Below are 72,089 nucleotides of genomic sequence, written 5' to 3'. Positions count from 1 at the left end.
ATATGGTATCTAACACTGCAATATATACTGGTAACAGGAAAAAAAAAAAAGTCCAATTTGTCTTCCCAGCTGGAAGTCATTCTGCAAAGCAATTAACTGCCTTAAGAAGGATTAATATCCACTTAGAATTGGGGATGAAGAACTGGTCTGAGAAACAGAAAAACTGACACAAACTTTTTGTTCTGTCCCTCAGCTGGGGCACAGAACAGTTGGGCAAAGCTCATCAAATGAAAAACCAAGAGGCTTCCTCACTCATGCTCTGGCTGGGTTTGTACCAGGGGCAGCAGACATATTCCCATGCAGCCGCCAGCATCGCAGCTTCCATCACAGAGGTCACAGCATCTGCTTCCTCGTGCCAGTTACAAGCTTGCTCCAGGCAACACTCCTCTGTAACGCACATCTTGGAGCTTCCTTAATACAAGATCCTTAGGAGACTCCAGCAGCTTCCAAGATCTTTCAGGAACACAGCAAGTACCAGACTCTGAGCCTTGAGAGTAAGGAGGACTCAGATATCCATTAGGACTGAGGCATCATAGCAGCAAAGTTCAAGGGAGCCACTCTTAGCTCCCCCAAAGCAAAATGAACAGGAAAAAAAAACCCCTTAGCTCTCCTGAAAAGCACCATATCCAAGAAAAACACACAGGGTCTGACCCCACCTCCTACACTAAGGAGGAAAAGCTGGGGGGGGGGGTTTGCCCCTAACAAACTAGATTTTATTTTTCCCTTTGCTTCTTCCTGGTCTGTACCAACATGAAAGCAAGATATCTTAGTAAGTTAAAACCATTAACAAAACAGATACTGGCATAAAAACCCTCACATCTTGTGCAGAGTCACACAAACAACGGTATAGTTTGTTTCGTTTTTTAAATACTCACTGACTGCGCACTTAGAACCGAAACTAGTAACGAAGAAATTGCCACTCTCTGGTGATATTACAACAGCTTAACTTGATGTCCTCAGTCTGAGTCTAGTGGGTAAAGATCCACCAAAAAAGACAAGTGAATGTAAGTGAATTCCTTTTTGGCAATCCAGGCAGAGGCCAACGGCAGGAAGGCTGAACAAGCTGCGCCATTAGGACAGATGGTCCCGCCGACACAAAGCTGAGGTGTATTCAACAGGTTACATGGCTGTTTGCATAGGAATCGTGTAATTTAAGATCTTTTCATAAAGACATTTTTTATACCATCAATTTCATTTTAGCACTTCTAAGAAAAAGCGTGTTCATTTGGCCTGGTTCAAGTTTACATTCTTAACTGCAAGCGTTTGGACCAGAGACCCTCTTTCCCTACCCAGGCACATAGATTTGATACGAAGCGTGCCAAATCAGTGGAAAGACTCCCACATTGTCTCACCAACCAGAGTCTCTGAGCACTGCTGTAATAAATATAAAACCAATTATCAGTAGAAATATTATTAAAACAGATGCTGTTTACAACTATATTTGAACAATTCTATTTATTACCACACCTCCACCAAAAACACATTCAACTTTTAGCCTGAATAAAAATACTGCAGTTTTGTGGATAAACTTCAAAATTCAAGCAAACCTACATTTTTTTCCAGGTACCTGGTGCATCTACAGTTTATATTTGAGGCATTTTATTAGAGGAACAGTCCAGGAGGTTACAGGACAGTTGGTGTCATAGCTTGGGAGAATGAGCTTTCACCATCTGAGCAGGGTGGGTGACAAGTTACACAGCAACACCTACTGGCAAATCCACACAGAAGAACTTGCCAGTGTCCCTTGCAGAAGCTGCACTTTGCTGGAGAAGTGATAGTATCATAATTGCCAGGGGCCCGATCCCGCAAAGCCTCACCCTAGTGCCTGCCTCCTCACTGTGTAATCTCAATAATGTGCTTGGATTGTGTAAGAAGATTAAAATGAGAAATAGAAATAAAGAGAAAAAGGGGCTTAGAAGAGGAAAAATATACAGAAGGAGACAGGAATATAAGCAGGGCCACAGTGGCAACACTCCTGACAAATTTACTAATAAATATTTGTAGGATTGGACCTCGTGATTTTAATTTGTAATAACAAAAAAGCAAATGTTTTTCAGTCATATTAGCATGGACAATGGCTTTCATTAGAAAGGGTTACTGCTTCTTCCCCATTACATCCCTCTTTCTATGATGCTCAGAACACCTGCACTACTAAGGGTTTCTTTTCTTAGATTTTTTTTTAAAATAAAAAATTAACAAAGTAAAATTTGTTGACAGTCCCCCTAGCCAGCGCAGTGGGTGTTCTACCTATGGGCTGTCACATTTTCCATGTTCATTTCTGCAGGTGCTAAATACATGCTGACAACAACATATGTTACCAGTCTTAAATGTGTGGTGGTTTTTTTTTTTTTTTTTTAACCTTGTAATTAAAGAGTGCTCACAGCTTGGGGAAAAAAAAAAAACCAAACCAGGTGAAAACTGATTCTGCCCAGTGTATTTAACATTCACTTACATTCTCATTCTCTCTCTGTCTCCTGATTTGGGTATTTCCCTAATAATGCACAGGAAGAAAAGGCAGGGGGTGAAGGGGGAAGAGAAAGGACCCTATCTTCCAAATAGTAGTTATTTAAAAATAATATCAAACAAATTTTGAAAATAACAGCATGCAGAATAAGCATTGTTTCTCTCTGGAATCACCCTTTTTCCCCAGTGTCTCCTCACTTGTATTTCTGAGCTCTCTTTTTGTTTATTTCCGTCTCTTATTTTAATCTCCTTAGTCCTGCCAAGCGTGTTATATGTGGTCTCCAAAGGAGCGTTTCCTGTACATACCGTTATACAACAGGACTCACCTATTCATCTGTATAAAAGTTGGACTTACCCTATTAATTATAGTATTATTATTTTCACCTGTTTAATGTATCACACTATTATTCATTGAAACCTATACACTGCTCTTCAAGGCAGCACAATATCAACAATCTACATATATACACAAGTCAGGGGAAAATGGTGTACTTCAGTGCAATTTATCAAGCTATTTTTTGTATAACTGTTCTGTACAATATACCAGAATACCTTTGGTCAGCTGAAATAAAGTTAGATCATAAAGTCAATTAGAAATCTATCTAGAAAATAAATCTGATTACCTGCATATCAAAAAAGATGTGATGGAGTATACTAAAAGCAAGTAATGCTATTTCGTGTATGATCAAACTACTACACACTAAAAGAGTATTAAAAAAAAATCAAAGCTACAGAAAAATGTATTTTCTCAGCCTGTTCTACAAATATGATGCAGTAGGTTTTAGCTGCACTATTGTAGTTCTAAACAAGTTTGAAACATTGAGATGAAAAAAGCATTTCCTTGCTTTCTCTGCAAAATTTCAACCTTCTAAGATTAGGCTTCCTTACTTGAGGATAAAAAAAAAAATCTGAAGAGAACGCAAATAAGTTTACAGTGTTTAAGAAAAATTGAACCACTGTTACTTCCCCTCCTCATGGGTCTGCTGGGCTGTGTAACAGCACAGGCAGGCATTTGTATGCTCCAGGAAGGGAAGTCATATATACCTCCAACTCTGATAAAGAGGTGAAGATGTGGCAGGATTGAATTTGGCACAGCACTGCTGCAGTATGCTGCAATTGATCTTAAGCTTCAGAGGCAGTGGAAAAATATTGTGCTGTTCAGTTCTAGGCATTTATATTTTAGCCAGTGAAAAAACAAACTTCAGCAAATATGCCAAATATTTGCCTTCATTGAGAACTAAGCCAAAGAAAACTGCCATGATATAACAGCCCATCTGTGAATTGGCTCTGCAGCTCAGAACAATTTCAGGACCGCTTCATTGGTATTTTCCTCAGACTCAGAATGGAAAAACTTAGTTTCCAAACCCAGAGCACCCCACTTATATCTCTAACTCAAGTCCATCCTGGAATACAGTTTTAACAAATTTTATTAAAGGATGCCCCCCCCCCAAAATACCAAAACAAAACCCCCACCCCAAAACCACGCCCAAACCTAAAAACCAAACCAAAACCCAGTCGTCTTAACAGTTAGCTTCAGACAATATAAATGTCTTCTCAGTCAAAAAATACACTTACCATAGCACTATGATGTTGAAAATTTTTACTTCATACCTAATTTCTTTTTATACCAGGACTGTGTTCCTACAGCCTAAAGTGATGCAAAACTACATATCACATACATGCAGCCAGACATTTTATTAGGTAAAATGATATCTGCTAAACAAATACATGCTTAAAGAAATAGTGTGTGTCAGCCACCAAATGCAGAGTCCCCCTATTAAACTCTATGCAGAGTTTTCTTAAGTGTTAGATTCTACTCCAGCCCTTATAAAGGGTTAAAATACAGATGCTGTGAATGGAATGTATAATCCTTAAGGCCCTGGAGCATTAAGACATATCTGCTCCTTAGGGTCCATCTCTGTCCATAATCAATTTCTTCCCTTGGAGAACATTAATTGTCTCTAATGATAGCTTTCCATCAATACATCCTTGATCTTAAAAGGCCTGTACAGCTTTTTCCTTTATTCAATCAAATCATCTCTACAATTGCCCTCCTTTAGTAAGATAATACCTTTTAAGCCTTGTATTTTAATATAAAAAAATAAGAGGTAGCAGCAAATTCTAATGGAAGTGCTAACATTTGAGAACCAGGATGATGGCTTCCATTATCCTAAATAATGTTTGAAGATTACGGAAAGCACTGTGTTTCAAAAGGTGGAAACTAATCCCCCACTTTCAAATTATTCCTTGTACAAAAATCTGTTCTGACATTAGGAATTTTTGTGCCCTAACTACAGCCCTGTATATTTAAATATTTGAATATGAAAGATAATTTTCAGCTCTGGAGGGGAAAAACCAAATAATTACTATTTATAAGCAGTAAATGCTGAATAATTTGAGAAATTGACAACCTTAAACACAGAAGCCCTTTATTTTTTCATTCTCCAGTACAGGGGTGGTTTAACTGTTCACTCAAACCACTATAACTCCAATCAGAAGCTCCTAAAATTATTTAATTTCATGATGGCTCAAAAACTCAATCTCCTAGTGACCCACTAATGTGTCTTGCTTTCCCCACCCCCTTCTCTTCCTTGTACATGGTTTTCAAAAGGCGTGGAAATTCAATTTTTTGCCATTCAACTGATTTGTTGCCATTCAAATAAAGAAGTGCAAGAAAAATCCTCTATCTAGATTGCCCAGCACCAATCTGTGTTTCCACCCATATTCTAATATGCTTTTGTGGGAAGTGGCAATACTGCTTATAATGGCTCAAGGACCTCAAAATGAAACATTGATGGTACAAAAGACCTCAAACCTTTCGAGTTCTTTACTTGTTTTTTTTTTTTTTTATATCCAGCATGAGTGTGACAGAATTTTGGTGGTGCCTCTTAGTATCATTTTTATCTAAGAAGGGTCATGAAGAAGCTTTTCTGCAATTGGCTATCATCCACCACTGCCTGTAATATTAGAGGCTTCCTCTTACTCAAAAATCATTACACACACACACACACAAAAAAAGCAGGAGATTTACAGTCAGGAAACTCATGAAAAATCTAACAAACATGAACTGTGTAGATTTTCTTTTCATTCTTATACAGGCACATGTATTACTCTGCCTGATGTTCATTTTATTATTTGGTATTTTGCAAAATATTGATGGCAAAAGTAGTAGAAGAAAAAATAATCCTAGGAATATGAAAAAAATAAGAAATATAGGCAGGTAGATACAATCGATCCAATAGCTATCAAACCTAAACAAAACAAAACAGGAAAAAAAAGGAGACCAGTTAACAACCTAGATAAGAGATGAAAATTGCCAGTGAGGCAGATCAAGTTTATTCAATGCCCTGATAAGCACCTATTTGCTCTTCCCCATAATGCTCTCTCAGTATTTATAAATTATCATTTAATTATGCTGGCAAGTGGTAATTGTCAAATAAAGCTCAGATAGGCATAAGCCCTCAGGCTGCACATGACAGAAAAATATCTGTTAAAGCTGGGCTGATTCACACGCTTAGGAAATCATTTCCTTTCTTCTTTTTATCCTTGCCAACAAATTATATGAACTGGCACTTTGTGCTTTGTAGGCATTTTGAAGTCTATGCAGATTACAGGAAAGAAAAATTAGTTGTTTCAGTATCTACCATTCCTAAATTATTCTGCTGATTTAAGACACCATGTTCTGTTTCAACAAAAGAGTGCCAAAGATCAAGGAATCAGAGCCTTCCTCTGCTTAGAATTTAAGCCCAGGGTCACTTTCAATTGGGTAAATCAAGATTTGGGGAATTATTGAATACTGTGCATAATAGATTTGATACAGAGCAATAGTTGAAATATGACATTTATCCCATTAGGATAGAAACACTGAGAAATATTTTTAAAAATTCTCTTACTACTTAGATTCAATTACAGACCCATTAAACATTCTCTGATATACACACACTCTGATACAGACACAGGCACCCACAGATTTGAAGGATTTCTTAGTTTACAGCATACATATCCAACTATTGAAGTATATAGAAAAAATAGATGGAAACGAAGTTTAGTGCTAAATAACAATAAAATCAGACTCTTGAGAACTTTGACCTGGAATGTGTGTCTGAACAACAGAAATATCAGATTTATGGCACGTTGCTAGAATATTTGCTATCAATGCCATTGCTAGATAATTACTGCCAAAAAAAAGCACCAACATTCTGTTTTTTCTATGTACAGTTATTATACTCAGAGTGACAGGCAACTAGCATTAGCATATTAAGTCTCTTCCCCTGCAAGTGCAATACTGGATGTTACTTTACATGCGTACTTTTCTGCATGATAAGTCCCTTCACTGTTAAAAGATTTCTGAGGTACTTTGGTTTACTGGAATGAGCCCAAAACAACTCTGTCTCCCCTTTCTTTGAACCTAAGCATATGTGGTTTTGGTTTTATTTTTGTCTCCCTCATCAGCAAAGTTCAATAGAATTTCTCTTCCGTTTTTACACATACTCTAGACACAATTAACTTATATTCAAATCTGAGCTGCTACTAGTTAGCTGGTGTCGTATATGAGGCTTCTACCTACGATATTGGTATATCCTGCACTGTCTCAAAGCACTCTGAAAATGTCACTGAGCCTTCTGAATCTTTCAGAAGCAGCTTGCTGATGAAGGAGGTTAGAATTTTTCAGAAAAATCTGTTTTCCTTTCAGGCTATCAGTAACCCCCAACTATTGCCATAGACAGTATACAGTTACCATATACTCAGCACACAGTTAGCAACAGCAGTAACACTATTTATTATGGCAAGAAACACAGGGAGAAAGGAGGGGCTGTAAATGACAACATTCTAACTTCAATGGAATAACTACAAATTCTTTTCTTTCAATTTACAGGTTTCATGGCTTCAGTCAATGAGCAACAGTGCGTATGGACTGCTTCACACAGATACTTCCTGTTGCTTCAGAGCAGCTGTAAAAGCATTGCTCAACAACAAGCCTTTTCTCATTACTAGAATGATCTACTGCCACTTCCCCTAGTCTCATGAAACACATCATATTCTCCGTATAAGTCTCCTGAGGAAGTAGTGCCCCAGGGGTTAGATAGCACAGAGGTTGGCCAAGCAGTGTAATTCACAGGTTATACCAGATGTTCAAGTAGCAGATAGCCAGAAAGTATTTACTGATCCTGTTGCAGCCAGAACAAGCTAGTGTCATATTCGGCATAAGCAGCAAAGTACATAATGATTCTCATAGGAATAGCTTTTAGCCACACTGATCTACCACAAAAGCTACTGTACAGCCATGTAGTCTTAAATACATACACTGTAGTTTTGAAGCTCCCTACCAATTCTCAGAAATAGATGCAGGAAGCACTAGTCATTCTATCAAACAACATGCTTCATGCATTGAAGAAGAAATAGGGAAAACTCAAATAGGAACACTTCTTCATATATAGATCCTGCATTCAGAAATTCCAGACATTAAATTCCTGCAGGGGAGCACTGCATCCTAGTACCTGGACTACAGGTACAGTGAATCAACACCACATCAGAAATTTATGCTCAAGAAGATTGCTGTAGGCCAATCTGGAGAACTTTTGCCTTGGTAGCCTTGCTCCTGATCTGCAAGACCCAACAAGTACATTGGCTGCAAAGTCATCAGGAGTTAGACCATCACTGAATCTATGAGTATAAAGGCTTTAGGATCTTGGACGTGAATGGGATTCTATTGTTTTTCCCCACAAGACTACAAAACATATAAATTCATCTGTTCAGCAGTATTTATTTCAAGTAGTATTTTAACAAAGGACATACTATTTTCACTAAGCAGTGAACTGAATTTTATATCAATTGAAGAGAAAAGAATGTAACTGCTTTCATAACATGAGGGTACTCAAGTATCTAGAAGGAACTATTAGACAGTTGACAGAGAAAGATAGTGCAGAAAATTTTGGTGAGCTCTAATACTTATTCTGAAGTAGCAGTTTTGTGCTGACACCTGACCAAAAAGTTTTTCCCTCTAAATGACTTATTTTTTTCCTGGAAATCATTTCATACTAAGACTAACCTCTGGGTAAGAGTTATTATACCAAGAAGATTGTGAATAACTACATACCAGACTGGGAGGGGAAGAAGATCTTCTCCACACATCAGTATTATTTCCATTCTCCTTTCACTAATTTGGGTTTTGCAGGTCTTTCCAGATACTTTTTAGAATTAGTAGACATTCCATAAACAGGAAAGTAGGAATCAATCTTTCAAAAATATTCTGCTTATCTACACATACTTTTTGACATCTTTAATCACAAAGTTGACTGTGGAAAATGCATCATATTGCCAATCATAAATAGCAACATGGGGAACTCAAAAAGCTTCTGCTCTAGGGGAAATCTGCAAACCCACAATCTTTTCTATTAGCAAAGAGTATAATGCTGTTGCTGTCAGAGTTCTAATGTTTATGAGCCTTTGCTTGTACAATAATATTTTGTTGCATTTACACAGCATGTAACATTATCTAAAGTTACTACTGTAACTCTATCTAGAGAACAACAGCATGAGGAACAGAGTACTGTACTGCGTAAATTACTACTGATACTGTTCAAAGACATGAATTGGTGTTATAACAGACTTCCAACCTGGAGCAAAAAAAAAAAAATCTGACTGCACACTTCTAATGGCCTAATCTAGCTTCCACTGAAACCATCTTTCCTCTGGTCATAGATAATACTGTACCTACAGTTGCTGGGAGACTTCTCTTCTGAAGTCCTCATAGTTAAGATTAAGAATGAGAAAATTATGCATGACCTAATAAAATATAACTTGATATTCAAATATATATGGACTACTGGAAAGAGTCTGCTGCTGCTTTTTCTTAGCTTGCACAACAAACCTCTAGCTATATTATGGCATTAGTGAGTACTTATATTTAATTTGAAAAGAACAGACCACGTAAAAATCCTGTCACAGTTACAGGTTGACTTAAAATGGTCCTGTGTCTAAAAAGTATGATGAGCCCTGAGCATTTTTCTATCATCTGAATTGATAATTACATCCTTGCCACAGGATTCTGAGAACAGTTAAATACAGAATCTGTAATTCCACTTTTTTTTTTTTTAGTAGCTTCTGGAGTCTTGCTGACTTTTCTTTCAAGTTCAGTAGGACTTTCCCATAAGTGATACCTCCACAATGAGGACCAGAATTCAAACTGCTTGGCTTTATAGACTCAGGTTGTCTTTGCCTTTGGTCATATCTTTTGCATTCAGAGCAGTAGGTTTTAGTTTTAAATCTGTTTTTCAATATACATGTTCAGTTTTATTTTAAATTGTCCAGAGAAATTAATATTAAGATTGTCTGAAAAATAGCTTAACATGTCCCAGAAATTTATTGATTGACCAGCTATAAAAGTAATTTCTCAGTAACAACCACACTCTCCTTTCAAGAATTTTTCTTTATGAAAATATTTCACCACACATAAACTGTGATTTTTAGCTTAATTCTGCTCTCGTCAAACCACTTTGAAATCATATCAAAATACACATACCATAAGAACACGTAGACTGTATCCAATTTAAAATGAAGTCAGACCTACATACTTGGATCTGAAAACTCACAGAAATTCTGTGAAAATCCAGATGTAAACTTTATAATTCAAGCCCATCTCATTACTGCAACAGCATTAATGAGATACTTCTCTTTGCCTTCCATATGTTTCCTGCTGATTTCCTAGGTCAACCTAATAGAATATTCATGGTCTATATCATGACAGCAAGAGCAGAAATATGGCTTTTTTCTCTACTAACTTTCTGGAAGGATTGGTTTGAAAATGTGAAGCAATATGCTGACATAGCATGAAACTGCAGAAACAAAAATATCAATTTTCCTTAAAAATTGTTTCTGTGAAAACATTCAGGAGGAAACTGTATCTCCTATTCACAGGATAGTATCTTACTCTTTAGGGCCACTTTAGGGAGAAAGATCTTACTACAAAAATAAGTCTCAATTTTTAATCCCTATTTCAAATTAGGTTATTGAAAACTGAAGTTTAACTAGCTTATGATACAAAATTTTTAATTTACATTGATCAAAAATTATGTATGTGGAAAAGTGGTGCTATCAATTAAACTGGGAGTATATACTGGAATAGCAGTTTTCCTGGAAACAGCAGATATTTTGACATACACTATACTCAGCCTCACATCAGCGTGTACACTGTAATTTAATTAGTTTCCTTGCTCATGGAACAATTTACTTTTTTCTTAAGAATTCATTTTTTATTTTGCTTATAGGCTGCTCCCATTATGACCATAAGTTAAGCTCCCTCATACCCATTCTTGAAGGGTATTCCCAGGAGGCAAGAAACAGCACGTGCCGTGACTACTGCTAGAAAACAGAGCATGCCCACTGGCTGGCCACTTGCTGCCCAACAGGATGTATAAGGTTGCAATCTGCCCAACTTTGCCCAAGTACAGAAACCAGTTTGGGCCATCAATCTTCACAAAACTTTTAGGAACACATATCTTGGATACTGACACATTTCTTTCAAATCTGGTCAAGTTTAGCCAACAGGTGTCAAAGGTACTGGGCAGAAATATGGACAGACACGGGGAGAGGCAGCATCACTGCACAACAGTAAAGCAAGCTACAATTTCCCAAGAGGTTCACATCAAGAGATCTGGAATCAGGTTCTTGTTTTGCTATTTATACTGTGAAGATTACTCATTTGAGTTTATGGTGCTGAGACCCCAAGAATGAAAATGCTGTGAAAGTACCAAGCATGTTTATCAGTCTGTTCTTGTTCAAAATAGAGCATACACAAACTAGTCAGACAGTGAAGGCATCCTTTATGAGCATGAAGCTGGGATTCCCAGCCCTCTGTGCAGAATTACATCCTACAGTTACATCCACAGTTAGGTGACTTGGACAATCATGACTTTTTCCTCTCACGTAGACAGGCAATATTCAGGCCAGGCAGCAGACTGGGGGCTAAGAACAGTCAGGATATTCGTGGCATGCATTGCATGTTTCTGTTTCAAGAGATATAAAACCTGCTAACAGTAACAAAGCACATATTTTTCCTTCTAAAAAGGAGACCTTCACTTTCTCTGAAGGATGTTTTCTTGATATGGGTTGACAAGGACAAGCTTTGCTTTAGTTTTAGATCTTTGAAATTCTCATCGGTTTGCGTAGGGTGTGGCCAAGAGGAATTTACGCAAGTCTTCAGGTGCTGCTGGCATAGCTCAGCCCAGCCAGCAGGACTAAACCATGATGGAAGGTGCAAGACAGCCTCATAGGAAGGTCCAGTCATCCCAAGAGAAAACTCAAGAGATGTGGTGTGTGAGGTGAGGTGGTTTGGGACTGAAACTCCCTTGTCAGGTTAAAGGATGTCATTACCTTGCATCTTAGCAAGGAAGTTGCACACTGTGTCCTTTAAGCTAGTATCTCCTCTTGGTGATTGTTGTAGCTTCATGAACAGCAAGATAAAAACAGATTTCTGATTTTTGTTATGTGAAAGTATTTAAAAACTAAATTTAAAGAATATTGTTTGGGCTTGATGAAACTTTTCTCTCCCCTCCATATATTTCTTCCCTCCCACCCTCCACGTACTTTTCACATAATCTAACCCTTTTTACATTTTTATATTCTTTAGAAAGGTATTGATGAGCATCCTGCAATTACCACAAACCTAAATTATGAAAATACATAAAATATATTTAGTTAGGAAACCACTGTAATTTGTCAAGATTCCTTAGGGAAGAATTATTACAAATTGGAAAGTAATTGAAGGATAATACAAAATGACTTCACAATTAAAACAAAATTTAATAGCTTCTTCAGGTATTCTCTAACATATGTCTGATTTTTTTCGTGTTATAATTGAAAAATATTTTTTCCCCTCACAATTATACACTAATAGCTACATGGAAAAACATAAAATACTAAGAGTTATAATTCATTTTGAAACTATTGTTCTTATACAATTTTTGTACCCAACTTAGTGTGCTAAAAAAATTATAGCACTCATTGTGTGTATATTGCTTTTAACATTCATTAGGAAACTACTTTGCTGCCAATAGAGCAGCACTGAGGAAGCTGTCAGATTTCTAATGCAGCTTTCCCATTTTAAGAAATACAAAACTGTGATATTTTCTCTATCATCTAATTCCTACATTATTATACAACAGGATGTTTACTACTGTTCTTCAAATGCATTCTGTGGTGAACTCTGTCTTCAATTAAATAGTCAAAGAAACCGTTAAGATCATCTAGACAGATGTCTTTTATAGTCTGGGCCATATAATTTCAGTTATACCTGCACTGAGCCAAATAATGTGTGTTTGTGACTGCCTCATCTCTTCTCTCTGGAGAGAGTGTATTTTTCTTCCTTTTCCATTAACATCCTGATTAATATATCTTCTCCTTTACTCAAGTTTGGTTTTCATTGTGACATATCATTTTGCTTCAGTAAGTAAATATATAAAATGTATAACCAAAGTCAGGTTTGAAAGCCATGTAACAACTGACCTATTACAAACAATGGGTCTTCTATAGTGGATAGCTTTGCCAGGATTAGTGTGTTTCGATGAGATAATCAACTATGCATTTTGTGACCAGCTCACTCACATCCTGGCAAAATGATCTTGCTGGGAGGCAGACTGCATGCTTCACTACCAGGAAATGGACAATGACAGATAGTCTGCATTTCCATTTACACGTATCCTTAATTGTTGTCACTGAAAAAGACGTGCCAGATACTGACACAACAGATCATTCAAAATAAGTTATGTATTCATGTTAAGCGTTATTTATCTAGACTGCAAAGGAAAACAAATATTGCTCTTTCTCCCCCCCTTCCTAATTAGCCGATTGTTTCAAATGCTTTTTGTTAGGGATTCAGCAATTTATGTTCTTTAAGCTTGTCATAAAGATAACGCTTATTATGAACTATGCTAAGAATACAGTCCTAATTCAGATTCCTTTCTTTTCTGGCTACACCATAATGAAGATGTTTGCAGGATTCATTTATTTGATTCTGTCCAGGGAACCTCATGAAATGTATTTAAAAATAAACACAATAAAACACCCATGCTCAAAACATCACTGGCAGGTTTTTTTGTGTGACATCCTAATAACAGTGATATGGAGTCCTGTTTAAATTTGGTAAAAGAAGAAAAAAGCTGCATTAGCAGATAGGAAATTGGAAAAGAATAGTCTAGCTAACGCTATTTAAGAAAAGCTGAAAATTCTGCTATAAAACAGCCTCATTAAGAGAGCTTTTAAAAGGTAAACAAAAGAACCCCCCAAATCCCTAAAGATTAGAGATAATAAAAGTAACTTCTTAAAAACAATTGAATAATGAAAGAGAACAATTTCTAACACCAGAGACCCTCTGAATAAAATTAATTTGTAATACAGTGATTATTATTATTTTTAATAAAAAGGATTCTGATCTTTCATTTCCTAAGCCAAGGCCACTCATCTTGACCACATCATGAAGTGAGCAAAGACTTCCTCAATGAGAGAGAGGAGTTGGTCTGGCCCCCACATACCAACACTCTTATCCTCCATTCCACTCCCTTCAAATTTCTCAGTGACCACGGTTTCATCAAAATCATAAATTAACAGGCTTACTGAAGATGCTAAATTAGAAAAGTCTCACCATCCTGAAGAGATCCAAACTGGTTGTATATAATGCATGGAACATAACACAGAAACGTGGTGTACAGAAAAGACCTGCTACATATTAATCAAAGTCAGTAAAAAAAAAAAAAAACAACCCACTTGCTGCTTTTAAAAATATAACCTAGTTTCAATGCATACTTGCCACAGTTCTGATTTTATGCTGTATTTCTTGGGTAAAATTGCTTTTCATGACAATCAGCCAAACAGCCTATTTCCACAATTTCTTACAGCCCAGCAGGCAGGCCTACCTCTACAGCCTTGTTAATTATGAATCCTTTCTGCGATGCTAATAGATTATTCCACTTTGAATGAGCATCCAAAATTATTTAGTAACACCTTGTTTAATATGACAGTTTTCTGATTTTTACATATGAAATAATTAATTTGCTTAAAAATGTGTAAACAATAAAAGAGCCTTCACTTGTGGTATCAGCTCTTTTACCAGCATAAGCAACACTGTGGGCAAGTCATTCATTTCTTTGTGGTATTTTTTTTTTCTTTTTTTTTTTCCCCCTTTTGGACAATTCAGCCAACACCAGCTTAACTATATTGCCACCAGGTCAATACACACAGGTACTATGGATGTGACAACAGATAGCAATACAAACAAATTTTGCATATATGCAATATAAACATACAGGTAGCATCAGTCTGTAGCAGGTTCCATGCCTGAATAAGTAAATTGGTTTTAATCTTTAGAAAGTGAAAACAGAATGCAACTTATTTTGGGTTTTTGTTCCCACCATGCTTTTAGTTTAACTGCAAATCCTTATTCTTTCACCATGACTTCAGAAATGCTAAGTATCTACTCATTCTTCAACCTTTCAAAAACCAGATTTCTTACAAAAGGATTCAGACATCTAACTTCACACATGTACATTCTTGTTAACACATCAGCCAACTCCGAAAACAACAGCCTCCATAATGGACCGTTACACTGGCTAATCCAGTTTCTGTTTTATTGGCATGACGCTGATTGTGGCCCATTCCAAATCACCTGGAAAACAGATAACCCCACTTTGTAAGCATTCGTGCTGTATTACATGGCAGAATGAAAGGTTTGTAACTGTAAGTAAAGTTCTTAAAGAAATGAATAATATAATAGCATTAATATACAAGTACAAGGCTCAGATTAGAGACTGCTGTATTCTCATAGTCATACAGATGTATTTTGCTCTCCTGTCACTTACCAATCCCATTTCAATGAAAAATGTGGGAATTAAACCCTCTTGAAAATCAAGCCATTAACCCTTGCCTCAGTTTACCCAGTTGTAGTATCTTATGGTAAAATATAGATGTATTTTACAGTAAGAGTGCATTAAGAATTCCCTGGGTTTTTATTGTTCTTTTCCAGTGTTATGGAAAAAGCTTTTGTAGAGTACTCAAACGTACTCTAGGAACAGATAAAGGACTTCCTAAATTGGCCTAGACAAATTTATTGCTTCCAGCTTACTGACCCTTTTCAAGTGGCTTCAAATTCCTGTGGCATTTCAGGAGTAACCTAGGGAAGGAATGATGAGCTGATCGAACCATATTCGTGGCACACCTATGTCACTCAACAATTCAATACCTCGTGGTCCCTAGGCTATTCAGATGAAGTATCTTTAGACTGCTAAGGATAGGCCAATTTATTTTTATTTATTAATACAACTAGGTATTACCCACTGTCACAAACATATCAAATAAGTGAATGATACCAAAAGTCTATGGGAATTGCCTGTTATCCATTTACTGGTCTGCCTACAGATCATTAGGACATGCTAGCAAAGGATGGAAGTCAAGGGACAGATTTGCATCTACCCACCTTTCTAGAACCATTAGATCAAAAATTTGCTACACACAGACAACTTCACTGTAGAAAAGGAAAATCACTATGTCTGGCTTCGATTGCACCCAAAACAGAAGCATAAACCAACAGTACTTTGATGCAAGAGTGCTCCTTTCTAGCACAGCCCCTCTTGATCCACTGAGGTAAACCAGATTGCAGGACATAATAGTCACACACCCCTTTTTGTAATAGGTTGCCACGAAGGCCAATTAATGGCACATTTTTGCAGGCCCAGTATTCCATTTAGCAGACAGCTGCATACTGATTACAATATAGTTATGATATTAATATAATTACATATTCTATATATAATAGGCATTTTAGAACATATAATAACATAATATTGCAACAAAAGACAGTCTGGAGTAGAAGTCCTCAAAGTATGCACAGCTATTTTTTAATTTATTTTCCTAGCCTGATTTTCTCACTGTTCTGGCTACCTCCATTATGTTGAGGTAAAAGGCAACACTCACCCAGGCAAGGTCACAAGAGTCCTTTATGAGAAAATAGCGCACCACAACCTGAATCAAAACTGGTGAACTCGCTGCAATCCTCCATCGGAACCAGACAACTCTCCACCAGCTTAAGGGCAGAAAGCACCAGAAAGGTGCAAGGCTCCAGACTCCTCAAACATGAGCATGTTATCTCTGCAACACTCTCGGGCTGACTACATTAGAAACAAGAGAACAACTCCACTTAACAAACTCTAATGTAATTCCCCACATCATTACTGACAGACTAACCAAGTCATCTAACAGAGTTTCCCCATTCATTTAGCTTTGCGTAAAATATCCAGCCCTTACAGTGCAAGAACAATACGGATGGATAATCAGGGGTATTGATTTCATAATGATTAATGGATATTGTACAGTATCTTCTTTGCACTCTGCTTTCCTTACGCGGCCAAGGCTTCCACTAACGTCACGGGGAGTTTCTCGAGTGAAGAATGCTGGACTAGGTAATTGTTTTTGCACTTAAGGGCATCTTGCTCCATTTGTTTTGTGCATAATAAAAGCTCATACTTGTACAGTAATTTAGCATTTCTGAATAAACAGAAATTGTGATTCATAATTCTCTATCTTCTTGTCCTCGTTTCTTTAAAAAAAAAAAATTGAGTCACTGTTGTTTAATCCGATAATTATGCAAACACTAAATCTTACACTGGAGCAGAAAATGTTAACACATACTGAAAAACCAAAATGCGTAGAACTATAATCTGTATGATAAAATGCATTACTCTGTTTAAAAGGATTGTTTTACAGGAGCAATTAACAATCAGCAATCATATAGTTCAGACCGGTGTTTTGATGCCATCTGTTGGAGTAAGTCTTCACATTCCCTAGAATGAAGCTATAATTTTCCGTTTATGATTTCATTAGATGCATAGCGTATAACAGCTACAAAAAGAAAGAGGATTTCACCAAACACTTTCATTTTAGAAAGAGCTGCTCTAAACAGTTCCGTTTGACACAAATCTTTTCCTAAGAGGACAAAGTTAGTAAATTTGCAGTCATTCCTAGAACTCAGTAACACATTCTAGTGTTTAAAGAAATGTTTCAGAAGCTTTTTTTCCCCATTACATAATTTATGAAAAATTTATTTTATAAACCCAACAAATTTCATGTCACTGGAAAAACTGTAGTAGAAAGTACTCAGAAAAAAATGTAATTTTTGCTCCTTTCTAAAAACTGTAGTGATATTTTTCCAGTGGAACAGGGTGTTGTGTTGCATGTCTCACAAAAATACATTTTCCCATTTTATTAATTCATTAAATACTTGATTAAATCTTTGGGGGATTTTTTAATACACTAGGGGGAGCTAGATCACTACATTGTACACAAACAATTAGCTGAGAGAAAGTTTAACCCTCTAAAACGATCTTTTAAAAATAGTCTTATAAACATTTCTAGTTGATAAACACACATATTTCTGTATGCCAGCACTGAAACTGAAGTCCCACAATATAGCAGGATTAAACAAAGAATAAAACCCATAGAAATAAATTAAAATTACTCTTATTCTCTTTTATTGCTATTATTTTATTGTTATTATTACAGAGACTGCTCTAGTGTATCGGGGGGGGGGGTGGGGGGGTGTGTGGATGGGATGCAAAAAAAACCCCACCCAAAGAACCCTACCCCAAACCACCAAAAACTTAAAAGCAACCTAAAATAATTCTCCTTTTCCTCCTAATACCACACATTATGCAGATTTACCTCTATAATTCTGGCCACTACACTATTAATTCAACAATAGCATAAATAAGCAATGCTGCTACACTAAACACTTTACTTTTACCTTTTCTTTTGCATTACTATTCAGAAATTACACAGAATGTTTGGCTAAGAGTATAAGGAATAAATTCTGATTTTACATACCATGTGCCTGCAAGTTTTAGTCTTCTAAAATGCACAGATTTGTAAATTTTTCATTTTTAAAGACTCTAATCAGTTTATGATAGCAGAAAAATATCTTTCCTAAAAAGAAAAGAAGATTTGGTCTGGTAAATCATTATTTTAACTGTTGATTCCTTTCAAGTATTATGGTGAAAATTGCCCACTCAGCTGCAGCTTTCAAAGTCAAGAACAGACTAGTATACATGGCTGTAAAATTTTGGCCAAGTGTACAATCTTCAAAAAAACCCAACAACCTCAACCACACCAGTTCCATGGATGTCAGATACTAGACTGCTATGTCTGAAAATAATTAATTTGTTTAAAAATAGGTTCCAAGTAATGCCAAGGATCTCTTGTTCAAATAAAGATCTGGTTATCCACTCCAAGAAGTCAAATATCATACAAACTTTCTATATGACTGAAGTTAAATTCATTATATAAAGGGGAAATTTAATGTCGTACCTTTTTTTTTTTTTTTTAAACTAGGACCTTGAAAATATAGTATTCTTCTTATTGGTTTGGCCTCTTTCATTTGTATACTCAGTTATCTTTGTTTTCTTTTGCTATTTGTTTGCCTTATTGTTATAAGTGTTATAAATGTTTTTCTAGAATATGTTTTGCAAAAACTGGGTATTTGATGAAAGTGCTTTAACCTTATGCCTTTAAATAAAGGAATACATTTTAGTACTAAACGACACTGGTAAAGGTAAGCAACAATACAAATATTTATCTTAATAACAACAACTTTAAAAAATAAAGATTATTTTACTATTTTATTTCTTCTTCTGCATGCCCTACTCTCTATTCATCATATTACTTCCCCCCCTCCCCCCCCCCAAGCACCACCCCCCAACCTGTGGAGAAGAGCTTCCCTGTACATCACATCATGAGTATTTCCAGTTAAAACTCTAGCAGAAACTCCTAGACATTGCTTTTAATATTATTTAAGGATGCTAGAGGAAAAAAGGGAAGGGGCAAAAAGGCCATGGACAGAGTTCCATTCAATCTGGTCTGGCGTGGTCATCCCAGGACTGCAATGACAGAAACATTAGCGGAAAGAGGAGTATAAAGTGGTTGTGCAGCACATACTACCTCTTGATTACAAGTAATCTTTTCTAAATGAAGATTCAAATCCTATATGAATAATAACATGTATCTCAAACTGTGACCCTTAAAGTCTGATGAAAAGTAGATTTGATCTAATCTGTGTGGTCCAGAACCAAATCTGACATGACAGAGAGAGATATGCTGACAATATTCAAGAAAGAATACAACATTTTATTTATGAATGTGAATCAACACCCTAGGAGAGAAGGAACCTGTGGAACTCTTCAGAGCAGGTTTTCCTTGGATAACATTTCTCCATGGCCCCATAGTGTGTTATGCTGACAGTTGCAGAAATGGTTACATTAGAAAGTACTTTGAATTATTTTGAAAACTTACTAAAAAATATAATAATGCTACTATCACTATTTTTCCCAAACTGCAAACAATCTATATGCATATATATCAAACAGCATTTATGTCTCTTACACTCATTGCTGTCTGCCCTAGCTCCTCTACACTACAGGAAACTTTTCTCAAATTCTACAGGATGCACACATGCACTCTATTAAATCAACAAGCTAGAAACTTTGACAGAAAATCATGTGCTGATGACAACAAAAGTAGAGGCATGTATTATGAGTGGAATGGCCAATATTTTTTCCTGTGCTTACTCTACTGTAAAAGGAAATGTTTCTAATTTCAAGAGATCTAGCGATTGACTGATTGAACCTGTCACCTTTCTCCACTAAAAGAAGATTAAGGTATTTTTCATGTCTTAATTCACTAGCAAAAAGTAAGTATTCAGTATGGTAAGCACCTAGGCAGCAGGCAGTAGGGACAACCACTTCAGATCTTTTTCTAGGATGAAATACAGAACCAATAAAACTGGTCCTGCATTGAAATGGTTTGATTTTGGTTTTGTTCACTTTTTTTTTTCTTTTCTTTTTTTCAGGCATTCATAATTCTATGAACTACTGAATGAACTAATCACATAAGTGTTACTACTACAAGTCTTTATTGATTATATAGTATATCTCACCAAGAAATGTCTCAGGCATGTTCTAACTCTGTGGAAGACCAAATGTTGTAGAGAAGCTAATACTGATAACATCTATTGCGACAATGTTATACTGCCCAGCTACTCAGAGAACTTTTGCAACTAAAGCAGCTTTGATGAAACAAAGTAGTTTTTACTCTGAAGTTCCAGAATTAGTAACTTCTTAGTGAGTAAGAGCAATAAAGAGCATGTGATGAAAAAAAAAACCTATTTCAAGCAAAGGTTTGAAATGGTAGATATAAAAAAAACTATTGAAAACATATTTTGATTCTAGCCTGAATTTCAGTTCAGTTTGGAACAGTTGCATCTGTTAAGCAAGTAAAAACCAACTAACTCTTGGCTATCAGTAACCTTCTCCCATGTAGCTTATTGCGTACCAACCAAGTTACTACTTGACTTTTGGGAGAGGGAGAGGGATAAATTAAGAGATTAAACTTTTCAAAATATCATATTGTAAGCCAAGTTAAAAAAAACAACAAACAAAACAAAACCCAACCACAACTGTATAAAGTATTTCAATAAAGTTCTTGCTAAGACCATTTATGAGATAATTGCATTAATAATTCTTTACTCCTAGCACTATTCACTTGCTGATGTATCCAAAAGTTGTTCTCGATGCCTTTGCCTCAGCGTTACACTAGGTGATCATGTTTTGTTGCTTATTTAATATTAAGAACTTTTTGGAAGAAAACGATTCCAGGGGTACAGCCCTACAATTTGCATTCCTATCGCACAGAAGCTACTATGTTGCGAAGAGTGGTGCATTATCTTACAATGACTCCCTGAAGAAGAGTGAAAATTTTGTCCCAGTTTACAAGCTTCTACTGTGAATGCTTTACTTCCCAGATTTTCCTCTGGATTTCTTGTTTAACAATAAGATGAATAGGACTAGGTGCCCAATGGGAAGAGCATTACAAATGCCCTTAGAGATACTGCATGCTGCTTTGCCACCATGCTGTTGTTCTGGAACAGATCTTTATAGGCATTTAATGCTGCCTTCACGTCAAATTAAATACGCTCTATAATATGGAGCATTGCTCCAGTGTGATATCCATAGTTTTTAAGTTCTCATTCATAGTGTACAAGTTCTTGTAAAGAGAAAGATGGTAGATTAACAGGCATGGGTAATAAAAACTACTAAGACATGCTATAAAGGAAGCGAAGGAGCTGGAAAAAATACCCTACACACTAAATGTCATCTCCCTGAAATATGAAGAAGGAAAGTATAACTTAAGGCAAGCAGCAGCATTTGCATTCTCTCCTCTTTTCCTGAGTTCTGTTTGAGAAGTAGAGAAAGCAGACATGCTCTGTCATTACAACCTTGATACAGAAATATTTAAGCCTATAAAGAAATCTTCTGCATGTAATGACCAAAAAACCAAATAAAAAAAGACTGAATATAAAACTTGAGCTCCCTCTAGGCTACACGTGTGGACCATAAGAAGCATATTTATGATGTACAAGTAGCAGTGCACATAATTACTTGTGCATACCAGAGAATGAGGAAAAAGTGCATAAACTACTGCCACAACAAGCGTGTTCTATTCAATATGTTACGAGTAGAGGCATGTTATATTCAAAGGCAATGTTTGATAAACAAAGGACCAGAGGTTCATTTGAATTAGCCTCTAATGTAAGTCACAGGTGTTGCAGAAGGATGCAGCACTTGCTCATCTTCCTGTTGTCTCACCCTGGACAGCTCCTAAATGAGGGCAATGGTTTTACTTTAGTAAAAGTTAGTTTCCAAACAAACTTGCTTGTCAGAAGCAAGAGATTCTGGTGATTTTTACTAATTGGAGCAAAAGTGACAAGACAAAAAGAGATATTTAACTTTTTTTTTTATATAAAAAAAGAGAATGAACTGTTTAGAAGCTTTCACAAATTTTTAACACCATCTCACACTACAGCATCCTGAAGCTTCATCAACATGACTAGTCATATTATCTTTTTCTAGAACCATAACAACTTATTACTAATTAGCAATTGGGTTGATGCAATAACTATTATGATAAAGGACAGTCTTTTCCACGGGTTAGAGCATGTGTGAGATCAGGTGGAGTTAATGAGCAAGTTCATCCCACAACCAACGCCATAAGTATCTACAGGAACACCTACTATGAATTCTGACATAGGTGATAGACAAAGGTCTCTAATTTTAGTTGAAAGCAAAAATCCCAGTTTCATTTCCACAACATTTTAGCATCCAAACATTCACTTCAGACAGCTTGTATTACCCTGTCCCATGACTTCCTTTGCCAGACTCCCTAAGCCTGTTACAGTGGAGCCGACAGAAGGCAACGGGGTTTTATTCCTTACATGAACTTAGTGTAGCACTACAGCCTACTAATCCAAACCCAGTGCAGAGTTCATTGGCAGGCACCAAATATTCCTGCCTGGCAGAATCAGTCCATCAGAATGAACTTAGGTTTATATATGACCAAGTCTTATACCTGGCTTAAAATTATCTAAGGGATCTCTTATTTATCGTATGTGAGCAACTTATAGCTAGGGTGGTTTGTACTTCAGAAAATTTTCAAAAAATGGCTCTGAGTTAGAAGACTAAATTCTATTGATTTGAGTACTAGTGTGATTCCATCGCTAAGTAGCTTCTGGAAAGTGTATAATCTACCATTAATCATCTTAAATATCATTTAACATCTACATCAGCTGAAAATAAAATTAATTCAGTTGTCTCGATCTAGTCCCTGGCAGATATTTATCAGCATAAACAAACTGCTCCATAACTGCATACTACTAATATTCTATGTTTACACATGACTTAAAAAATCAGAATGGTACAGACCAAGGTGTAATTTTCAGAAGTCAGCTTTTCTACTGTGGGGTTTTTAAATTTTTTTTTTTTTTTTTTGAAAGACATACTCGCTCAATTGTATACAGTATTACATATGTAAAACCGGACAAGAAACTGTATTTCATACACTCAGTTTTAGAAGACTGAATATCTTTCTCTTATCAGTACAGAGTTCATCTAAAATTATTTTAAAATGCAAATTATTTATGATCTACTGAAAATAAGAAGTCAATTTTAATGCTGGCTGCCCTAGACAAAAGAAACTTGAAATCAAACCCCTAGATTTTAAGAACTGCTAAGATTAGAACATGTGCTCTCTTTAAAAAATAAAGTTAATACACACATTCAAATAACTATGAAAATATCACCCAAAACGTAATTCTAATCAAAGGCTTGCATAACAGGTTTAACTTCAGACTCTCTGTCCAGAATGCCTCAGAAATATGAGTGATCAGTTACTCCAGATAAAGAAAATAACAACAGGCTAGGTACTTGTTGAACCAAGAAACATAATCAGCCCTGTGTGTTCTTAGTTTATTAATACACAAGTCAACAAACGTGGTCTTAAAATATGTGTATTTCACATATTTGAAAACGTCTGTACCAAGCAATTTCAGTTCAGTATTTAAAGTGATTTTAAATTCTGCTTGTTGACAACATGACTCATCTCCACAAAGAACAGAAGAGAGCTATTTACCTTCACTTTATTTTCTATTGGCAGAAACAAAAACTCATCTAACTTATTTTCCTTAGTCACTTAAACCAGCTAGCCTTTTCCTTGAAAACTTTATGGATAACAAGCATTCTCATTTAGCAGCTAACACAGAAGAATATGTCAATAAACATAGTGTTCCCTACTCTGACAAGAACTAATGCAGACAAGATGCAGGCATTGTAATTTAAAAAAAAAAAAAAGTTTAAGAAACTTAGTGTTCATGATACAGGGAACAAAGTTCAAAGTCTTCTCCCAGTTAACCCAAAGCATTTGCTACAACAGCATTTATTTAAGAGAACCAGACTCATTCCTGATGATCGCTGGTCTAAGTAACACCAGAACATGGCACTGAAATTACATCTTTGCTTTTGGAGCACAAGCAAGCCTTACTATACTTTCCAGTTGGACTTGCAGCTCAGACATTGTCTAGCTCCCTCTCACAAGATTTTCAGGAAAAAATGCAGCCCAAATAGAAGTCTCAACGTACACATTGGTTAAAAGCCTCAACTGAGACATTTCTCAAGCTTTTAATTTTGATAAGAACGTTACTAAATTTAAAATACAATTCAGTTATTTGCCTAACATTCAGGAGGCTGAATAATGAATGGAAGTGTCCCTTCCTCAAACGCACACAGAATTTGTGCTGCAAGAGAGTATGACTACTGCAGTATATCAACATTTTATTCACTCTTTAAAACATGAATATTTAAACAGAAGACATTTTTCCCCATGCAGAAGCCTAAATAGAAGCTCTTATCTGAAATAGTAAAAGCTGTTATTTTTTTTCAAGAGGTTTTAGACTGTATAGAGATAGTTACATACACAGGCATCTCAAATGAGAGGGCACCATACATACATGTAATTGGTTGCTTTTTCTTTTTCCTCGGCAGTCTGTACAAAACGTGAAAATGTGCCTGCTTCTGACTAGCCATTAAAAGGCAGTGGTTGCACCATACTGTGATTTGGGGAGCTGAAGAAAATAGCCAGAACTGACTGATATCTGATAAACAGTAACAGGAGTCAGTTTATTGCACCAATCGTTAAATAATGGTGCTGATTATAAGGCTGCTAACTGCAGATGCTGTAATTGTCTGTCATAAATCTTAGTCATTTGTGACAGGAGCACAATGAAAGAGAGCATCTGCTTGAGGGCAAATGACTTCTGATAAATATCAGCTCTGCTAAAATGTACTTGGATGTGTCTCAATATTTTGGAGAGCCATTCATGTTGCTTCCACAAATGTGAAGTTATTATTGGTTTGTATTGATTTTGCCACCTTGGGTTTTTTTTTTTTTTTCTTTTTAAAGAGACAGAGTCAGAGAGTGACTCAAGGTTGAGTTGAATTGAATCTCAGCTCTTTATCTGATCTACTCATTCCTCTCAAATGCATGTTTGAGTGGGGGAAAAAAAATTGCACTTTTTCAGAAGATTGCTGTGCAGAAACACAGCCTGGAAAATTCAATATGTAGTTCAGCTTTTTATTTTTTCTCTTAAAGCAACTCCTTACTGAAGGAAAAGAAACATTTTTAAAACATGGGGTTTTAACATAATATTTTTAAAGGATTTAAAGTCGCTGAAGTAAGAGTCAATTAAACTATTTCTGGAGGATAATAAAATGCAAATTTAAAAAGCTATCAGAAAGTAATTTTTTGTTTTCAGAATAATTAAAAATATTTTCATTTCCCATCCAACCTATAACAATACAATAAAAACCACTAAGTTCTGCCATCCTGGCCTTTACTGCTTTAGTCTTACTTTAGTTCTTGAGCTTACAAATGCTTATCATTCAGCAGTCTATTGCAGGCTAATTTCACCATCAATGTAAGTGGTGCACACACATACTGATATTTAAATAGGTATTTCTTGGTGATAGTCTTAACACATCATCAGGATTACACTCAAAACATTTTAACAAGTAAAGGTAGAAAAATTGGACCTGAAATTTGAAATTGGAAATTTTACTGGTAACTGACCATTAGAATAGATAATGACTTTCCCTTCCAGCAATTCCTTGCTTAATTAAATTAACATTGTTTCACCTTTGTAACAAATGAATTTGGGATTCTACTTGCAGCAGTTTCTTTCACTGCACAATTGCACATGTTGCCAAAATAGGTACAACTCACATGTTGAATATGCAAAACCCAGTGGAGTAAATGGATTGCAGCTACCTGATGGAAATCTGACCCATGCCATTTACGAGTCAGGGCACCACCTTAAGGTTACACAGAGTTGGTGTAAAGAATAAAACTAGAAATTCTAAACGTAGAGAAAATTACCATTTTCTACTTTTCAAATAACTTTCATAGGGGGCTAGGACAAATATAGCATGGATCCATATCTATTCGCCCAACCTGTGTCATCGGTGAGGTTCAGACTTTAGAGGTTTACAGCACAACCCCCTATCACTTGATCTAATAAAGTGGCAACAGCAACATCACCATCTACCATGTGGGCCAGCAACTGCAAACTAGTCAAAGGACATGAAGGGCAGAGGACCCCAGAATCTGCAGTATATTCCAAATATTATAGACACCTCAGCCACAGACTATCACAGCCCAAACTGGGTCATGCTCTTTTATGGTCTCCTCTTTTGGTTCCAACTAAGCTCTGCCCTTTGCAACTCTTGGGTTTCTCTTATTTCAGCTAATGACATCATTTCTTATAACTCCATAATCCAGTATGTCTCCTTAGTCTTCTGTGTTGCTGGGACAGCAGCAGCAGATATTTTAGGACAACAGACTATTTCTGCACACAATATCAGAACAACTCTTGACAAGCAAAGGACAACAGAGAAGGTTCTGGTTAGCATCGACAGAATATCCAGTTCATCCCCAGGACCAAAACCAAGCAAACAAAAACACCCCACCACACACACCAAAAAAAAAAAAAAAAAACCAACCTAAAAAAAACCCCAAACCCCCAAAAAGCCAGCCTGAATTCTGTTCTGGCAGAGGTCTTAAAATCTCAGCACAGGCCGCAATTTATCAAACCACCAAATAGTTGAGGACAGAGGAAAAAAAGGCAAACATGTCTGGGGGGAAAAAAAGAGTACCTAGGTTACATGTCAAAGATCAAAAGAGCTGTAAATACATTTTTTTCTCTTATTAAAATTTTGGTAGTTTTTCCTTTTATAGGACCCAATCAAGGCCTCATTCAATCAGTTTAGTGGGAGCTCTATCTTTTGTACGGCATACTGGAAAGCAAATACAAGTGTAACGTATGAAAAACCGAATCGGAAGACAGAAGTAGTGATGTATGAAGGATGGTAGAGGATTTGGCTGGATCTTTTTCCCCATGTACTTCCACATTCATGACACTGTAAGGATTGTATTTTCTTCCAAAGCTGTAGAAATCCTGGAGAAAGAAGGGAGAGAACAAGACAGAGAAAGAGAGAGGTATTTTCTTGGGTCGTCTTTAGGACTCCGAACCACTTCTTAGTCAGTAAGACTTTAATCTTGTGCTATTTCTCTCATGGAGAGGTTGTGTTTTATTATACATTTTACTCTTGTTTTCTGTAGCAAAGACCAAATGACCATGCCCAGGGGAAATCCTGATGTAAAATGGAGTTAAAGAATAGCATGATGGGCACATAAATACATGAGACCTATTAAAGAAGAATCAATATGCTTTTTGTAAAAAGAAGGAATACTTCAGAAGTTTATTGGTGTTTTTAAAAGAATTCAACAGTTATATGTATGAGGAAGATCTAAGTGATAAAACCTTGAAATTCAAAAAGGCTGTTGGCAAAGTCCTTTGTAAAAAGCTATTAAAGAAACTAAGTTGCCATGAGATAAGAGGGAAGGTTCTCACCTGGATAATAAATAAATAAAATTTAAAAAACCCAAAGGAAATAGAGGGTGAGGAGTAAGCAGACAATTTTCATAGTGGTATGAGGTCAGCAGTAGCAGCTCATGAAGATCTGTGCTAAGGCCCACACTATTTGTAGCATTCAAAGAAACTAGATTACTAAAGTTAGTGGGAAAAAATCCCTCATTAGTAGAGAGTCATGGGAGAACATTACAGTACCAGGTGAATGAGCAATAAAATGGCAGATGAAATTTGTTGTGGATAAAAGTTAAGATACACTTGTGAAGAATGAACAATCTCATTTTACCTATGCATACAGAAGTTCCAAGATGACTATTGCCATTTGCTAATAGAATAGACTGTTTTATGAAACACCAGATCAATGCTCGCTTGCAGTCAAAAAAGTCAACTAAACATTGTAAATATTTAAGAAAGAGATAGAGAATAAATTAGGGAATGACATGGTGTTTCTGTATCTTGAATACTGAATGGAGTTCTTCCCTTTCTCTCCCCAAAATACATGTTAGAAATAGTAAAGATACAGAGAAGGCAACAAGGACTGTAAAAATCTGGACTAGAGACTAGATGAGGGAGGTTAAAAAGCTATGAAATTTAAGATCAATTTTACAAAATGTGCGATATAAAAATCCACTGAAGGTTATAGAAAAACCCCATTACTGCCTCAGAACACAGCACTGCAAACTGCTGGAAGCTGAGGAAGTAGTCTGGAGAAGTACTATGGTATGAATGCCTTGTTCGTACATTCTGTCTTGGGTCTCCACTGCTGGTCATTGTCAGAAGATACAGAGTCAAAGGGACTTTGGGTATTAATGAACTTAATAGAAAAGGTTTTATATTTAATGATGATTTTGCTTAATGAAATGGCCAAAAGGAATCCCCCCTTCACATTAAGGTTGCCTGTGAACACAAAGGAGATGTTAAAATTTTTAAAAAAATGGGTTTAGTCGCTTACTATATTTTGTCCCTAAGGAACATTTCCATTCTCTAACTCATCTTTAGTCTCTAAAGATATATTAGACACAAAATCTCCTCAAAGTATAGAGGCAGAAAAAAGTTTCTTGCTTTCTTCCTCCTTCCTTGAGCTGCTTTATTTCCATCACCATTCCTACTGCCTGAAATACACTGCCTTAGCTTCTACCTCCCAATTCATAGAATCATAGAATTGTTTAGGTTGGAAAAGACAAGAATTTGTAGATGAAGGCTGTGAGGAACACTGGATAGGCAATTGGAGAATACATTCAGTTAAGTCTAATGAGGAAACATGATCTAGCCTTTCCCTCAGTTAAACAAGCAAACAAAAAACTCTGCACAAAAAACCAAAAACCAATGCCCAACTGGTTCTCAAGTTTGGATGTACAGGGATTAGTCTACATCCAGCATCTATAAAAACCACCTTTTATAGGTACAGTATCTATTAGACCTGTTGAAAGGATGATCTTGTCATTGCTCTTTGTTTAAAATCTCTCTTCCAACCTGCTAGCAACAGGTTGTAAAGACTCCAAAGTATGAGATTTTTTTTTTAAAAGCCAAGCTGGCTTTCTTTGTCACCTCCTTGGTAGCAAAGAGTTGATAAAGAGTATAGTGTTTCTATTTTAAATAGAATAGTAATAGTGTTTGTTTTGATCCTTCAGCATTCACTTTTTCCTCTGCAATCAAGAAAGCTCAGATTCAGGCACAAGTCAAGTGCCAGGTAGCATATTTCCTCCCACCTGAAGTTAAAGACTAAGAGCAAGGCAGCTTTCTTGATACTCACTAGCTTTCAACCATCAACACCACACAGTGGCTCCATTCCAACAGCACTAAGTAATGGCCAAAGGTCAGGCAAACCAAGGAGATCGCAATTCCAGAGGCTGGAGGGTCCAGGCTATGGGTCTTACATGCAAACTGCTGGAATGCAAGAGGATGTAACCTAAGTATTTGTCTGCAACTTAAGGCATCAAATGATGCCAACAGGAGCCAGGTTCAAAGCAAAAAGAGGCAGCTCCTTATGTTATGGGTAACAGACTCCTGGAACCTGTTAATGAAGACAATTATGGCTGTTAGAAGTTTACAGGCTTAAGGGAAGACTGTGGAAATGGAAGTGTAATCACTTGAGGGTTACTAAGTAGACACAAACCCAAAATTGACTCAGCTGAGCTGAAAAAAAAAAATTAAAAGCAGGAATGTCAATGAAGTTTCATACATTTTTGCCCTGATCTTATGCTTTGGGAGGGAACAACTCATACTTATTGTTTGAATCAAGACACTGGGCAAAATAGCCTTTTGGTCTGAACACATTCTCACATGCATCAAAACTCCTTTTGTGCACATCTTTGTATTATGGTAGACACGAGGGTTCTTCCCTCCCAATGGAAGAGAGGTATGCTCCCATAGAGTAAGTACAGGGGCTGCCACTGTAAAATGGTCTACTTGAGCTTACTCTTCCATAACCTGTTTGCATGTCCACATCCTTTGATCTTCCTCTCTTTGCTTACAAGAAGTGCTTGTGGTTTCAAAACCCCTATTTCAGCTTACATTTCAACCACAACCATGTCACAGTACATAAGAATTAGCCATTAATTTTACTATTGCTGGTAGATATCAATATTTCTTATTTTTATTAACTTCCTCAGATTTCTTTAACTAGCTTGTTTGCCATAGTAGTTATGTGTGCATATAAGCATTTTTAACAAGCTTATGCTACACTGGAACAGCTGCCCAGCCAAAGCAGCAAGGCCAGGCAAGTGGCTCGGTAAAGCCCTCCAGCAGAGACACATCCCCAGTGACCAAAGTAGCTCATTGATTCAGTTGCTTCCTAGAACACCATCAGCTACACAGGCACAGGGACCTTTTCACAGGACTTCATCTTGCAGTACAGCATGGCTATCACCAGTGCAACTGTCATTTTCTCAGACTGTAATCCAACCTTGGCAGCAGAACTTTGCAGCACAAATCTTGTCCAAATATACTCAAGAAAACCACTACAAATATATGGGACTAGGATAAATCACATTGCCTAGTTAGCCTTGGGGATCAAGCAATAACTTAAAGTGTAAGTTTATTTCAGGTTAAAAATAAAACCTCTAACCTCTTAACCAGTTCCAATGGAAATCTTCCATTAAAAATTACTGTCAAGAAGCAAGGGAAAGCAGTATTCAGATTTTAAATTGTTTCCAAAGAATGCTTTGAAAGGTTTCACAAAGCCCACAGTGAAACCATCCAATAAGTTTTCTGTGACTGTTGAATCAGACGCTTTTACACCCCCCACCCCTCCCAATGTTTAATTATCAGTTTAGTGGAAGTCTACAGTAGTTTTTTTCTCAGGTTTTACCCACGGTACATCATTTGCCAAAGCTACACCAAAATGTTTTCAGACCTTTAGACAACCGGATTTCTTACAGTTTCTTTAAAGGAAAAGATGACTGTGAATGCTTTGCTTTAAGTTGAAGATAAAAATTTGGAGCAGGGGAGGAAATTGGTTTTTCTTGTCTTAGGATTGGTCCAAAGCAAGTTATTATTTATGTGAACAGAAACTCACCTATCTGTGATGAGTATACAACATCACCTCAAGTAACTTTTACTAGAAGAAGATTTCATCAAATTAATGGATTTTTTCCAGAACAATCTGCATGAAAACTAATATGCTGAAAGAGTAGCATGGCTTAATTTCAATTTAATTATTTTTTTTTTTAAAATGATTCTTAAGCTTGAATTACAAATCTTCTCAGGTCCATCTATTTTCTTATTAGCTCAAGACTAAGATGTTGTGGCCTCAAATTTTCTTTAGAATGAGCTTTAAATTATGTTTGTGCAACAGCCATTTCAAGGCAGATTTATCACTTTCAGTGGAATGCCAGCAGATCAGCAGGGTGTGCAGTCTGTATCTGTGAGGCCACATGGGCATTCTTGCCTTGAGAGTATGAAGCCTATCCTAGGGGCACTTAACGGGTTAAAAACCACTGCAATATGCATTAAGCACATGTTTCAAGTCAGCAGGGTGCCAGTCTAAGATGTCCTCAAAGCCTAATTTGATAGATATTATGCCATATGCTGCTGCAAGTAGTTAGTAATAAAGAAGTAAAAATTTTATGGATGAGCAAAATAGGAGCTCTTATGGATGGAGTGTTTTTAAATCAGGTGTATAATTTACCTACCGTCAGACCACATGTAGAGTGCATTACTCAATTGAACTTACAAGCAGATAGGAAGGCAGTTTCTTTTAATAAGCACTTCTTCAACTTATTGGCTCTACAATTACTTGCACCAATTACCAGCAGCTGCTGCCTGTTTGGTGTTTTATCTTAGACAAGGAGTTACATTAGTTTCTAATCAACAAACCATTCAAGGACTCTTTAAAAATATTTAAATTTAATTTCCCCATTTATTTTGAATTAACTGAAATACTGGATATTTTCATTGTAGTACTTTGATTCTTCTTAGGTTCTTCTCCAAACATAGATTTATTGTTGTAACATTAATTTTAAGAATTCTAGAAATCCAAGAATATACATCATAAAATATTTGATACAGACATATATATGCCTTCAGCATATGCAGCATTAGTTTTTGCCTTATTAACCATATATGGCAGTAAATATACTGTTGATTGTTACTACTTTTCTAAAACATTAAGTTTGCCATAGAATGTATGATACTCCAAGACCTTTATGACTTGTTCAAGTCTCTTAACTTTATTTATTATTTACCTGGCTGACTCATACTTAATAGGGCACTGGCTAATGTACCAAGATAACAATTACCAAAGAAAGCATTTTAATATTTTTTTAAACATATAAAGATACTCTTTGTTATGGAAAGAAAGGATTTTTTTTTCTTTATCTCTAGATTTTCAAGCAACTTAATGACACTTGAGAAACACCTTCCTGTAACATGAAAACTGGTATTTCTTTTGTAGGCTTTCTTCCCAAATATCTCAGTTGGAGAAACAGAATAAAACAAATAATTTAAAACTCTAAGTAGCAGAAGTAGCTGAAAAACTAAGATGCACTGGAATACCAGACTCATTTTTTGCAAATAAAAGTAATAATTAAATACAAACCAGGGTGTCTGCTAAGTTATTCCAACTGAGGCCTTATATAAATTACAGAATTGCCACCTCTGCTGTTACGCCAGAGGATTCTACCAATGTAGAGTACAATAAACTCTTGAGAGACTTCCTGGTGGTCTATACCTACTCCTACCTATGCCACCTTCCCCCAAAAAACCAAATTCTAGGGACAGGCAAGTTTACACAGATCTGGTGCAATTTAAGAGGCTGCAGTATACAGCAGTTCTTCAGGAACAAGAGGCTGTTGTTCTGGAAACAGCCTTCTTCATGACAAATTCCTGGGAGAATTCTGCCTTTCCAGGGAGCAAACTGTTTATTACAAAGAGAACAGTCAGATAAAAATAAACACCACAACAAAACCAACCAACCAAAACAAAACCACAACAAAAACACCTTTTGCATTTAAGTTCTTATACACATTTTTTGAGTTTGTCTTCTCAGGTATGGGGACACCCTTCATACTATGCATGAACAGCATTCTAGGAAGCTTAAAATCTGAACATATGCTATTGGGATAGGTACCATTAGCGCTCAATCCACTTTAGAGGGTACATCAATCACCACAGGAGAGTTAGCCAAAATAAAACCAAACTACACCAAAATATTTCTCTATAGAAGGCAAAAAGAGCTACTTTGGAAATTTTAGAGCACAATTTTCAGAACCAAGACAGTCAGGAGAAACTTTCAGTGACATCATGATGCAATTTAACAGATAAATGCTTGTGTATAGCCTTAGCTAGTTAAACCCCATCTATAGAAATCTTGCAACTCTAGCTGTCTTCAGGGCAATATCATGATTCCAGGTTTAACACTCAGGAAAGAGAAGGTGCCAATTCAGTGATGTCTCTCAAATCCATTGGTACAAAGGGATATAAGTCCAAAGCTGGTAAAAAAAAATTCAGTTTCCCATTCACAGGGAGTTTTTTTATAGACATACATTGCAGCTGTTTGAGGGAAACAAAGAAAAAACTTTCTTGTTCCTAATTTTCTGAAATTATGCATCAGGGCATGCAAGTCCTGCACCTTCTGCAAAATAATTAAATATAAATAGAGCAGCCTACTTGTTTCATATGATTATCTGTTTAAAAGAAATTATCAAGACTGCTAAAAACCCCAGAAGATTCCTTAAAAGAGGCCTCAGGATCAATGCCTCATGTCATAAAGGAGCCCTCTGTAAATATCATGATATTACAACTCTTTTCAGAACCCCATGCCAGAGGGGTCTTCTAGTATACTGGATCCAAACATGGACTTCAAACTGTAATCATAGAATAATTTAGGATGCAAGAAACATTTGGAAGTCATCTGATCCAACCCTCACACTCCCCAAGCAAAGTCAACTTCAGAGCTGGTCTTGAATCAAATTATGCTAAAAATGGCAACAGAAAGTGGGAAAGTTAGTCTGCAAATTAAGAAATTCATTTAGAAACTTTGTTTTCAAGTGATGCTCACTACAAGTGATGAATCACCCTTACATGTCTCAGAAGTTATTATTTGTATATCCTTCCTCATTTTTTTTCTCCAAAGCAAGCTAAAGAAAAAGCTGTGGAGGGAGGGGGTAATTTTCTAGGATTTTATGCAAGTAAACAGTCAGGCCTTCTTCACTCTTCCAAAAAGAAAAAATGCCATTTTCCACAGAAAAGGAAGGTCCTGCCCTCTCTCTACCATAGACTTAGAATTTAGTTTCTTCATCACACTACCAGTGTATTAAAGCCACCCAAGACCATAAAACATCTTGCTCTTAAAGTTTAGAAATACACACATTCGTATTTTTATTGCAAATTCCTTTAAGTCATGCAGTTAACTTACAAATTATCCATCTTTTAATGTGATCTCTCACAGCTGGGAAACCTTCTCAAGACCCAATCAGATATTCACATCAATTTGTTTAATTAACACTAAGCTTAATATCTCTCAATTATGACTGCAAACACTTTCTTAAAACAAATCAAACTCACTAACTTACAAAAACAAAACAAAGAAATCTTACACCATTTAAAAATGACTGACGTAAATCTTTGAGAAGATTGATTCAAAGCTTCTTAGGCATTTTGAGTGGAGAAAATGCAGAAGATCCACAAAACCTGAGGTTCAAACACCAGAAGGGTCTGCTCAAGTTATCTGTTTGTATTCCTTCAAGGTGTGAGTAGTACACCAGCTTATCATGCGCCCCTAATTTATACAAGATCTTTTTCCTCTCTTCCCATGGATTTATTCTTTTCCCCCCAGCATACATGAGGGACTGTATAGTATTCTTGGACAAATACACGCAGTTCTCAAGTGTTTCTTGAAAGAAAGGTGGTCCATCACATTAGCAAAACTAAGGTCATCATATATATATTTTTGCTGCTCGTAATTTAAATTCCACACGGTCTTCTGATAACACCCCGAAGAATGACATTATTTAAGCACATACACACTACTATCCTGCAGAACACATGATGTTAAAAGACACCAGGACTGTAACTGCTGGTTTCTCTAGCTGATACATTAAGGTGCTCAGAAAACTGTATAAGGATCTTACCCTCTCTCTGGGTCAAATCTATAAAATGCAAAGCACTTACTATGCATAATCCTCTAAGTACATTAGTCATCCTTGGGAATACACATTTATTACATAATGAATTTCAGACAAATCTACAATTACAAAAATTATTGTTGTTCTAGAGCTATACTTGGAGAGAATGTGCAGATTATGTAAACAAAAGGAAATATGAAAATATGGTATCAATGAAGTCACTAATCTATCATAGCTCTATAGCGCTACCTGGACACTGGTATGCACCTTATTGCATAATATACATTGTTTTTATTCAATTATACACAGTACAGATACTTAAAGGCATAAAATTAACTATACTGTGTTATGTCTTTCTTACAGAAAATTTTGCCAGCTGAAAGGGAGTTGTAGTCAAAGAAACACTGTTAAGCTTAAAGTAACTGTATCATGCCCAATACAAATATCAGTTTGACAATAAAAGCATTAGACCTTGCTCTTGAGCATGGACAGCTATGTATTTAACTAATCAAGGACCTCATTCTGCAAGCTCTTTGCCTGCCATACTTCCAGTGACCTCTGAAAGGGCCAGTAAGCAGGAACATCTGAAGCTATAGCAATAGAAACTATTTCCTAGCTTATTTAAAGTCTTTTCCTATGGAATATCAGAGGCATACTGACATTTTTTCAAAGTTAAAATCCATTTTGATTACCTCAATCAAGAAACAAAATTTAAAAATTTAATTAAAAAATTAAATGCCCGAGGCACCCAAGTGGCAGCTAGAGTGGACTCCCTCCTGTTAAGGTCCTCCCTCTTGACAATTTAACCCAGACAATGAAGCAGTAATTGTCCAATATGCTGCTTGTTTTTCAGATAGTAAACTTGCTATTTTAAGATTGAAAAATTCTAAGTGCAAGTGTAATGAACACCTAAAAAAACTGCTTTATCAATCATCTGGAAAGAGGCAAAGAAGTTGTATCATTTGGCAATTCCCAAGTGCCAGAAAATACCTGGAAAAGAGAAGATTTAATATCCTTTTTTGTTTTAGTATTACTTAGCCCTTAAAGATGGATACAACAACACTGGCAACTCCTAAAATATCCTAAAATCGGAATATTCACTATGATGGCAATAAAGCCTTACTTTCAGTTATGCGCACAAAATTATCTCATCTCTTCCTAGATTAAGATATTATCTTTACTGCTGATCTAATAGGACAAATTTGAAATCTTCTAAAACAGATAAGCATCTCATTCAGTTCTCCGCCATAAAACCCAAGACTTGTGTTCCCAGAAGTACCAGAGCTCCTCAGACAAACTCCTAAGATACCAGCCCCACCCCCCAAACCAAGCCCCAAAATAAGTCCTTCTACTTAGTACAACGGACACTAGCGTTGAGGCCCCATGAGAGAAAACAGATTCAGAATTCTCTCTTGTATTTCTCAACAAAGTTGACTTAGGACTTGTAAGATCAAGTCTACTGGATCTCATTAAATAACTATGCTCTGAAAGAAAACATAGAAAGAATAAAAAGATAGATGGATGGAAAGGGAATAGCAAGCTTTAAAGAAAGGATCCGGGGGTTTCTGTCCCTTTCGTACAAGCTCTTTAAAAATGCACATCTTGGGTTCCTCAAGGAAAGAAAAAACCCAAACAACAACAACAAAACCCACACAGCTCTTGAGTAAAGGCAATCTGTTTGTGCATGAACTTTGTTTTTACAAAAATAGCAGAAATGGAATGGTCATTTCTTACATGTCAAGCACATTTTTTTCTTTACAGAATGGTAGTTCTACAGTTGCAGTTCTTGTAAGCGTGCCCAGGAAGGCTTTAACTAGTTAAGGTGAGCACCACAGTGTTCACTGCCAGACAGTCACGTGAGAAATGGACACTCACCAGTTATTTCCAGTACCTACACAAACCGATATCCAAGTGCAGCTAGGGACTACACTGTAAATATGAGATAGGGAAATGAAATAAATTAACTATTTTTGTCAAACCAGAATTTACAGATTTCGGGACTTGGTTAAATTTGAGGTGATGCATCTTACCATTGATTTTTTCTTTTTTTTAAATAATAGCACACCTCTTCTTTTTAAGCATACATCTATGATTCTTCTCATTACCAGATATAGTAATATCTATTATAGACGTATTAAATAAGGTTCACTTTACTGAGGAAGATTTTACTCTTTAAAATGAGAGCTTTTTAATATGATGGAAAATTTTCTTTTAAAAACTAGAATTAATGTGCACTGCATATGTGTTGTAAAACAGGCAGTGCATCATTATCACCTCCTACTCAGATCCATTTTAACTATAATCTCAGTATTTGGGTAGCTCAGCTAATTAGCAACCTAGTATTACAGTAAAGATGAGATTGTCATGTTATTTCAAGTGGTTTTTAGCAGTCTTTGAACACTAGCTACTAAATTCGTTAACAGTTTGCACTATTTTAAGAAGATTATATAATTTTTCAAAAGTCTAGAAACTGAAGAGATATGTAATTTGATTAAAAACTGCATTTACATTTATATAAGGTTTTTTCAGTTTGTTTTTTTGTTGTTTTTTTTTTTTTAAACACATTGGGCCATCTCTATAGACTGCTTGCATTAATTGATTCTGGGGTTAGAACACCAGCATTTCTGGCATTTCCTCTCCTTACCATTCCAAGTTGTGGCCTCATTTCCATGAGCACTGAAAACACAAAAATAACAGTAGAAAAGTCTATTTCTTTATCAGTGCATGTGCACATTGAACAACAAATCCAGGGATAGTCCAGCAACAAGGTTCAGAATCCTTATTTGAGCAGTCATAAGAAAGTAACTATTACAAGAAAGCACAAGGCAGCTAGCACTACAACTTTTTTCATACCCACATAATCAAATGATGTCATAATTTCCTCACTGCTCAGTGAGTCCAATGTTTTCAGACAAAAGGAACAGGTATGATTTCACTCACAAGCTGTTCAAAACAATTAAGTCACTGGGCTTAAGCTTTTATGCATTCAGACAGTACACTGGGTTTTAGATACCTGCATTGTTTTCTGATTAGTGCCTACTATGTAGTCCCTGTACCTTGTAAAGTCGCTTCCTCAAACATGACCTTAGCAACACTATTTGCCGCATCATCTTCTCTAGTTGTGGTCAGAGCTATTTTACCAAACCAAATCCTTTGTAAGTATAGAAGTTAATCTAATTGGTGGGAGGAGTGTTCACCCTTTTTTGTTTCTAGTCCCAAATATGTGTTTGAATAGAGGTAGAAAGAGGTAGAAATTTCTGCTTTGTCAGAAGAATCTTACAGCTTAGGCATTTGAATGGGCATGGAATTCCTGAAGCCTCATCAAATTGTGTTTTCTCTGGTGAAGTATACTCAGACCATAATATGTTTTTCCTCTAATAAAGCATCACAAAAGCCAACCATCACTTCTTATTTCAAAATATCTAAATGACTGAAGTCCCACTTTCAACCTGCAACATTCCCTTGAGTTAAATACTGAATCACTATCGCACGCATTCAGTGCACAGGTTTGTTTAAGAGAAAAGGAAGAAGATAACATTGAAAATCACTTTCATAAGTATACCTTAAAAATAACAGAAACACGATCTCTTGTATCAAAACATACAGAATTAGTTTAAAATAGCTTGCCAAGTTTGCCTGCTTTCACCATATTTGCTTAAAGCATAAGTAGTCTGAAGTAGAAATAAGATACAAATGTTAAAAGAGAACAGAGTACCAACAATGCAACTGAAAACCTTTGCCTGTGAAATACAAATTATCCTCCAGTTAACATATTTTTAACACTAAACTAGGATTTTTCCCCTAATATTTTGCAACAAAAATTGCCACATGAAGCAATAACAGTAATTGAGCACTGTATTAGATGAGAAGTTTATGACATTTAACCTTTCCAACATTCACATGCACAACCCAATGAAAAGTACATTACTCATTAGAAAGCTGAATGTGAAAGAGATTCTCCAAATAGCTACCAAACAGGTACAGAAGGGAAAGCAGGCCATTAAACAATCCAGAATTCTGATGCTATAGGTAAGAAAGATGATGAAAGAACTACATATGTTTTTGACAACCAAAAATTAAGAGGAGAGTGGTTTTGCAATCAGTTTTGAAAACAGAGCCCCATGGTCTGCTAAAACAGACACACACAAAGACCGGACAATTCAATGCAATCTTAGACTGTTTATGGAAAAAAACAAGGTAACACTTACATATAATTTAGGAATTATTCATCAGAACGATTCTCATTTCCTTTGTAAGAACTGCTTAGAGGATTTAGAGTAGATATTCCATGCAACCATATATGCAGCACCTAGTCAGCAACCTATTCTTTAAAATCAGATTTTCATATGAGTAGGACTAGAAAAGGAGCCTGGAAGAAAGCAAGTACAGTTGACCCAATTCTTCACTCGAGTTGTACACTATATATATATGTATACTGGGGCTAATTGGATATAAAATTATGGACTGATAGGAGTGAACTATTGTTACACACAATGCTTTTTCTGGCAGTATTATAGCATATCTGATAAAAGCCCGTATACATGATCTACTTATTGATTAAATGTACAAAGGACTGACAATACTAAGAACTCTCCCAAATTAAAATCAAAAAGCAGTTTAATTTGGAGCTAAGTGTGAAATGCCTATTCATTTATCACTTCGTGAAAGGTGGTAGAAGCGAAAAGCCTAATTCATTTCTTTTAAGTAAAATAAAGGACTAGGCTAGTATTTATTTGTTTATCCTACAGATTGTTTTGTATTACAGGATAATTGTGGGATTATCATTTCCACTCAAGGGAGAAATGCATTTATTTGTTACCATTGCATCAGACTATTATTCTGTACTGTTCAGCATTAGCAGAATTTCATCCATCATACAATACATTCAGACAGAAGTTCATTTTATAAAATCATATTTTAATCTCATGTATTGATTTCTCAACCCACCATATACAATTCGTCTCATTACTTATGTTTGACTGCAGCAACTTCCTGGAAGGCCAAGTGTAGGCACCTGAAGACACAATTCTATTGCTAACTGTAGGGAACATCAGTTAAAACCCAGGCTACAAAAGTCACAGTCATCATGTGTAGAGATCCCCTTTTCCCCCTTCATCATCACCCTTCTAATTTCCATGCTGATTAACCAAGACTCATATCTTACAGTTTTCCACATTGTGTCTACTTTTGAATTATCACAACATCTAGATTTCTCAGGCTCATTATCTTGTCTCCAGAATGGTTTCAGGGCTGACTCTGCTTTCAAAAGGTGACATTTTTCCTCGTTAGAATTATGCAGAATTCCAGAACACACTAAAACCAGCAGCAGTTCACTTCTATGTATCTCTTTCTATATTCTGTACCTACAAACAGGGCCTTTCTGAACATAACAGCATTTGTGTCCTTAAGGCAAAATAAATTGCAAGAAGCACAATGGAAAGCTCTCTAAAGACTTCATTGCTGAAGTCGTTATTCAAAACACACCCCATTGCCAAATCTACAGAGCAGAATAGCATTGCACTCCCTGCCTTCCCCTCCTCCCTGAACTACAGATATTGACTGCAAAATTGACATTAATAACGCAAAGAAGAAAATATTCAAGAAAGAAATAGAGGGTTAAGCTCCTGAATTTAAAAAGTGCTCTAAACTTCTAATAGAGGAAAATAAAACAAAAAAAGTCTTTAGGAAGCAGGCAAAACAAAACACAAAAAAAGAAAAAGAAAAAGAGGTATTCTGCTTCCCCATATAAACGTTACATGTATCCAAATTTGTCCAGGACTGGACCCTGCAAGGACTAAGAGAACCAGTCTCATTGTGACATAAGCAGGTAAAAATTTACTGAGTCATGTACCTCACTAAAATTAAGTTAATACTGCTCATTTGTAGAATCCAAAAACTTGTGCCTTTTTAGCTGCAACTTTTTGGTTCCTTTAAGCGCACTTATTCCAAACAAAAAGCTTTTATGTGAGGAATTTCTTTTACATTGTGATATCATAAACCATCTAATTGTCAAAGTCACTTTGTAGGAAACAAATGAGCTTGTAAATTTAGCACGGTAAGAACAGAGTGATAAAGTTGTACTCACTCAGCATATACTTAGCCATAGATACAGCAACTATAATATACAATTGTTCATTCAGAAGACAGAAAGATATTTAATATTTTGCCAATTTTAATAAATCTGTTAATTTTCTTTTTAATTTTTTTAACTGTTAACCTAAAGTTACAAAGATACCAGATTCTGAAACATTCTGATTTTTTTCTGACTTTATATACCCATAAAAATACTTAATCATGTTACTGTGCACCATTACTGAATGCACAAGTACTGAGATATGCATTTGGGCTATATACAAACTGCTATTATAGGAACCTTATTTCTACAACAGTCACTCTAATACAGCCTCTCTCTTCTTTTAGTCTTACACAGTTACATTAAGGAGCTCATTTGTATCTTATAGGCATTTAAAAAAAAAAAAAAAAGGCATCAGGTACATTACCCGAATGATGCAATTGGAGGCGTAGCTACCAGGAAAGCAACACCGACAGAGACAGAGCTCTCCTCCAATGCAGCCATGCTGCTGCTCCCCAAATGCAGTGGGCTGTCACCCCATAGACACACCGCTGAGAGGAGGCAGCATGAGCAGTCCCCTCACTTCATTTCCTGAGGCTTGTAACTCAGCTTGGAGACAAAACACAGCTCCTTCTGCCATCCCTCCTTTTCAGAACACTCTTGATGAATTTAGCTGAAAAGCTTCAGGACACATTTTCTCCCTGCCTTTCAGTATCTTTCAATAGTTTACTTGTGAAGGCTGCTTGGTTTTAAACTACATTCTCTCCAGCTAAGGTGTGCTAATTGCTGCTGGGTGAACAATACTCAGCTGATACCTGGGGCTCTGATGCAATTTACCTGTGCAGTCAGGTGCTGCAATCAGGCACGCTGTTTTCCCCTTCTGTGTAACAGCTGTAGATCCTTCACTTACATCACCTGTTCACAAAAACAGGAGCAGGGAAGTTTTCCTTCAAAAACACATAGGAATACAAATTCATTCCTAATGTGACTGTACCGAGTGTGATGTAATTATATCAGGGATATAACCCAGTGTCTTTGCTGTCATTGGATTTCAGACTTCCCTGTAGGACTTTAAGAAAAGTAGTGAGACACCATCCAGTCTTTGGCGGGGGGGGGGGGGGGGGAGAGGAATCTGGCTTTATGCCATAATACCTGTCATAATTCTCAGTAAGAACTTGGCCCCTCATATATAAAGCATCCTTTAGAAACTCTATAGCCAGATTCCCTTAGAAGGGGAAAGACAAAAGTCAATGCACATACAACACATCAACTCGTTAAGAACTGGACAAATTGCTTTCACCTGTGCCATTCACACCCCGCTCTCTCTAAATACACAAAAGTGTTATCTGTGAAAATGTTTCTGATATAAACCACAAAACATTTTTTCCATCCACCAAAAAGAAGGGAATTTTGGAGAGGTTTATTGCAGTCAGGAATGATTGTTAAAAGCTTGTTTAAAGGTGCATTCGTAGAGCAACTCTTAATTATCCAGTATACGCTGGATAAGGAGATAAGGGTTGCAAGATTAATATTGTTCACATAAAAATAAAGGAAAACACCTAGATTCAACAATTTCATATCTATAGTGGCAAATGTTATATTAATCCTGAACACAAAAAGCAGATATCCTTAATACTAAAATACATTAAACTCTGATCTCTCTCCTTAGAGGGCACCTCGTTCTGAGAGCGGTCTCATTGAAAGCATTGATACCAATTCCTGAGGTGAGGTACTACATGAGATATAATATAGCTTTTCCTCTTTCAAGCAGTGAAACCTTGCGTAGTCACACATACTCAAAACTCTCATCTTAAAAAGCTACCTACATTCAGGTTCCTTCTCTGATTAAAAAAAAAAAATCATGATTCTGCAGGCCACTTCTTGTCTGCATCAGCAAAATCAACTTACTCTTCTCCTTCACCCACTTCAAAACCACAGAAATAGCGAAATAATTAAATAGGTTATGCTCCTACTTAGTTTTTAAAATAACACTGCAAATCTAGATGCCAGACAGCAAAGAACAAAGTAGGCCATTAACATTTCAGATATTCTGCAAGCAATACTATCATTTTGTTGTAACATATTCATGTCTATTTGAGTCTCCCCAAGGTAAGCAATATACACTAAACAGTTTAACAAAATAAACACCTGTATATTACAAGGAGGAGATTTAAAAAAAAAAAAAAAAAAAAGAAGTGAAGTACATTGCTTCCTCCAAAATATTTTTAACTCTACATAAACTGTGATAAACATAGTTTTAATTTTACATTTGCCAACAGTGACACCTGCTGGAAAGCACCCTGCTCATATTTTCTCTTTTCAGGCTCCTGCCATAATATGACAGCTTAACTTATGCTGCTGTGATGTAATTCAGTTTGCACATACACGTGCAGTGGAGACACTTCTTATTACAAAGTTAAATCTTTTTGTATCAAAGGTTGGAGCATTCTGAGGAGCAGTGGCATGCAATGACTTTTTTAGTACTGTTTGGTATTTCAGATACAAGCAAACACAGGCTGTTATTTCAGAGCATTTATTAGATCAATAGGCTTTGAGAATTGCAGCAGAACTGGGACTGCAAGGATCTCTTGGTTCTTACTTATACTCTTTAAGTCATTCAAAATGAAATATTTCATGCAGAAAGTTGCAACATGAGCTCAGTGCAAAAGTTCTGCAGCTATACATAATTATTTTGCTCAACTACACTGATGTAAAAAGCAACCATACACATTAGCAAAAATACAAGTATTTCGGCTTCTGATAGTTGGAGACAATTGGGTAAATATGGATGCAATTTTTTAAAAGTGAAATACATAAAAAGAAGAATATTCTTTTTACACTAGTATTTATCCACTAAAGTAGTTAAGGTGTATTATCTTCTTTTCATACTGTTTTTAACACACAGAGTTCCATGCTACGTATGGATCTTGTGCAAATGCTCTTTGATTTCAAATGAGACTTTGCATACTAAGGAGTCTATTTTCCCATCAATGCAGAAGAGATTTACGCACATAAGTCCCATTACCATTAATGGGACTCACCCACATAAATCCCCTGCACATTGATAGACCCTTAGGATTTACATTGAAATGGGTCCTTTAGAGCCATTACAATGTCAACCTTTTGCCAGGATTTTGCGTATTAACAATACTAAGCAATACGTGGCAATCTTAATGTGTAAAATCCTAGCAAAAGCCACAACACAGAGTGATATGAACAGAGCAAAAAAATCTTACTCTTATGCTATTTAAAGATGATCTCTAATTATTCTTTACCTGTCCGTATTCCTATTGGTTGTTTTGCATCATTACTTTCCTTATTAAAATCCTACCTTCTATTTTACATGGCTATCCTCTTTCCTTAGCAAGCACTGCTCAAAATCTGCTCCAAAGCATCTTAAAAAAAAGAAATTGTTTCTATTTTTCAGCTGAACAATTTTCCTTCTATTAACTTCCCTTTTAGTTGGTTACAATCTCTTAGCTTCCTTACTTTTTTTTTTTTTTTTAACTGGTAAGCCTACAATATAGGTACAGTAGTATAAAACCAATGGTTTAACTGCAGCAAGTAAGAAAGCTAAGTAGACTAAAACAGAATAGTAGCAGTAGTATATCAATTTGTATGCAGTGAAGCATAATTCCCAAAATACACCACAGTATCACTCTGTCCCTCAAGGCTACAGGCAAGAAAAGCAAGGTCATGTACAATCCCACACGTATTAAGAACAGCCACGTATCACCAAATTAAGCTAAGATGCCACTAGAAAAGCAACATTTATCACCTACACTGTCAGAAATGCTTGAAACATCTATCTTCAATATACACAAAGGCAGTTCAACTCCTAACTCCTAATTTGGTGCCTAACTTTCCATAGATTCTCAGGAGTGCTTTGGTGTCTAAACATAAATTAGAAACTAAAATATTTCTACAGAACTTGGTCTACTAGTAACTTAACTGCTGAGCAACCTACTCTACATAATGACAAGTTCATATGGCTGTTTGCCCAGCCCTCACTGCCCCTGTGACGTGACCAAAAAACAGGAGGATATACTTGACAAACAAGAATATTTATTCTACTTGAAAAAAGAAAAATCTTATGTTTGATTCTTTATTCTTAGAATGTTATATATAGGTTTGTGGAGTTGGACTACACTGCTAATACTTTGCCATTCAGCAGTCGGTAAAAGCACTGAATTGCTAAGTGACAGACACCAGGAAGACTAGCTCATAAATGGGACCACCAAAGAGAATGAAGCTTCATCACTTAAATCGTGAAACACACTCTCCTCGAGTACTAAATAGGAACTCCTACTTGCAGTTATGCAAAACTTAACATCCAGATAGCAGGCTGCCACTGTTGTAGGAAATGTGCAGTCCCATCATAGGAGGGAAATGGTGCTGCAAACAATAACTATTTCACATTAATAAAGCAAACAATTCTCATTTTACAAGCAGGGATGCACAGGTCAAGAAGCATGCTCCGGGTGACCAGCAGCAGTTCTAGCACATTGTATCAACCACTGCTTCCTGATACTAATGGATACATCAGTGCTGCAGAGCAATAAACATTCAAAAGGTTCCTGCCACTATTTCACAAAGAAAATTGTTTTACAGTGTAGATTTAGGATTGTCTTCAGTATAATACAAAAATAGGAGAGAGAGAGAGAGAACGCAAAATACCGGATAAGTAACCATGGTGATTCCTGATCTCACATACAGGACAGACTATCTACATTGTATGTGACCTTATTCTACTCCACAGATGAAGCAAGACTCCACTGACTTCAGCATCAGTACTATGATATGTCATGATTTTTGCAGGATCAGGCTCTTAAGACCAGATCTACAAAGTTACTTACATATTTAAGAAAATGAGAGTTAAGCATGTAAATATTATTATTTTGAGTCTTAGTGAACAAAACCAAACACCACCACCAAAAAAGAACCCAAACAAAAAACCACACCACAACCAAGTACTATGGTCTGGATCCGCAAAAGCAGCACAACCCAGAGAGGGATTGCATGTAATTTAACTGGCAGAAAACTAAAATCTGCAGAAGAAATGCGAGCATTTTTTCCCCAAGCTTGGCAAATCACCCCTTATTCGTCACAAACAAAATCAGGGCAGGAGACCTTTTCTCATTCTACAGCAGGCCTAATAAGGGTCCTGCCTAAATAACTTAGGGGTTAAATCTCCAAATGATCCAGTCCAATAACATGTTCAGAGAGTTAATAACATACCTACAGGACAGTTACTGTACTTTCTGATGGAGCTCAAGAGACCCTCCTCCTCTCTCATTTTAAGGGAAAACACAAGATGGTGCTAGAGGTGGTAATGCTGCTTTTTACACAGTATTTCAGCCATTAGTGCACTGTCCAGATTTTTTAAAAGTAGTCATCATTTGTTTGAGGAGGTATGCACTTAATATCCCAAGTGAAGGGCCTATAATCACCTAGCTATATGATAGCTGGCAGTACAACCCTTTGAAATTTAAATTGCCCTATTTTGCAAACACATCATGATTCAGCAAAGGGGATCATATTTCCATAGCCAGGGGAAAGCCCTAACTTGGGAGAGGGCAGATCAGGTCCTGAACCTTACATGAGAGCTTACTCACCGACTATAAATGGAATTGGGAGTTAGACTTATATTAATTCACCAGCTGGAAAACAGTTCTTACACACAGACGTTATATTGCAAGTTCTGCTGAATGCTAATAGGAACAGGACAGGACAGAACTGACTTCCAGGACTTGACTCAGTTGCTCTATATTGTAGCTCAACTAGTCCACAAAGTTAAAAAACTCAATTAAAACAAAAATCCAGGTTCTAATGGGTTATTCTTGGTTTTGCCAAGCAACTATGCTTCTATAAGAAAAACACATAATTAACTTTGTCCAACTACCCTGATTTAACTGAGCTCTGCCCAAGCTCCTGACCTGCACTTGCAGGCTATTTGGGTTTTGGAGTAAAAAAAAATTTTTTTTAAATCCTGTATTCTGTGTTTGCCATTAACGCCTGCCCATCTTCCTGCCCAGAAACAGCTTGATTTCTCCCTTTCCCAATTATCCACCTTCACCCAGCCCTCAGAACTGTACAGTTTTTCCCATAGTTATATTTGTCCCTCCCGGAGCTGCATGAAAACTGCAGTTTCAGTCCTCAAGCTTCTTCTTCCTCCTCTTGATGTTGAATCGAGCAAAGGGAGAGAGAGAAGACAGAAAGGACAGAGCCCAGCTGAGAGCTGAAGAAGGCAGCAGCCATCCTGAGCTACTAGATTTCTCTAGCTCTCTCCTTCCTTTCTTTGCAAATTGATTCAATTACTGCCTCCTTAGCAGGAAGTATACGAGGCTTGCCAACAGGCCAGAATAGCTGCTATACTCAAGGAAGAAGTAGCCAAAAGTACTCCTTTGGTTAGTTAAGGTTCAAGTGTGTATCCCTCTCACAGGGCTGAAATCTCAGGTTTCTCACAGCTTGCTCCAACCTCAGTTAAAATGAGATTAACAAGTAGAATTTGAGAGAGTGAGCAAAACAGGTCCTAGTCATCGAAATGACATTGCTCAGGTTCAATTGTTATCCCTCAAGATAGATCTCCTGTAATCAGCTGCTTCTATAACCATCTTCATTTATCTCTAATGACTATGTACCAGCAGTATTGTACGTCTCTTTGCTGTTTTATTTTTTTTTTGCCACAAAGCAGCCTTGCTGTGATGACATAGCTGCTATATTTAGTTCCTGCTCTGTACTAAAGTATAATGCTCACCTAAAAGTTTTTCCCTCTCTCTCATTGTGTAGTCTATCTATAAAACTTAAAACATAATTTCTTGCCAAAAGGCAGGAGGTGGTGATATTTCTGTAACTATAGATAGTAGTTTCCAAGTACTCAAAATTACACTTGTATTAAAAAAAAAAAAATTACACACATTACTATTGCACAGTGAACTTCTATGACTTACGTGTCATCTTCTTAACTTTACTAGTCAAAATAAATTTTTAGCTATTGTTCCTTGACAAAAAACCCATATATTACTAATGCTAAGGTTGTGACATGAAGTGACAGAAGCCAGGAAAATTCAAAGTTAAAGCTGACACTGTATCCTTTACTCACACCGCTGGGTTAAGACAAGACAACGGCTGTCTAACACTTTTGAATTCCCAGGCTTTGTTAAAACCTTCACACACCATATCATAACCTTCACATTAATTTAAAAAAGCCTATCTCTTCTTCTTTCCTTAAAAAGTTTTTTTTTTTTTTTAAATGTTTTTGTTCCTTGATACAATTTGTAAAACATTAAAGGAATGGAAGAACAAGCAATAGATAGTGCTATAAAATTCAGATATACATTTAGATGCATATTGCACCATCTTAATGATATACCAGATGCAACTCTGCACTGCAGAAAATCCAGGCTTCACGTTACTTCTGAGTTCCTTACTCCTTTGCAACATACAACAAATGGGACTTACCACCCCCAACTTGTATCATTCTTTCCTATTTTACTTTTTTGGGGAGGCTCCTGCAAGACTAAAAAAAAATAAAAACAAAACCAAAAATCCTGTCACATGGCAGCATCTCTCATGCAAAGGGATATACATCCATCATCGGCAAGGAGAACGCTGACACTTCAAAGAATGGAGTTGGGACAGGGAACTCCATAGGATGTCCATATGAGGCTGCACAGCTTACTGTCAGCAAAGACACTCCAATACCTCACAGGGAGCCTGAGATGGGCTGTCCCTGAAAGACCAGACCAGAATTTAGTGCCAGGAGACCCGAGTTCAATTCACTACTCTCTTCAGAAGTTTTGTGATACCCTAAGAAAAAACTGGTTTCTATATCCAAGGACCCCACAACAAAATGGGAAGGTAGGGCACTGCAAGTAGAGGTATAAATAGTGAGGTGCCCAGATAAGACAGTGTGGGGAACCAGGTAGTAACCAAAATATCTAGAATAAAAAGCCTAGCTGTGGTAAAGAACTATACAGTTTTATACCCTGCTGTATCAAAAATCTTGATAATTTATACAAACCTCTTGTCCATAGTGTTTAAGTACTTTTTAAAGTCTTTATTTATCATCAAAATACTGTCAGTATGAGACTAGATATCAGCAGAAAATAGATGGGTGAAGCAAGTTGCCCATGGCCATTAAGATGTCTGTGGCAGAACAAAAGAAACTGAAGCAATTTCTCCATCCTTTGGCCATCTCACATGAGGACTGCAGCCACTAAGAATATGAGCATATAAAAATTAAAGAATTCAGGACCTATATGAAGGTCTTTGATTATATTACAAATTTGATAAAATATCGATCCTTTACAGGAATCACCTAATGAAATTACAAACACACACACACAGAGGGAGCAGATGGAATCAAAGTTTTCTAATATATTGTAATAATTTCCTTCACAAGCAATCCAGTACACAAAGAAAATATTTTGCTATCTACAGTTACTATGTATGTATAATACGCGTAATAGACTGTAAGTTTGGAATCCATCAATCCATTTTACTGCATTAATATCTCCCAACTTTTACACAATATCCCTTTAAAATTACTATGTCTAGCTCTTTATTTTAATGGTATGATGTGACAGATCTTAAGGAATCTGTTCCAACCCAGTAACTCCTACTTTCACTCCCACCCAAACATTCAATCTGTGCATTACAGCTACTTTTCATTTCTTAACTTCTCTTTTTCATTTAATAGGCTGAATTTACACAGCAAGTTCCTGAAAGCAAGGAAAAAAAAAAAAAAAAAGATGTCACTGATTCTGTTTTAAACCAAATACATTTTAACTTCACTCTCTGCTACAAATCCATTCACGGTTTACACTGACTTAACAATTTCCTTCATCCACTTTTGTATGCTACCAATCCCTTCAAGCATTTTTCTTGCATATGCAGGCTATGCTTTTTACATAAATGGAGTCAAATATACTTGACTGAAAAAACACTCAAAAGAACGTTAATTTCTGGAAGAATTTCAGCTTAAAAGTGTTACAAAACATATACAAAACTAAAATGAGACCTCAGCCCCTTGCCACACACATTTCACAGGGGAAAAATTTCTAGATTACGAATTCAGTTTCTGTCAATTGTTTTAGTTTACCCCCAGTTTCAAATACCACAACAGTTTCCATATATTTGTAGTTAGTAATCTGCACACCTGTTTTACAAAATAGTTTCCAGATTTCTCTCTAGTCCATATTTGCTCCCCACCCATTTTGATGCTTCTGTTTGACTTGCACTGTTACCAGCATGCATAAGAAAAATCTCTCCTACCTGTTAGACCTGACAGACACCAGAAAGGTTGTACTGCAAAGCTTCGATGAGAGAAGCCTCAGAGAGATGTTCAAGCACAGGAAATAGGAGGCATTAAAGCACAATAGCTGATAGAATAGACAGAGCTCTCGGAAGGATTTGCTCCCTTAAATTGTAAAAGAACATTTTTTGCACAAGGATATTTATGTTTTCTGCATGTGTAAATCAATGAAATTCAACTACATAGATGTTTCTAACTCAAGAGATGCCATCACAGTCTATCAGATCTGTCAACCGTGGAATCATGATGGAACTTAGTCTAATATTCTTAGTCCATTTCTATTACTTTTATTTTTGAAATAAAGAATGATGAGAATTCCTAAGATGCACCTTGCTAACCACAAAATGGGCAGTGATGATCTTTGTCACTTCACATAGCGAACATAAATCCTAGAAGTGGCCAAATACTTCAAGAGCTCTTCACACAGTTGTACCACCTTCCACTAGATGCAAAAGTATTTTACTGACAGTACCAGATTAAGCTCATGGACCAAATTTGTAGTATAATCAAAGACCTTCATATAGGTCCTGAATTCTTTCATTTTTGTATGCTCATGGATCTGCAACATTAGGTTAGTGCCATGTTATAATTTGCACATTTCCACAACACACAGAAGGCTTGCATCAGCATGATAAAGAGTCTTTAGTTTGCTATTGCCCATAAAGTTATCCTTCCTTAATCTTCTAAATTGAAAAAGCGTAGCATCAATGCTAAATATGACTTTTGAAGTTAAGATTGCCAGACAGACATTATTTTCCTGGCAAAATTATTTTTATACACATATACGAAGCTAACATAAAAATACTGCTCTGCTTTCACAGATAAGGTGGCACAGAGGCACCTAGAATCTTCAGTCAAGAACTAGGTCTTTACTGGGTCTTTGACATCAAAGTCACCAATCAGTGGTCTAGAAAACTTGCGGATGTACAGAGTAGTACAGAAAGAGAAGACAGTGTAGGAAAGGGATAGAAGAAAATGAATAAAGTTAAAAAAAAATCCAAGAGATATATCCTTGGTACGTCATAACATTCTTCATTTCCAAGTAAAAGGAAAAGGAAACATCCCTATAACTTGATGTTTTCAGTTAAATTCCACCTACTAATACAGTTTATTGCAAACAGGAATCTAAGATGCAGTAATGTACATAAAGTTGTAAATGGAACATGCATGGCATCCTATGATCTCAAAATTAGCTGTGTTTTTTTGTCTATAAAGGCTTATCTGTCACAGAAACATAGAAAAAGGACTTTACACCACCGGAGTCTGTGCTTGCCCTTTGCTTTAACAGATATTCTTTGTCTCAGGCTCCAAAAATACATTGAATATAATTAGTTGAAACTAACTGAATGCAGTTGTGAGTAGAATTCAGCCATAGCTACCCCAAGCATTAATGCAGCATTTTAGCACCAAGTGCAGTATCTTTTAAGCAGAGGAGTTCTACTTTCTTATGCACAGTTAAGGAGTTTGCTGGCCTGAGAGGCTACCGGAGCTCTAGCAAGCTAGTGCCACTCTGACAGCCTTTACCTGCTGCCTCTCTAAGCGGCTGGCTCCTGTTACATACTGCTAAGAAACCATGGCTACAAGTCATTTACATCACATAAAACTCATGATGTTTTGACCAGAAACAGATATTGCAATCCACCACAGACTCTCCTTGTGACAGCAAGCGATGGACATGATAAAGCAACAGCACTTGGGATCTTCCAGCACATAACTCACTCCCACCCAAAGTTAACCACTGCTCAACTCAGGATAACTGATTTAAACCACTTTCTTTCAAAACAAGAAAAGTCAGCATTTGAAGATGTTTGTTCATAATACTTCAGAGACTGGACCCTGGACTGCTCAGGAGATAGCATGGGCAGAGATGCCATTGTGGCTTGTGGCACAAGGAATGAGACTGCACTGCCTGGAGCCTTAGGTATCCCTGTGAGTGAGATACTCACTGGAAGAATGAGGAATAAATGACTACCTAACAAAGTGCACAGTGCTCTGGTGCTGGCTGCTCTAAATATTCCACCTGTACAGAGACTGACTGCAACAAAACTATTCTAAACAGAGTAATTTTAAGTAAAACGGAAGGGAAGCCCTACAGTTAAAATCAGAAATACCACATTAAGGGCTACAAGCACTTGACGCTCAAAAGGACATCCCTCAGTATTAACATTACGTCAATAAATGCACAGCTTCCACTTTCTGAATCAGTTAGAAGAGATCACAGTGGAGGTGCCTCGGGTAAAAAGCAGTCTAGCTGTATGAAAGCAAGGAGCCTTGCAGCAAACAGTATTTTTACCTTCGAACCCTATTACAGATCAAGTTTTTTCGCAGAGTGGTTACTAGACCCCTTTCTCCTGTAGTTCTGCCCTTATCTGCCAGTATTCTAAGTCTGACGACAAATTATCAGGAGAGGATAGAACCAGCTCATTTCATGTTGCTGTTGGTATGCTACTACAAACACAGTCTGTGACGAAGTTGAAGCAATAAATGTACCTGCAAGCTCCCAGGTCTGCTTTATTAACGAGGAAAATAAAAAGACTAGATCATGTACTCCCAGTTGTGTCAAAGATTTTATGATCTTTGAGTAATAAACAAAATAACATATAAATAATAAGTGTATTATACAGACATCACAACTCTACTGGATAGCAATGTATCCTACAAGAAATTTGAAAATAAAAAGATACTTTTAAAGCCTGACAATCACTACACCCATTGAAAGCCAGGTCTGAAATCTGAAGAATTTTGGAAGCGTCCCAAGATGTTTGGGGATGGACTTCACGAAACAAAAGAGAACACTGTGCATGTTACTCTACTTTTCAAATTAAGATCGACAATGCCACAACACACCCAGCACCCCAACCTGATGTCACTAAGCATTGTCCCCAGAAAAAATTGAAACAGGATTGTCCAGCACTACTACATACACATCCTGTTTTGCACATCAGCAGCTGAGTGCGAAGTTTCACTTTATTAGTGTTTCAGAGGAGAAGCTCACATTTCTTTTAAGAAGATCACACTGAATGGTAACAATATAGTAAGAAAAATCACCTTTTAAAAAATTGCCATTTTTAGGTTAATGTGAACACAGACAACACTTTCAACTGAGTAGAGCATCAGCCCTGGGGCAGTGAATCTAAACGGTGGTTAGGACCTTGAGGAGAAGGCCTGGGCCCAGGGACATCTAAGTGTTAATGCCCTTTCCTTATCTCAACACCACCCACTACTCTTCGAATTTCTCTTATCTCTTCTTTAACACTCTATACTCACTCCAATTCCATATCTTTCTGTAGCCTTTTTCTCCTTTTGTTTTCCTTTAAGGGACTCCTTCCAGTTGTGAGACTGCCTACCTCTGCATTTTCTTATGATCTTTATGAGAACCCAGTTACACCATAAGCTGCTGCGTATATTCACTAAGGCTGAGTACACTTTTAGTGTTCAGCGACTGAAAAATTTGGCTGGAAGAAAGAGTGTTTCTTGCAGGCAATGCAGAACCCTAGAGGGCACATGAGACTCAGGAATTATCATCCTTTGTCCCCAACTCTTGCTGTTTAAGACATTTAAAAAGAAAAACAAAAAAGTCACTGAAAAGTCCATTGAAAATCTTTTCCCATCCCAATCCAACTCAGTCTGATTAAACACCCAAACCACCTGATTAAGCACCCTAACCTTGGGCACTAGAATTATCTACTTATATTCAACAGTCGCTTCAACAGATACAACAGCTCACCCACTGTGTTGCTAACCTGTCATAGCGTGCATTTCCTTGTTCAGTTTATGCTACACTGTATAATGTTCTCTAACAGAAGTACTTTTTAACTTATTTGATATAACTTCAGTTCCCCATTTTATTGTTTCATTACTGTAAACTCCTCTCAAAGATTCAAATCAGAAACTATAATAATTATGTATACAAATTAAGTACATAATTACACATTGTCAAAAAAAGTAGTCATCATCTGTTGCTATGAGCCTCTCCTGCAACAAAGTCTTCCAACAGGTGATGGAAATGATGGAGGACATGTAGTTAAAAAAAGTACTGCAAGTAATTTATTATACTAATTCATCACACTCTAATGCAAAGCTTGCTTGAGCTTGAAAGTTTCAAGCACTAGACTTGGCAACTTGAAATTGGGTACAGTTGGAGGTACTCCTGTAAGATCCAACCCATATTTAAGAACCTTACAGTGATTTACTAATATTCTGCCACAGATGGAGTACTGTCACTGAGTGCAACTCAATCTAGGGAAAAGTTTAGAGCATACCCATAAATACACATAAATAGGCAAGGGCAAAGTCAGAACTCCATCTAACACTCTCATCCCAATTCAAGTAATTTGTTCTACTTACGTGACCACATCCCTAAAGGCTGTACAAGAATTCATAAGAGGGGAAAAGCTCACACAGAGATAAAAATCTATGTTCTCTAAATTTCCCATATAATTCTTAAAATTTATGTTTTGACAGGTCCCAAAGTTTTTGAGCAAACTGGTGCTTCACTGTGCTAGGAACAGTACATAGTAAGATGACAAGCCTTGATACCAGCATAAGACCATGAGGGACGCTATCTTGCTTTGTTATTGTTTCATTTGTTAAATAATCAATTAAAACCTATTAGGTTTGACAAAGTCTTTAATGAAGACTATATCTTAAAGTTTAAGAAGGTATAAAGGAGGAAGGATACAAAACTAAATAAAGAAAGGTTAATTACTACTTTTAAAAGTGAGGAGGGGAAGGAGACAATAATTTAACTAAAATAAGTGTCATATGGTACTAGTATGCAAGCGGGTAAAAGCACAAATTCTTATGTTATCTAAATGATACAATCCAAACAATGTCAACTACTTGTGTCTTTGTTTCCATACTCAGCACTAGAAAAGTTTCCCATTAATGCATTGTATACTGTATTTCTCAGGGTGGAAGTCTGATGTTCTGCTAAAAATATCAAAGAGCAAAGCTGTTAATTTCACAAATTTCTTCATCAATTCTAAATATATGAAAAATGGTAGACAATTACAAAATATGCAGTAGTGATAGTTCCAGAAAAAGTTTTTTGGAATTTTTCCATGTTTGCTGTTTTATAAGTCAGTCATTAGGAGGCAGCAAATGGCTCAAAACCATGTGAGAAAACAAATCCTGTAGGAAATTGAAAGTGAATAGGATAGTAAGAAGTAGGAGTGGGAAATTAAATCAGACACAAAAGTGACTTCTTGACATTCTCCGATTCAATCAGATGTCAGGTTACATCAAAGAAAATACTTTGGAAGCTATTAAATAATTTGGGATCTCATTAATGGGAAACCACACTCAAACTTTGTATGGTTTGGATTTTTGGTAATGTTAAAAAGCAAAAGACTTATCCTAGCCTGTTTTCCTATAGTATGCTTTCTAAGTTGGTATCACGACATTGTACACCCATATACATAAGGAACACAAAACAAATCATGTCTCATACCATTTCATCTAAAATAAACAGCTTATAACTGAAAGTTTACAGTTCTAAATTATTTCCATGGTTTTTCTGTTCAAAATACAATTTGAAAGCCAATGTGGTTTTACTAGTGCTTCATTATCAACAATAATATCTTAGCCATTAACATTCATACCTCTCTACTCTCCTACCAGAATACAGCATAAGCCAAGCTAAAAATAACACGAGCTTTCCTAAAAAATAAAAAAACCCCCAGAATTTCTACTATGAGTGCCTGCATTTTTGTAAAATTACCATTAATACTTTATATTGTGCAACCAGAAAGCTGTTTTTAAAATGCATTTATATCCTGAATGAAAACATAAGTGGAAAAGGAGAAACATCTTGCATTCTAAGCAAGTCTGTAAATATGAAATGATTAAAATATGGGCTAGGTTTGCTCACATCTTTGAATATGACATGTAAATTAGTGTTTATTTCACAAGCTGTATTATCTTCACCACAGAACAATACACTTATCTGTATCTGACTAAACAGTTATGGTAAGTAACAGAGATAAGAAGAAATAAACCACATCAGTATTTCCTGTTAATAGATTCATACAGCTGCACAACATTCTTACAATACAGAATTCGTAATTAGTCAACCTTTTTCAGCTTTTCCACATTAATAATGAAATACGAACAACAAAAACAAGGCATAAACTTACTGTTTGTTAGGTGTCCACACTGTCCTTTGGTCTGAGTCAGTGGGAAATAATTACCACTAGGAAATCTGGTAAGCAGAAATACAATAAAAATAAACATTAGCATGCCAAAAAGGATAAACTCAGCTTTCTTGCAAGTATTTTGACCCATAATACTTCACAGGAAAGGTTAAAAAAAAGAAAAAGAAAAAGAACCAAAAAAAGCAAAGTTGAAAAAATATATATACACATTTAAAACATAGTCCAGCAGTGTTCAAGGATCCTTGCCTCTCAAACTTTAAAGCAGCACAGATAAATGTTGAGATGCCTATAATAGAACAAAAATCCAAGTTCTCAATCACTAGTTACGCAGTATGTGTCAGTAAGGAAGACAATTTCCAAAATAATGATTAATGTATTATCCAGATTTTTCCTCTCTCTCTCTTTTCCCCTTCCCATTCAGGTTTTTCTTCTTATAAAATGCACATAGGTTTTTTCTTCCCTGTACCCTGACTCAGGCCTGGCTTTGAAATGCATTTCAATCTCTCAACACAGACTGCTTTCACTGCATTTAGAGTCCCACCAAGGCCCAGCTTTAAAAGCTACTGATTCTTTTTTTCTTTAGCCTTCCTCACAAAGGAAGGGTATTTTGTAAATTACCAGCTCGTTCAGATCAACAAAAGGTACTTTCATAGAAAGCCCCATTTGATTTTGCTCAAATTTGATTACAAGGATGGAGAAAAGGAAAGGAAGTCAAAAAGAAAAACCCCAGATGGCTTTTTCATTCATCTCAGTGAATGAGCTTTATCTGTGCCTTTTGAAACTGTAGCAGTGGAAAAGCATTTCTGTTGGCTTAAAAAACTTGACAAAAATTATTGGTTTGCCATTTCTCATGTAACTGCCATTGGGAACTGGATGAAAAGACTTTTTCATGGGATCGCCTGCTTGGATCAAAATAATGGAGATTAGGTATTTCATTATAAATTACAGTGGGAGATAGAGCAGGCTGTCATATTAATAGCAACCTGCTCATGGCCTTCAATGGTAGCTATTCTCCTAGACAAAGGACCAAGGGGGTTGTCTATTGAACTTGTACTTTAGGCCTGATCAATTTTCTATCATCAAGGCAAAAGGTGAGGTGACTAACAAAAGAATTCACACATGACTGACCTCATAAGCCTATAGATAAAACAGCTTAAAGAAACAAAACACATCCTGAAATTATGGGTGATAAACTGTATAAAGGAAAAAGAAGAGGAGAAATGATAGAAAAAGGGAAAGAAAGAGCATGTGGTCTATAATTCTCCCTCCCTTCTTAGGTGAATGGACATATTAAAAGCTACTTGTTTTCAGCTGCAGATAATTGCAGCCTTTGCTTTGCCATGTTCTGCCTTAAATCCTTCCGTGTACTTTTTCCTCCAACACTGTTCCAGTAATTTCATTCACGAGTAACCACAGTACTGAGTTTAATACAGAACTTCCAAGAGCTGTAGCCACACACAGAAAGGATTACACATAACATCATAGGCAGAAAAGTGTCACACAGGCATTGCATTTATAACCAAATTACAGGAATAGCTATGATCCTTTGGGTCGGTATGCTTTTATACAAAACCTTGCTAATTAAGTGAAAGTTGGAAAACTGAGTTATCTAACAAGAACATCCCCCAGAGCTTCAAAGTCTTGACACCTTTTTCTTTTACTATGATGGCATGTAATTTTATACAGTGTGCAAAACAACACGTAAAATGCCCATAATATATTTAGGTACCCTTACAAGTATATTATCTGCATTTCTTCTGCTGCTTCCTAGGAAATGAAGACCCTTCTACAGCATTAGCATTCAGCTTTGCCGATCAGCTAGCAATAGAAGGTGAAATCTTCACTCTCCCGAAGCCAAATATATAGCAGCAAAATGTTCACCGATTTCTGTCAAGATCAAGTTTGCTGTACAGATAGAAACTCAATTATCCAGAACACTTTCATACAAAGAACTATGGTTCCTGATACATCTTAACCGTGTTGAAATTTTCCACGTTAGTGTTCATATCCCTTCCCATGACATTTGCATAATTAAGGCAAAATTGTAGAAGCATGCAAATATTTGTATTTGAAGGCCCAAACACTAGCTAAAACAGCTGAGAATTCCCCTTGCATACACTTAACAGCAGCTCAAGTGTAAATGATACCCAGCAGTCTACTTTCAACACACCAGGGGAGAGGATAGCAGTCTGGAATGAGGTTTCAAGTCCCAGCTATGCAACCACCAGGAAGTCAGTATGTGCTGAGTTTTCTGAGATATTTAGGAATTTCTCCTTTCAGCCCTACCAGTGTAGTGATATTGCAATTTCAAAAATGAAGCTAGCCACTGATTCATGGCGCTTTGCCACAGATCCACCTGTCTGCACAACAATACTTATGTAAAGACACTGAAGTAATCCAGGCTAAAAATGGACACTTTTTAGCGAGGTAAGATCCAGAAACAGCTAGACAGAACACATGGGAAGCTACAAACTGGTGCAGGGGAGGAACTTCTGAACCACAACTTTGCTGCAGAAGCCAATGGATTCTTGAATTACAGGTCGAGTCCTACTGAAAACAAAGGTACATTCAATATTACACAGAAACATTAAATAACTAATTGTAAACACTGTTTCTGGAGGTAAAGACAAGATGAAGACAGGCAAAACAACAACATTGTATTAAGCTTTGGCTGCCAACGCAAAAAAATGAGAATCGCTGCTAGAGCACATACCTGCAAGTAGCTCAAATACATGGCATAATATTTGAAATTAGTAGAATCCCTAGTGGTAATGGTATCTTTCCATTATCCCAGAGATGCACTGATGATTACTAAATGATTAGCAATTAAGCCCAACTTTACATCCTCTATGAGGGGCTCTACTGAGTAGTTACAGAAGAAAGAGCTCTTGTAATCATTGTAGATAGCTCTCTGAAAGTATCGGCTCTGTGCTCAATAGCAGTGAGAAAGGCAAATCGAATATTAAGAGCTATTTGAAAAAAATATAGCCCAAGCAGAAAATACCTTTTGTTACAGCATCAATATAGTTTGCGTACCTCATATTAAAAGTCGGAAGGAAGGCAACATACCAAAAAAGACACATAGGTACAACCACACACTTCAGAAGAAACAGTGGCAGTGAGTGCTTGCTTAATTAAGACATAGACAGACTTGACCCACAGAACACATCTCATACAGGACACATGTAATTAGTAATCTTGTAATGCACACTGGTGAATTAATCAAAAGCCAATGACAGGTTTGGTTTTGGTTTGGTTTGGTTTTTTTCCTGTTTTACTTTGCTTATTTAAGCAGGACTCCACTCACATGCCTGCATTAAAATGTTGTGTTAGACCTTGATGGTAAAGGCCCATGCCTTTACATTCCACTTCCTATCCTCGCAGACTTGCCTGTATAGGGGCATCGTTACATTTGGCCATACTACTGCTGCTTACATTGCTCTCAGAAGCAGGAAGGAACAGGAACTCAACCCCAAATCCAGTCGTGTTGCTCAAACACCACTATTATGTATCTAAAAGTGTATGCTGTATTTCCCACGCTGGACTTCTCCACGACAATAAAGTATTGTTGCCCAACCTCTTCATGCTAAAGGGCCATTTTTGTATGACAAGTTTGAATCCTGCTGAACACCTACTTCTGGGTAAAAGCACCAGTAACTGGCACAAGGAGACAGAATTAATAATATCCGAGATGATTTTTAGACTGCAAAACATTTTTGACACAAAGGCTGGCTTAATTTTTGATAATTGTCAAATATTGAGCCCCAGTAATAACCAGAACTGATATCCCCTAAAGCAGTTTTCATGAGAATTTGTGAATAGCTATTTCACTTTTGAATGACAACACTTATTAATCTAAATTAAATTTTTCAGGTAAACTTAGAAAGAGCTTTGTTCGTTTAACTTCTGCATTCTGTGCTCCTGTAAGCACTCAGTCTGTTTGGACACAGTGATTCCAGGGTAACAAAGTCATTGCCAGAGCTAATGAAAATAATTCAGAGAGAGCACTCTCAATAAGAAATGTCCACGCAGGTAATGTAATTACAAAATGTGTTTCCACATAGTGGGCTAAGCCAATCAAAACCTCAAGAACAACTCCCCTTGTAGAAAAACCATAAAAGCTGTTTCCATTGGCTTTTGATGACTTTTCTCTGAGATGTACTTGGTTTGTTCTCAGCTTCCACATCACAAACTCATTGTCACATTTTCCTCTAATTCATAATCTCAGCACAAGAGACCTGCAGAATAAACAAGGTCTGCTACCCTCAATGTCTATCAACTTCCCTATTTGACGCAGACACTTTGAACAGCATAACAGCTAACTGCTTTTCCGTGTCCCATTAGTTCTTGGTGAAATAATTGGACTTAAAAGATCATTTTTGTTTTTGAAAGTGCATCTCAAGTTTTTTTTTTCCAAATCTGTTTTTGAATATATTTTCTGAATAATCTTTGCAAATAATGCTTACAGTGCACTATAAAGAAGTACAGCAGACATCATGGCAAAATGTCTTGTGATCAGCCATGCTGGCTGAATGAAACAATGTGTTTTCTGATGAGGCCCATCTTATCAAAAAACTGGACTGCACATGCTTACTTGTTTCCCTGAACTGGCACCTGCATAAGTAACATTCAGAAATGCCTATTTGCACAATCTCCAGTTAGAAATTTGTTTTCCATTAAAATCCAGTATGCATTCTTGCCAATGAACAAAACAACAAAAAAAGAAAACTTTTTTTCTGCCCACCAATAGGGGTACATAGATTTACAAGACACTTTTTACAGTGAAGGAAGACAGTAACACTAATAATTCTTAGCCGAGTTTATGAACAAAGTGGTGCATAAGCATATGCAGTAAAAGTATTCCCCATGTTTCCTGAAGTTATTTTGCAATACCTAGATAAATGATGCTACATGCCTGTATATCTCTCTCAAAGTCTTTTTAGACATATTGGGATAGAATTGTTTTTCTTTTTTAAAAAATAGCATTTTATAGTTTCCCTCCTTTAAGGTTGTAGAAGGTTCATTATCAGCTTTAATTGTATTAGGCAGGAAGAGAGCTGATAAGCGTAAAGAGTCTGTCACATACCGTTAACATTTTAAATCACTGTGGTTGCTAAACCCAAGCGGTATTAATAGCATTTGAGGAAGCAAAATGGTATAGGTCAGAGAAAGTGAAAACATAAGCTTGCTTGTTTTGTGGCTTCTAACCACAAAACTATAAATGTCTGCTAAATAATTTCAGGTAGAGCAGATAAATTCATGACATAAGACAACCAGAGAGTGCTCTGCCAGTAACCTGCTCCCATTTGTACAATAAAAGTTCTATTTAAGTGATTTCATCCATTTTGATTGCTGCACTACAGCACATAAAAATGACTTGCTGGGAATCCATTCCCAGAGCACTCAGGATTTTAAAGTTAGCCTACTGAATTTCACCTGCCACCTAAAGGAAGGCAGTGTAAGTCAAGGAGTGCAAGTGTGGTTTACTCTAGGCATGAAACTACTTAGGAAAAGGCTCTTTCCTCCACACTCACCCCTGACCTAGCTCTTCATTCCTTTTAAAGTTTCCTTGTCTTATCTCCAGCTCTTTTCTCCTTCTTACATTCCACTGTATGGCTTCCACTTTCCTGACTAACTCTTTGAAACCATTGTAAATAAGGAATATATGGTTCAGGGAATATATGGAACACCGGATGCAGATGCCTCCTGAAAAATATTCCATTCTGAAAGGAAGGTTTTAGTTCCTTATCTCAAGGATGAAGAAATCCCCTACCCAATCTGGGTACTCAATAATTTCAAACTAAAGTGTCTTAAAAAAAAAAAAAAATAAGATTTCAAAATACAAAAAGGTGAATCACAGATTTGGATGAAAAAAAACATTTATGTCACTTGAATATGTTGTATCAGTAACAACATGTAAGGTAGTGAAAGTAGAATCCAGAACCTGATTTGTCTGTTTTGCCCCAGTTGGGGGCAGGGGTATTAGACATTTTAGGACAAGGTGCTTTTTTATGTTTGACTCAGTTTAGAATCATAGAATGGTTTCGGTTGGAAGGGACCTTTAAAGGTCATCTAGTCCAAACCCCCTGCAGTGAGCTGGGACATCTTCTAGTTTCAGGAATTGAGAGTTGCTTTTATTTAGGTAGTTATAAGTGAATATATGAAAATACTACATGAGAAAGGACTAAATTTATAACTTCATTACATTTTTCATTGATGTACCACTATATATAAAATATGGTGGCTTTTTAACTCAAAAATACAGCATAAGAAGTGAGGATAACCAAGGATTGAACTGATGAAATTATCCAAATTGCAACCTGAACAATTCACTAGACTAGCACTTGAATTTACAGGTAACCACAAAAAGGAAATCATATAAGACAACAGCAAATAAAAACAATGCATATTAGAAAGTAACATTTTAACAAACCCAGAGAACTGACAGACAAGGTTGCCTGAGACAGACATATGGAAAAAAAGAAATCAAGAAAAAAAGCATTTTTTTTTAAACAAAAAGGAAAATAAAGAAAAAAAGGTGATGTTGATTGCCCTAATACAAAGAAAGGATATAAATAAGGATATAAATATTTTAAGTTTTAGTCATCTTGTCTAGAAATTAATTTCCTCATTGACTTCAAGCATAAGATGTAAACATCTGAAAGTGGAAACTGTCAAATATAAGTATAAAAGAACAGCATGAGCAGGCAAAGGCAGCGCCAGAAAAGTGAACAAATAAATTGAGGTACAATTAGCAAAAGATAAAGGACAAAAAGAAATTCTACAAATACACTTGAGAGTAAGAGGAGGATCAAGGAAAAGTATTTGGTCAGCAGCTTGAAAGTGAAAGCAAGCTGTTGACATATTGTGCCAAGAAGTCTGAAGCGTTTATTGCTTTATTGACAGTTGTTACTAAAAAGCTCAATTGTAATCAACTGGCTTCCACAACTGAGAGCTATCAAAAAAAAAAAAAAAAAAAAGCGGGACAACATCAGGACAGAACAGGGATAGAAAAGATTAGGAGAAATATGTAGGTCAAATAATTCAAAATTGGCTATGCCATATTAAATTTGCCCAAAGTCTTAGAGAAGTGGATGCATTTCAGAGCTGTGACTGCTTGAAAGCTGTTATCACTTGAATTATTTCCAAAAGCACATGATGGATGGATATGGGTACAAAAGCCTTTAAAAGAGCAAAAATAACGCCTGCCTTAAAAGGAGGAGGAAGAAATTATAGCCCAGTTACTTTAAATTTCTTTACTTTGCCAGTTTGTAAGTCACCTAAAAGAAAACCAGGAAATGAGTAACTTTGATTCATCAAGAACAAGGCATAACAAGGTAACAAGACTCATGGTATGGGAAGTAATTGATGTCACATTTCATGATTTTAGGAAGACTTTAGTACCGTCTCCTGGTCTAACCAAGAAACATCATCTAAATAGTATTACTACAGGGTAAATAGATACAGAAAAAAAATAAGATACTATAGCTATCAGTGATTCACTGTCTAAAAGGAAAAAGGCATCAAATGGAGTTCTTGGTCAGCACTGAATCCCGTACAATTCTTTATTTTTGTCATTAACCTTGATGACAGAAGAGACACTGCTCCTATAAATGTTTGTACGTAGGTCTAAGCTAGGAAGGTCTGCATGCACACTCGGGGACACAATTAGAGTCCAAAAAGATCTTGGTAGAAATGGTCTGCAAAAGATTAACGGTGATTCAAGGATAGGTACATTATTTCTTACTCTCCAAAATAATCAGCTGCAGAAATGTAGGTTGAGAATCAGCACAACAGTTCTGCACTAAAGGATCTGGATCAGAAGCTACCTGAATCTACAAAGCTATTGCAAATAAAAGCAGCTATCATACTGGAAGCCTTATAGACAGAATAAAGCATGCCCTGAATGCCACCTGAAATGATCTTTTTGCTTTACTTGCTTTTGATAAGGCCTTAGATGGGTTACTGTTTAGTTGTGGACACTGCCTGCAGGTTAAAATAAGATGTAGTTAATTTGAAAGAGCAGCAGTCTAGGAAAAAAAAAAAGAATCTACAAGAAGAGACTGAAATATTGGACCTTATTCTAGAAAAGACTTTAAAAAACCCATCACTAACACAACAGAAATATGCACTTATATTCCAGCAATGGAGATTTGAGCTGGACATTTAAAAAAAAACTTTGCAGAAATAAAGACAGATGTGGAAGGAAAACAGACAATCCCTGAATAGCTTTGGAACCTGGTTAGAAAAATGTCTTCCAGGAATGGTTTTGTTACAACAGATTCTGTATTTAAGAATTTCTCAAGGTTTCTTCCCAACTTTTTTCCACTTATTCTTTTATCTTAAAATAATCATAAAACAGCTGAAAATATAATTTCATCAAATCCTGTTACAACTGTTTTATATGTCAAGATGGAAAGTGACTTTTCCTCAAACTTTATGAAGTCAGAACACTCTCTAAGCAAAACAGAATCAATTATGGCCTTGTCCCATTTTACCCTTCTTACAGGATCACCTGTCCTCAAAAGGGCAGCAACAATTGTGTACCTCTCTTCCTAAACTGTCCTCTTTCCCTTTCCCTTCTGAACCTTCAGGTGTGTCAACCAAACATGAAACTTCACTGCAAGCATCTCTGAATTTATGAAATGGGAATTAATCTGCTCACGTATAGGACTACAGCATCAAGTCCAAAAAACCCTATACATTACAAAAATCTGTGTAAATAGCCTGAAGTAGATATTCCAATGCATGAAGATACAATGCTCAGTAATCTTAATACTTGGCAGGCTTCTTAGATAATAATTAAACAAATGAAATAAACACCTCTCTCTGGATAACCTCTGGCCATGTCAGCCTTAAACCAATAGTATGGCTGCATGGTGTTCTTTAACTGGACTTCTATGTTCCAGCCTAACACAAGTGATTTCCACATTCTGACAACTCCAGTTCCAATTACCATGACAACATGAACATATAATTATATACACGCATTGAAAGCAAAACTAGAGGAGTAGAAAGCATCTGGAGAACTTTGTGTGTGTACCTGCATGCTAAACAACAACAACAAAAAAACCCCAGACCGGAATGTATTTCTTTCAAATGTATTTTTACAGGGGAACATAATGGTTAGCAAAATAGTGACTTAAATTTATTTGAATTCAAGGAAACATGAATTAAACAATACGACTACCTCAAACTTCATTTTATTACATTTTTTAATTCCTTTAGAAAAACTCAAAAAGTTAACCAAAACAAAATTTTCTATGCAGTTCAGATTTTGAATGAAATCTCATATAATTATAAATGCTAGTTACATTGTTAGGGACTGCTTCATGTTAGAGGTTTCATCTGGGAATTTACTACTATAAAAATAAATTAGTTGATTAGAATACTTACACAATGAAAATTATAAGGTGTTTAAAATCTCCTTTTTTAGTAAATATAGCTTTCCTGTATTGGAACAACAAGCTTAAAGAATTGTGTCTTCTATTTAAAGATTTATTTTTAAGAAACACTTTAAAAAATCCCCAATTTTTATTAAATATCATAGCCTAGTCATCTCTGTTGCCAGTAAAATATTTCAAGATAGTTGTGAATAATTCTAATTTCAGTCTTTGTGCCCATTCATTGCTGACTTTTTTATCCCTATGGTAGTATCAACAAATACTTCAGTTATCAGTAGCTGTGGTGGCTTTTGAGGTTTAAAAAAAAAAAAAAAATCTTTAGACAAGGACTGAAGTCACCAAACTCATTTAACTAGGACACTGAAGTTGGTAGCTAACCTGGGCATTAGTTTCAGCTATTGAGCATGGAGTGGAAGTCTATTACCATACTTTGGAGAAATCAGTCCAGTTCATCAAGTTATATCCATGCAATTTCCCTCACTGACATCTAATTTTTGGGATGCAGGAAAAAATTATTTTTGCTGTAAAATATCAAAATGAAATGGAGTTATGACTTTGGAAGTGTAGGACTGGTCAGTGAGTATTTTCCCTAGAGAGAACACCCACCTTTTCCCAGGACACGGAACTTTTCACCATTACAAGCTCTGGCTTTGTCAGCACGTGGGATTCGGCCACTGCTCCCAGAATCAGGAGATCAGAAGCTCCTTGTCAGTAACATGTATTGCTCACTGGTATTTGGAAGCAGCTTTCATATTCCTACTTTCCCAGACTGTTGTTCTAAAGGAGCTTGGGCAGACAACAAACTTAAACCAGAAACAGGAAATAGCACTCACCAAGCTGATTTCAAAGAGCAGCACTTATATTATTGAACTGATAAGACTATTCAAAATGACTTGTCAAAATGAATAGAACGAATGCCTTTGAACGTCCTTTAGAACAGGATACAGAAAAGAAAATCTCACACAGGTATGAAAACATTAAACAAGCACTTCCACCGGGGGGAAAAAAAAAAAAAAGACAGGAGAATTTGAGTTCATTTAAATGAATCATAGTACTCTCCTGGACCTTTAATGGGAGCAAGATTTTGTCTGAGAAGAGAACCAAAGAGATAGAGTGAGCTAGGGTATGAAAGAGGGAAGTTACTTCTGATAGTAATGACTAAAAATAGGATTCATCCAGTCCTGCTGTGACTAAACAAGTCTTCATGAAACAAGAGATAGTAAAAAGGCTAGCACTTCACTGACAGTACCTCTATGACAATGTAAACCATCATGGACTATTTAATCCACACTAACCTCCACAACTCACAACAACCCAGAAGGATCTCCTATGAACGTTCTTTAGTGTGATCATTTCAAGTCTCCAAAACACTGAAAACAATGGCTTCACTACCAAGGTACGGGGTATAGCCATTAAGCAGCAAGAAAGTCAGCTGTGCAGACATTTGGGAACAAACTACACTTTTCCCTTCATGTGGTAACCAGGAAATGAGTTATTTCCATTCTAATTTGACTGTACCAAGCCAAAGAATGTAATATTAATATGCCTTATTCACCAAATTTGGTAGGTGGGACCACTGGACCAGGCAAAATATTCAAACCACAAACCAGTTTGTTAAAGGACTAAGAAAAGCAAAAAAAAGAGGATCAAGAAAGGTTTCAAAATGTTAAAACAAAACCAGCAGCTTTGTAAACAAAGAACCAAGATAAGTTAAATATCTTAAACAAAATAAACAAATTAGCACCCCAAAAGCTGTAATACTGTTCAAAACTTTTGATAAAGTTAGGTAGATCCATAATAATAGATAACAAGGTTTCAGTCTTAAGGAAACTGTTTCTGCCACAGGTAAGGCTGAGGTAATTAGCATGCATTTCTAATATCATCTATTTTTTGGTGTAGTTTTTTTTGTCTGTATATAGTGGCTAACATTAACAAGAGTAGCTATAAACATGAATGCTTAGTTTTAAAAAAAAATTAAATTAGCTAAACAATATCTTGCTTGGGAAGTCCATTGAGAATAACATTTTAAAAAGGTTCTGCAAATGTAAGTTTAATTGTTTGCAGATCCTTTGGAAACTTCTTAGATTACCCAAGCAAACAAAACCCTTATCAGGAAAAAAACCCATGACCAAATCCATTAAGATTGCAGTCTCTGAAAAGACAGTATTACAGCAGGCTTCCTTTTGAAATAGGGAACTAAACTTAGTATGTATAAAGCTCTGCAAATTGGATCCATCCAAATTACTCTATGGCCACTAATATCAAAGGAAACTTTACTTACACATTGGGACTCCCAAAAAAAGAGTATAGGAGGAAATACACGTTAAGGCACAGCACATTTTTGAACACATACAGAAACTGATCTAAATTAGCTTTACATTGCTACAGAACGAAAAAAGCCCAACATATTCAAACACTAAAGAACATATATAAGGATATGTTAAAAAAAAAAGAAAATCTCACTTCTGAATTCATTTTAAAGACATGAACAGGACAAACCAGAGGCAACATGGCTTTCAGCTCAACACTAGGTCCTGCAAGGCAAGGTTTAGCATTTGTTTAGCAGCATGCGTGTGGTTGGCTTCAATGAATGATTACGGCTGACAACAACTGTGACTGAGGAAGGGCAGGAGGGTTACACCCAGTGCTTTTCACTGCTCCCCCCACTCAGTAGTTCTGTAGGGGGAACACAGCTATGTTTGTCGTGCACCAACTCAGCTGTAGCACCAAGTTCCAGTCTCAAAATACATCACATGTGAAAGAGCTTTTCTTTCTTCCCACTGGCACTGGGCTTTTCCCATGTCCTCTCTATGAAACTCCTGGCCGAAGATTGGCAATAGGGTCTGATAAGGAAATTGCAAAGCTAGAGAAAAACTCTCCTTTGCTTGCTTTCTTTCAATTTTTGTCATAATATTTTTTACTATTACTATTTTTTCTATGGTAAATTATAAGTTTATAACAGAATTTCTATCCTTAGTATTCCTCTGAATCTTGAGCATCTTCTAAACACTTTCATAGCATATATTAAAGAAATAACATGTATTGGGATGGTCGTATTTACAGCAGAGCCTCGGTCATTATTATTCTCATCTAATTTCTCCATAAAGACTGTGTTAATATATCTGAACAATTTCATCACATTAATGAATTCAAAACATTTGGCTGTTTTATAAGTGGCAACAGGAACAGCAGTTTGAAGTCAGAGTGTGTTGGGTTTGTGTGGCAAGATTTTGGTAGCAAGGAGTGCTACAGGGCTGGCTTCTGTGAGAAGCTGCCAGAACCTTCCTCTATGTCCGACAGAGCCAATGCCAGCTGGCTCCAAGATGGACCCACCGCTGGCCAAGGCTGAGCCCATCAGCAACAGTAGTAGTGCCTCTGTGATAACATATTTAAGAAGGTGGGGGCGGGGGGGAACAACCTGGCACAAACTGCAGCTGGAGAGGAGTGAGAATACATGCAGACACCAAGGTCAGTGAAGAAGGGAGAGGAGGTGCTCCAGGTGCTGGAGCAAAGATTCCCCTGCACCCATGGAGGTTAACAGTGGAGCAGATACCCACCGGCAGCCCAGGGAGGACCCCACATGGGAGCAGGGGGATGTGCCCAAAGGAGGCTGTGACCCCATGGGAAGCCCGCGCTGGAGCAGGCTCCTGGCAGGAGCTGTGGCCCCGTGGGGAGAGGAGCCCAGGCTGGAGCAGGTTTGCGGGCAGGGCTGGGGACCCCGCGGGGGACCCACGCTGGAGCAGGCTGCTCCTGAGGGGCTGCACCCAATGGAAGGGACCCACGCTGGAGCAGTTTGTGAAGAACTGTAGCCCATGGGAAGGACCCACATTGGAGAGGTTCATGGAGGACTGTCTGCCGTGGGAGGGACCCCACGCTGGAGCAGGGGAAGAGTGTGAGGAGCCCTCCCTTGAGGGGGAAGGAGCATCAGAGAAAAGGTGTGATGAACTGACCACAACCCCCATTCCCCATCCCCCTGTGCTGCTGGTGGGGAGGAAGCAGAGAAATTCAGAGTAAAGTTAAGCCCAGGAAGAAGGGAGGGGTGTGGGGAAGGTGTTTTTAAGATTTGGGTTTATTTCTCATTACCCTACTCGGATTTGATTGGTAATAAATTAAACTGATCTTTCCCAAGTTGAGTCTGTTTTGCCTGTGACGGTAATTGATGAGTGATCTCCTTGTCCTTACCTCAACCCAGGAGCTTCTCATTTTATTTTCTCTCCCCTGTCCAGTTGAGAAGGGGAGTGATAGAGCGGCTTTGGTTTTGCATTTGGAATCCAGCCAGGGTCAAGCCACCATACAAAGAAAATAATGAATTTAACCAGCTTCCTGAGCTACCATGCCAAATTTTACCTCCTCTGGGCACATGAGGTAACATCTATTCTTGTCCTATAAGCTATAAAGTTTCAGCTACTTCTGTTATTACTTTTTTATGAGTAAGCTTTTGATCTCCAGTAGATTCCTACATCATAAAAGAGACAGAGAGGTATTTTCCTTGCCTGAAGAATTCAAGGGTCAGGAATAGGCGAAGAAATGTTTGATCTGATGACCTTACAGGCAACTTTGTTTAAAATTTTTCAAGTACTTACAATAAAACTTTTACAAAGGGATTTGGAAGTTGCACGCACAGCTATAATTAAAGGCAAGGTGTTTCTATCCACAGCATGGAGACAGAGAAAATAGGTCTTTCAAAGATATGAATGACTTTTGCTTGTTCTCCAGACAGTATTACCCTCAGTCAACGTGGCACTATGTTCACGGGGCTTGCTCTCCTTCCTCTATATCCAGGCTTTCAAAATAAGTGCTAGCTTAGAAAAGCACTCCCTTTTAACTTTAGGAAAGTAGAAATCAGGACCACCTGTACCTGGTGGTGGTGGTGAGGGGCTGCAGGGGCCTTGGTGAGGAGCAGCCAGGGCTGCCCGGTGCCAGGCACAGCCGGTCCCAGCCGGTCCCAGCCGGTTCCAGCCAGTCCCAGCCGGTTCCAGTCAGCTCCACAACGGCCCCACCGCAGGGCACCGCTGAGCCCCTCAGATGCGCTGGTGGTGCCTCTGGGAAAGCGTATTGAAGAAAGGGCAAAATGCTGCCCGGCAGCGTTTTCCTCACGGGATTGAGGAAAAGAAGTTTGAGAAAGAGCCCTGCGAGCCCCCAGGTCGGTGAAAAAGGAGGGGGGGGCGGTGCTGCAGGCGCCAGAGCGGGGCCTCCCCAGCCGCCGTGGGCAGGCTCTGGTGGGGCAGGTTGTCCCCAGCAGCCTGTGGAGAGGCCCTACTGCATCAGGTATCCACACTGCAGACGTGGATTCCTAAAAAACTGTTCTCAGGCATTGTCAGTCTGTACCTTTGAATAATTTTAATGGCATAACGAATTCAAAAGTTTTTGCTGTTTTCTATGCAGTGACAAAATCAGCATATTACTTGATGTCATAGCTTAGAATTTAACCAGCTCCTGATCAATCCTTTGTAAAAGTTTATATTCACTGGGAATTCTAACTTGCTTGTCAGAGACCTGTAGTCATTTTCTAATGCCGCCAAAAAGGTGTCTTGGACACAAAAATGTTTAGGTAAAATGGCATTTGGCAAATGTATTAAATCAGGGTTGCCAAGAATACTTGGCATCCACTGCATGCTCGGTGGGGAAGGAGGGGTTGTGGTTAGTTCGTGACAGGTCCTCTCTGCAGCTCCTTCCTCCTCACACTTCTCCCCTCGTTACTGCTGAGCAGTGCTGACACAGAGTCAAGGCCTTTTCTGCCTCTCAGCCCACCCCACCAGCGAGGA

Source organism: Pelecanus crispus, chromosome 9 (assembly GCF_030463565.1).
Source record: "Pelecanus crispus isolate bPelCri1 chromosome 9, bPelCri1.pri, whole genome shotgun sequence".
NCBI lineage: Eukaryota > Metazoa > Chordata > Aves > Pelecaniformes > Pelecanidae > Pelecanus > Pelecanus crispus.
The sequence above is the reverse complement of the archived record's forward strand: the minus strand, read 5'-3'. Positions refer to the sequence as shown.